Raw genomic sequence first — 61,994 nt, 5'->3', positions numbered from 1 at the left:
GGAAGGAAGGTGGTGGCTGTGTATCGCAAGGGAGGGAGGAAGAGGTGTATTAGTTGTGAAAGCCAAACTGTGGTCACTGTATAGCAACCAGTTGGCTGTGATACTGCACTGGTGGCTCTTGATCCCACCCTTTGGCTACTCTATTTCTGATGCACAAAAAGGTGCACCAGTTGCATCATGCAAGTACAGGAAGCCTTATACTTCTAGGACTTGCTGGAAATGCTCAAAGTAATTGTGTGGTATGTTCATGCAACACTTTGTAGGAGTGGTAGAGCACTCCCTTAGTTTTGTTGGCATTACATTGCCTATGCAATATGGGCCTATGGTGTTTGCTCTGAGGATCTCTGGGATTGCTGGACATGGGACATCCAAGGTGAGACTGCTGCATGTATGCAATAACATGATGAGATTATTAGATACCAAGAGTCCCAGACATACTCAGTTCTCAAAATCTCCCTGGAGAACAATTCTGGTTGGAACAGAGGACAGACAACGAATCTAAGGCAACCTGAATATGGTAGCCATATCTATCCACGTCTATAGGTCTCCCTTCTAATGCAATGCCTTCATGCTTCCCATAGCCAGTTCTTTTTTATCTGCAAATTTTCTTTGTCAAAAGTGTGAGAGGTGTCCTGCTGTATGCTCATGTGGAGAGCAGTTGCTAGTCAGAAATCCTCAGTGCATCACCATGCTCAGCTTTACAGTCAGCAGCTCTGAACCCAGCACATGTTATGCGGCTGTTGAAAGAGGGCATTGCCTCTGGTCACGATCTGCTGCGTGCTCAACAACGTGCTGAGCGCAGGCCAAGGGGAGAGCAGCGAGGCAGGTCAAACTTGTTTCTTTCACCCACGCAGCACACCGGGCCAAAGCAATTGTTTGGTAGGCTGTGTGCTACACAGGCCTGATACAGGGTTTGGGGGGAGTCTGGTTTTGTCTTGTCCTAGATGCTTCCTAACCTCTAAGTGCATAATGGTGATGGGTTGTTTTGAGGCTTAGAGCTCTGATAAGTGGTCTTTGGCAGAGTTACCCGCTCAGTTTAAGACATTACCATGCTCAAGTGTCTGTTTTACTCTGCTGTTAGGTATTACCACACTCTTATGGTGGAGACTCCAGGTCACAGGCTGCCATGTTAAAAAAATACCCACTTTCATTGTTGTACTCTCCTAGAATGATCACCCCAACCGCAGGAAGTTGAGAGAAATCACATCTTAAAACACAGCAAGTAAATGTGCCAGAGCTTGTTGTTCAGAGCCTTTGGCCTTTGCTTCTTAGCCATGAGTGGAAAGAGTCCTTGCTAGTGCCTGCATGCCTGAGGACAAGCATTCTTGCCTTTGCTGCCCCTGCAGGTCCTCTGTCACTCCAGAAGTCCAGTGCTTGTCCATATGGAGTAATGGTGTCACAGCTGTTACAACTTAGAAGAGCAAGGAGTATGTGTAAAGAAGCTTCAAAGTCACTGATATTGTATTAAGCAAAATTGAGGGCTGTTCTTTGGAAAGTAAATTAATGAAGAAAAAATTCTCATGGAATTTTTATGGTTTCTGTCATCTTGAAAGTGGTTACCATGGACTTCTTAGGATTTAGTGGCTGTTCTGATTCATTAAAAATTGCAGATGTAGTAGAAAATAGGTTGAAATATTCATTTATATCAGGAATAAAATGATATGACATCAGACTAAAATACGAGGTTTTAATCTTAATTTCACTAAGAGATTGTGTTGAAATGGTATTGCTGTCTTTATTTGTCCATCTGTTTTTGAAATGGAAGGAGATTGGAAGACGAAATGGGATCCCTTTCAGTTGTCTGAGGAAGTCTTGTGAAATTTTGTTAACAAAAATCAATGGAAAATGTAGTCAATCATAAGACACAAGTCCACATGAAATCAAACTTCAATACTTCCGATGTTTACACAAAAACCTTGTAGCTGGTTCATGTCCAGCAATTGATTAAGCCAAGCTGGCTGGAAACAGTTAGAGATGCTGGTGGTATGCCCTGCCCACCTCCCACAGGTTCCCACTTCTGCAGCAGGAGTGGCTCAATGCCTCCTTAATCAGCACCTGGGTTTCTGCGTTCTGCAGACTCAGGCTTAAGCCAGAGCATTCCTGCTGTGGGAGATGTCTCGCAAGAGAGATCAATGTACCTAGTGGGGTAGATGACTCGTCAGCTGCACCTTAATCTATAGGGTGACATATATATTAATACCTTCATCATTATTTTGTTAGAGGAGAATTTTTAATATATTGATCTGAAAGATCAGAAATCATTAATGGAAATGTAAGGTTGAGGGGGTTTAGGATGTGGATGACAGCAGAAGGATGCCAAGAGGAACAGTCATGACCATTAAATTTTCTAGTTGGTGAAAGACTATGGCTGTCTATCATATTTTGTCAGTGTAATTTTGCTTCTGTTTTTCAACACAGCAGCTCAAAAATGTAAAATAAAAAAATAATTTGTTATAAATCACTGCATTGAATTTAGAAAAGAGCAAGTATTGGCAGTACTCTGTGCTATACAGTGCTCCCAAGGAGTGCATAAATGCATTCCTAAGGCACGAACGGTCACATCAGCATTTTTCCCGTGACACATTTCGGACAACCGGGCTGTGTATATGAAAGACACACTGACTAAAATGTTGTTGGAAGGTGAGGTGCTATGCCTGACTGGCCATTTTCCTGCCCCAACACGAACACCGTGTACAGTCAGCAGCGCTCAGGGCCCCGTGAGCCCATGGTGGCAGCTCGCAGGGGCGGCGGTGGCAGCCGGGGTGGCCGGCGGGGCTCGCTGCCCGCGCGGGCGGTCCCGGCCGTGCGCTGTCACCGCGGCTGAGTCCAGGTCGCGCTGAGGAGCTGCGGAATGCTCCCGGGCGATTTCCGTGGGCTAGCGAGCCCCGCTCTGCGCGGCCCTTGGCGGGGGCGGCTGCGGAGAGGGGGCGGCGGCCGCCAGCACGGGGCGGGCGGACGGGAGGGAGGGTCCGGGGAAGCCGCGTCCCCTCGGAGGCGGTGAGCAGAGCCCGGCGGCAGGTGGCGGCGGCGGCTCGGCCCCTTTAAGGCTACGGCTGCCGTAACCCGATCCCCGCCGGAGCATCCTGCGCCCGGGAAGGGCTGTCCCGACACCGCGGGGAAGGCATGGAGGAGGCGGCGCCGCAGCCCCCGTAGCCCCGCTCCCAGGTGCGGCGGGTGGGGAATGAGGGCGGTGGGGCGCTGAGAGGCCGGGGCTGGCGGGGCGGGGGCGGCGCGGCCGCTTTCCCCCGCCCCGCGGGGCTGCGCGGAGCGGCCCCTTCCCTCCCTCGGCGCGGGGCCGTCCCCGGGGACCGAGGGCCGCAAGCCGCAGCCGGCGGCGCGGGGCGCGCTGACAGCGCAGGGCTGCGCGGGGCCGCCTCCTCCCGCCGCCGCGGCAGCGCCTGCCCGCGGCCGGAGCGAGCGCGGTGGGTGCGCGTTTCTGCCCGCTGCCTCCGCGCTCCTCCGCGTTTCTGCCCGCTGCCTCCGCGCTCCTCCGCGCTCCTGCCCCCTGCCTCCGCGCTCCTGCCCGCTCCTGCCCGCCCGCCCGGCGGCCGCTCGGGGCCGGTGCAAACGGCGGGCGCCGCGGGTGACCAGGACGGCGAGGTAATGCCCGGCTCGGGGGCAGCGCCCCTCGGGGTCAGCCTGGGGGCCCTCCGCGCCCACCAAGTCTTGCGGGTTCCCTCTCGGGCGCTTTGCGTCTCCAGACTGCTTGCGGGATTTGACGAAATTCGGTAAATGGTATCAGCGGACACCTCACGCTGGCTACCCTGTCTTTATAAAAAGCGTACCTTATCTGCTGGTTTCTTTGGTGTTCTAAGAGCAGAAAGCTGAGTGGAGTTTAGGGTGTGAATAGCCTTAAATAGAAAAGGGAATGGCTTAAGTGTGAGTAGCTTGAATTTTGTTGTGGTTCTCCTTAACGCTGCTTACTGAGGTAAGTAAGATATCAATAATAGGAACTACCATTCAGAACCAAGTGCACAGCAAAGCTCCAGCACTGCAGATGTTTTATTACTGGGCTTATTATAAAATGTGCAAACAGTCAGTAGTCCAATGTTGCTCTCTGCGCATAGGTGTGACAAGTTTTACAGCTATTGGATTTGGCTTTCAGTTTTAAGCGGATCAGGAGAGCACAGTACTTCATGCAATGTCCTGGTATCACTAGCAGCTTTACTGTGTAATCTTGTTTGGAAATTGATCCAACTCATCTTGAAATCCAGTCTCGAGTGAAGTAAGGGCTGTGGGCCTTAAACCTTCCACTGCACCTTCTTACCATGTCTTGTGGCTATACTGCTACATTTCTTATTTTTGTGATGTGAAAAATTGATGTGGAAACAGTAAGATGAGGAGAACATAAATGCTAAATGCTTTTGATGGTACAACATCTGATAACTCTTCTGCTCCTTTATACTCTTTTATTAAGTGCCAACTTGTTTCTATCGGAAGTTCATAGTGTTTTCATATTGGGATGAATGGATGTTGCATCTTAATATCGTTGAGTTTTTTCTTCTAAATTTCAAGTAGAAACAGAATTGCAGGAAAACCACTGCATATTTGTTAATAGCAAAGGAAAACCAACATATTTTTAGCTCTTGCAGAGTATGATGAAAAAACCTTTGTTATTAACCTTTCCAGAGTTACTGGGTCAGTAGTTTGAAATCACACTAGGCATGCAAGCAATACCTTGCTGAAAAACGCTAGTTTCAAATATTTGGTAATATTTGTTTACCTAAAGACTACATTGAAAAGCTGCAAGAGTGAAGTTCTGATCATATGTAGTTACTGTCTAACTGAATGGTTAAGACAGTAATTTTGAGTAAGCAAGGCAAATACTAATGGTGAAGAACCAACCTGTGTATAGTACTGTTTGTCCTGAATTACAAAGTAGTTACACTAAACCTCCTCCCCACCCAGCCTCCCATTAACTCAAACCCCGTATCAGCTGACAGAACAGTAATCAATGACTATGCAGTTTGGGTGATAAAGTGTCTGCTCATGCATAATCCACGAAGTTCTGTATCTTGATCAGACTTTGCTGTACAGCTACAAGAAGTTACTTGGAAAAAAACCCACAGTGTATTTGAAGCTGCCTGGCTTACTGACTTTGGCCTCTGTCAAAGAAATTTGTAATCAGAAGCTTATTGTGCTTGTTTTAAGTCAACAAGCACAATGCAACAAACTGTTTAGGTTCAGCAACATACATAATTTTTCTTGTAAATGGAAAGAATATCTGGTAAACAACAGTTAATTTTCATGTTAAACAGGATACAGTTGAAAACAACCTAGAGATATGAGAAAATAACCTACAGATACGATAAAATGTTTATAGCTGAACTGTTTTTCCATCACATGTGAAATGCTATATTTACACCTGGTCCTTGAATTGAATTAAAATATGACACTCTTAATTGCTGAAGTAAAACATGAAATTATTCTGCACTTGGTAGTTAATATACTTAAACAGCATCTTGATAAGCACATATGAAATCAGGCTTGCAAACACTTGAGTGTCTGTGAGACCAACCACAGAGGCTTAGTGATTAATTTCTTCTCTGCCTCTCTTCATCTCTAAAACTATCATTGGTTTCTCCATCGTGGACATCATGGTTCTGCATTTGCTGAAAGTCAGATCATATGCTTTCCATGCAAGTACCTTTTTTAAAAATTAGTTCCCTCCACAGGCTCCTTAGGAGAAAGATTAGTCTTCTAATGCATTTCTTTCAAGGGATGGTTGGAAGGTTTGTTTAATTCCGTAATCTGTACTAAAATGAACACCTGTCAAATGCTGAAGCATTACTTATCTAATAAAATCTTCTGGTACTAAGGAAACAAAACAAAACATGGTTTTCTCTTGTCCAAGAGATTATGTCAATGTCTTTGAAACTCAGAGGTATTAGTGCAGTCACTGCAGATGAATAAAATATAACATCATGAGAATTGCTGTATTTTATCAAAAGGGTGAAGTAGGTGTGATTGATGCTCAGTGGTTTTGCCATTTTTCTGAAGAGAATTGTACTTAACCTGGATTTCAGCTTCCTTCATTAATTAAACCAAGTTTTTTTCCTTACATGGTCCAAGAGAAGATTTGGTTGCTACAAATGAGATAACATAATATAACAAAGTTTTGTCCCTGGGGGTAGAATCTGGAATTGGACACTGCGCAGTGCTTCTCAGTGGCTTTAAATTGGTAGATACTAAATTGATTGTTTTATTCTTTAAATGGTAAGCTTTTAGAAAATCTAGCCTAACACCCATTGTCTCTGGTACTTTAAACTATGTGAAAAAGGTATAAAGTTTGGTTTGTATTTTGTATCTTCTTGGTCAGTGGAGGCAAAGGGAGAAATATGTGGAGAATTGAGAATACTGAATATTCAGGATAGTAATTGAGATTGGAGGTGTTGATAGAGTAACATTAAAAAGTATGCAGGGTTTATATGCTGCTGCATTAGAACAGGTCATCAGAAAACAACTGGAATCAATTGTGATACAATGCACTGCAGCGTGTGTACATGAAGATGTTAGTTTGGATTAAAAATGCACTTACAAACTGTATCATCTGGTCACCCCCTTTGATTTGTGTTGCGTAGCTGTCCCAGAGCATGCAAGCTGGATTCCCTTTGGGTTCAACTGGGCAGGAAGATAGGCCCTAGGAGCACATCAAATATGTTCCAAGAGCTGTGGAGTCCCTAGGACAGAATTAAAGCTGGTCTGAAGTAAGCACTTGAAATCCGGATGATAGAGGCAGGTTTCCCTCAGTAAATTCTGCTCTTATTGTCCTGCATTCTGTTTTTATACATGTAGCTCTGTGGGTACTAGTCAGAGGAAGTTTCATTAACTTCAGTTCTGGGGAGAATAAATAGAAAAGAAAGAGGTTGATGGGGAGAATAAATAGAAAAGAAAGAGGTTGTTGGGGAGAAATTTGAGACCATTGAACCTTCTGTTTCTAAATCTTTGAAGATGAAAGTATATTTTTTCTGATACATGTGTTTCAATATACTCACCATTTACACCCCAAAGTGAGAACAGTGTACTTAATTTTTTAAAAAGTTGTTATTTTGTTATTATGGTGGACTTTTTTTTCAGTTTTTTTCTCCTGAAGTTCAAGTTTCTTACCATCTGCAATGCAGATACAGTTGTGAAAATCTAAGGCATGTTCAGTCAATCTGTAATGCATGTGAAATAAAGGTGGACATAAATGTATTATATAATTGGATCACTTTTGTTGACCATTTGGTTTCTGTAGTAACATCAAATTATGCTAGCCTATAAATCTTCATTTTATTTTTAGGTATTTTCTTAAATAAAACTAAAATAAGCGACAGCAGGTTTTTACAGATATTAAAATAATTATTTAAATATTTGAAATGAAGCCATTTGGCTTTTTTCCCCCTTTTCTGTTCAATGTAATATAAATTGACATTTTTTTGAGTTTGTTACTTTTGCCAGTCTTGGAGTATAAACCACTTCACTGTCAAATTGGAGATGTATGTCAGAAGTTTGTGGCTTCTGGGAAAATATCATTCACTGTTGCAAATACTGGTGACTCAGAAGAAATGGCTGAAGCATTTAGAGACTGACACTTATGTTTGGAATTGTTTTGGTATTTAGACCTCATGAAATAGCTGAACTACCAGCAACTGAAAAGCCAATCAGCTGTGATGATAGGAAGCCTTTTGGTGTGTGTGAAATTGTGCGAAGTTTGGAATTTTGTGAAGGAAAAAAGCTCAAATGTGAGAGCCTGCAGACTATGACAAGGACAAGCTCTCGACTGTGAACGCAGTGTGAATTGGGAACTACTGCCTCTGGAAGTGTACAAACAGAGCTGCAGTGAGGATATTGCTTCTCTGAGCTGACCCAAAAACCTCTCTTCTATGCTTAGCAGATTTCATTGTTGCACTTTAAAATTGTGTTGGCAGCAGTCAATCTGGCAATAATGAAACAAGTTTTAACTTTAGAGCTTCTTGGGACAGGAGTGAAGGCTTCAGAGCTGGTGGTTGCGCTGGTCAGTGGTCTCCACTGCCCTTTCTGTGTAGATAAAACATAAGCAATTTTAGGCCACAAAAATGTATAATATGTAAATGTTAAAAACAAAACCAAAACGCAACTTTTATTTTAAATGTTTGGGCCTACTTTATACTGTTAATGCTTAAGTAGAAATATTGAACAGGTAGAAACTTTTAGTGAGTAATATTTCTGTTGACAAGTTTGGTGTCAAAAACACTTTCTGTGTCTGCTTAAAATAGTTAAATGGAGAACAGAGTGAAATTACCTTCTGCTTCTCTTCACAGGCTGAAGAACAATGGCTTACTTCAGCAACCTGACTATTGGCATTGCTGTGGCCAGTTTTATTGTATTTCAGCTCCTGTTCCATGTTTTAAGTTCTTGGGTGTCGACACGAATAACACCTGGTTTTAACAATCTCAGCCAAAAAAGGAAGATCGAATGGAATTCAAGGTAGGATGTTCAAAACAACAGCAGCTACTGCCCTACCTGAAATCATGGACACCTGAACCATCTGTGTGTGTATGTGTAAGACTGAAGAAAGCCCTACTAGTTAAATGTCTGTTAAGATCAGATGGCTGGCTCTAGGCACTGAACAAATTATGCATGTGAAAGGTTGAGGCCCTTTCATGGAAACACAGCATTACAAACACTCGTACATTAAATGCTTTTTTAGACAGTGATGCCCAAGTGAAGGTGAGTAAAAAAAGAAAACAGTGACTGGTGAGAGATAATAAGCTGAAGGGATGCTCTGTGATGCTTCTAGTAAAGAGAAGAGATATAAAATTCCTTTTCAAGCACATATGAAAATCAAAATTATTGCAATTTATTCTAAATCCCAGTGTATCTCTGGTCATGCTTTTGGGAGCAAAACAGTTTGCTCTCTGTTCTCTTGGTGTTACTACACTATAAACTGTTTTATATAAGTTAATGTTTTCCAAGGAATTTAATGAAGCTTTGGTGCAGTATTGAAGAGAGTCAGGTACATGTGTGTGGTGTTGGGGAACGAGACTGCAAGAGGAGGAGGAGGGGGAAGCTATAGCAGACACAGGGTGCACATACAGGAAGGAGTTGTGGAAACTCAGTCCAAAAACATTCCTCACTCCCTTTGTGTTTCTGCACTTCCATCAGTGGGATGGATCTACCTGCATTACACTTGTCTCCTCAGATACAGGACTTTTAGAAACTTGTTTGACCCAGTGAATCTTTTAAGCTGTAAAGGAAGCATAAGATAGTAATTGAAAATGGGATGATCAATGAGGTTTTATTTCCAACATACTACTCTGAAAGGGTCTATATAGTACACAAGGTTCTCCAGTTGGAATTAATTGGTACAGTATGACTTTGTGTAGCCTATTACAGCCTTAAAATATTTTTTCAGATGTTCCCCTAATTTAAAGCTATTCCTCCTCAGTGCTGTTTAGTATCTGGTGGATACATTTAAAGTCGTTTCCATTGTTCTAGGCAGCATTAACAACTCAAATAGCCTTGCCCTTCCATTTGGCAAATGTCCACTTGCAGTGTTCTTAAAGGCACCATTTTGATTTCAGTTCCATCTCTGAATAATTACCTATCTGCCAGAACAACTGCGTAGGATGCCAGTTCACAGCATCACTGCAGCTTAGGTTTATCTCTCTGTTACAATTAACAATAGAGGCAGACAGGGAAAGTAAACTAAACTGTTTCCATTTGAAGCTGAACTGTTGAATGTAAGCCACATCAAATGGCCCTTGAATTGCATAATAGGCTTTATGAGAACTTACCCATGCCTGGTAGCGCTATGCTGGTGTAGTGCTTTGCATAATAACGTGAATTGTTTTACACATCACAAGTGTGCTGGAAATAAGCTGCTCCATAATCTCTGGGCTACTTTCTAGTAAGGTGTTTAACTGCTCAACTTGATACAGTACCCCAGACTATGTCCTTTTTTACCTCTTTGCACATTTTTTTTCCTTGGGGTTAATAGCAGGATGTGGATGTTAGCACACAGATGGGTCGTGAGCCCAGGCTTCATCCAGTTCTGGAGTTAGAAGGCATGAAACACAAAGCATGGTTCATCAACATCTTGTGGATGTTATAACTGAGGAGGGCATGAAGGGAAAGAAAGGCTAGCTGTGCTTGTGTTACTTCAGCTCTGCTAACCAAACACAGTGCTCTGTCACACTGCCCTGTCACTCCAGTATTTCACCAAAATGAAGAGATACCTCAAGGAATATCTTGCAAGTTCAGAGAATGCAGACGAGTATGTATTTATTCTGCAGACCTCTGCAGGTGGAGACAGTACTATGTCCCAGTAAAATCCTTTGGTTTAATTTAAATTATTTAAAAGTAGATGGTTGCTATTTTGTCCTATATTGAACTGGTGCAGGGAGTGCACACACAAATGATTCTGTTGGCAGTGCTAAGGAAACTGGCACAGAGGATGGTTATGCATTTTTATCAGCTCAGCTGGGTCTGGAAGAGGGCATCTGCCTGAAATGAGCTGTAGCATTGAAAATATATTGTTACAGTTTGGAGGGCTTTGTAATCAAGCATTTGAGCTGCAGCTCTTGACTGTATTTTCCATGCTGTCAGTTTGTTCATTCTGACCTTCCAAGAATTATGAACCAATAAAGTAATTGCTTCTGGCATCTAAAGTATGCAGACACTCAAAGTGAGTTAAAAGCTATATTTTGTCCCAACTCTTCAAGTTGTTGTGCATATATTCCTGTCATCTCTCCTATAATACATGCTTGTGCTGCTATTAAGTAGTTCTAAAAAAATATGTATACTCAATAATAAAGGAGCAAGCCTGCAGCTTAGCAGTGCAACTTTTTTTGTTTGCAGCTTACTGAGGGGTTAAAGGATGTAAACTTTGACAAAAATTTCAAGGAAATGTACAGAGCTTGATAGCTTGACCTAGATTCCATATTAAAATGGACTGTTGTACTATTTCCTTTCTGCCTTGTCTTCTACAGAGAAGCTTCAAAGTCCAGAGTTAAGGAGGAAATCTGTTGCTTTTTCTTTTTTTTTTTTTTTTTTAATTTTTATTTCACTCCCTTCACGTGCTCTACTTGTGTATAGCTTGTATTCTAAACACTAAGGTTCAGATAAACAGCTTCTTCAGAGACAAATTGCAACTGTAAACTAATGAGCTATATTTTAGGACAAATTTTCCTTGCAGCATTATCTTCTCCTCAAGTTCAAAAATTCCAGGTATTTCTCAGACACTAGTATTGCATGCTGTACTTTGTTTTCAAGAAGAAAGAAAAGTTCCTATCCTTTTAAATCCTGTGTTGCGAGAGTAGACCTTTTAATTAAACTATTAATTATCATTAAAATTCTGATAATTAAATTTTCTTTCTTTGTTAAAAGAAGAGAGAGCAGGAGGGCAGCCTGTGCTATAATGGTTATTAATTGTTCTCATCCAGCTTTTGACTACTCATATTATACTAATCATTCATTTTCTAGAACACTGTTGAAAATGCTGCTGAAAATAGCACAGGGACACTCTTGAAAAAAATTGTAAATACAGTCTCTTTTATGAAAAGTTACAGAATCTTCCATATTGCCAATAGATAATAATATAATATAAATGGAGTAGGGATTATAACTTTCTCTTTCTTTGCAAAGTCTTCTGTAGGAAGTAAGATGTTTTCTTCAGATCTTGCATGGTAGAGCTTAGACTCCTGACAGTGTCTTAAGGACATTTAAATTATTAATGACTTCCAAATACACGTATTCAATATGTACAAAGACAAGAATAATAACTAACAGCGTCTGTACATTTGTGTGCATATTGTTGGTGCTGTGAATATGGTGTGAAGTGTTTCCAATCACACAGCATTGAACTTAGTTCTCATCTTTCAAACAGTATCCGTGATTCAGTATGGATATTTTTTCACATCATTTTTTTTTCTTTCTAGTTACACTTGGAAAGTGGGAAAGCAGACAGTAGTTACACAGTATTAGATGCAGCTTATAGCAGTGTTAAACCCATGCTAGAGGAGGAAGGTTACACATTTTGGGCCCATGCCCATTGCATTGTTCTACCTTCCAAGAATACATGTGGACTCAATAGGGCAGGAGTGGCCCTGGCCTGTGTGCTGGCAGAAACCCTGCTGGGGCTTCTGTAAATAGATGTTTCTCTATAAGTAAGTGCTTGTTAACATGCAGAGTCTATCTACACTGTGCATGCAGCCTGTACACTGGAGACTGTTGTCTTCAGGGGAAAAAAGTGTCCAATACCCAGGTAGGGACAAGGCAACTTTGATTACTGTGAGTTTGATTTTATACTTCTCTTGTCCAATACAAAGCTGTGAGCTGCTAATTGATAGAAATCTGTAGCTCTTATACCTCAGGTACTCAGCTACAACCTTTTGTTATACAAGTTTTCTCTTTGAAAACCAGAATCTACTTCAAATGCACTAGAAATTCTATCTGAAATTTAGGGTTTTTCATTTAGTGCCACTTTCCAAACCCAAACTAGATTTATTATGGGTCTTTTAATTTAGTGCCTGAAAGGAGAAAACTGCTGTTGCAGGACTCCTGGGCTAATCTGAGTATGAAAAGCATACAAATTTTCCAGCAAATAGGACAATGCAGAAAACATTTGTTAGAGAACTAGATGTCATACTGTATTTAAGGATTCATTAATATATGGAATAATTAGAGGAAAATTTGGATCTCAGTTTATTATATCTTAATATTTTATATTAAGATATAATAGACTCTATTTTGTATCTAATATCACGAGTCCCACCCCAATTTAATAGAGTCCTTCTTTTTGACTGTTTTTCCTCACCTGTCATTGTGTAAGTGATCAGATGTAGCATAGAGAACAGATGATTGTCTTCCACAGAAGTATCTGGGTGCAGTTGAGAATGCCTTTGGAAACATCCTGCCTTAAGCAGGGGGAGCTGTGAATGGCAGTACCTCCTTGTGACTGTGATCTCTTTTTCAGGACAGTGTCCACATTCCATGCCCTGGTGGTTGGAGGGTTTTGCCTATATATTTTATTGTACGATGATGCTGTTAATGCTGACCATATCTGGTAAGGCATGTTACATATATGTTGTGTTTACACAATAAAAATAACATAATTGAGAAGAAAAAAAAAATCCTGCAGTGTATTAAGTACTGAATGATTGTTCCATTTTCCATTAAAATATGCAGTCGTGATGTGTTCATTTTTTATGTCTGTACTATGTGAAAATTTGATAATTATTTTGTGAGTATTAATGTCTTCGTTCAGTGTGTCTCTGTGAAGTGGAATAGATAAAATACAAGCAATTGATTTGAAATAGCATATTAAATTGCTAAAGAGTAAACTGTAACTAAGTCAGTATGACTGAGACTACTATTTACAGTAATCATTTAAAAGTGAAATTGAAAAGCTGTAGCAGATCTGGATAGTGTCTATCTGTGAGAAAGTTCTCCATTGAACCCTGCAAAGGGTTTGGGCTCAGTGCAGAGAAAATGTGGTATTACTGTCAGGTAATGCCTGAAAATAGATACAGTAGATCATAACAAAGACTGGAGCATTGGTAAGCTCCAGAGAAGCATCAGTGTTGTGTATGTATACATTTTTTGATGGTCTAGGACTTCTCATAAAACTTCCTTTTTTTCTGTATGTACTAGAGACTAGCTAACATAGACAATGTAGAAATTGTTTTTGTGGTGGTGAGGATCACACGGTAGAAAACGTGGAGGTGGTAGAGATCAGATAAGGAGAGGGAGAAGATGTAAATAAGGGATTAAGTTGTAGCTTCATAAGAGAACAGGCTCTTTCCTATTACTGTTCACTTCACAGTCACTACAGTTTTTCAAGTTTGGTGTTTGATTAGCATTTTATATGACTCTATATCTGCAAAGAAGTTGGAAAAAAGTCAGTCATGTGGGCTTTCATTTGTTCTATCTGCTCGTGCATGTTTGCCACACATACCTCCTTAGCAATCACCAGAGAGCTCTTCCCATTTGCTTATTCAAGTCACTCCCTGTTTGTCATTCCACGCTCTTGCTTGCATCAAAACTGGCCTGCAAACATCAGGGCCCATTAATTCCATTGCACCTTCTATTCAAGGAGATAGATCAAGAAATCTGGAATATTTTAGACTAAATTCTGAGTTTTTAATTTATTGAGATTAATTTGGGATTCTAACATGGACTCCTCTTGAAGGGGTGTGACAGATGGACAGTGCAGCCATATATGCTGTTGAAGTGTTGGTTTAGAAAGCCCACAGAAGGTTTGTTGCAAAGTGACCATTCTCTGGGGGGAAAAAAAGAAGGAAAGTGAACCATTCCCTGTCCCATCCAGTTAAGTCATGTCTACCATTATCAAGGAACCAATTTCATATACTCAGTCCTTTGCATGTTCTCTGGAGAATATGAAGGCTCTTGAGTGCAGGCTCAGGTGGTGATGTGCTGAAGTGTGTTGGGACCACTTAGAAGTTTAGTTAGCTGCAGCTGGGAGCTCTAACGTGAGGGCTCTATGTAAAGAGTTTCTGCTAATGTTATGAGAACACATCTGTTTATGCTCTATGTCTAAACCTAAAGAAGCACTCAGCCCACAACCTCTGTAGCTCATGAAATCAGGTTTTGAAGCCATGGAAAAATGTTCCTATTTCAACCAGTAGTTAAAAGAGCCTCTGTGGCCAGTCTTAAGAGATGGAGTGAGCTCCAAACTCTCCTGGTAATGATTTTTCTTCACCTAGCAGCAGAATTCTGGTTTTGTGAGTCCTATTTTCCTGTAAACTGTCCTCTCACTGAGGGAAACAGTTAGTTTTAGACACTAAGCAAGCCTTAAAATTTAGTGATCAGATTGTAATAATACAGGAAATCTCTTCCACTGCTCCATTCCAATAGGATTAAGAAAAAATAGTTAGATAATAGCATTTTACTGTGTTCTGGCTGAGGCAGATTTTGTATTGGAGTTGGTTGTAAGCACAGTTAGGTTCCTTTTTTCTGGAAAGGTTTACAGCAGGGCTTACTTTCACAGCTTGTCTTGAGCAGTCCACATTTTATGAATCTGTTGACCTGTCACTTGAAGCTCAAGTCATATTTACACAAAACATACCTAGATTAGTTGCACAACTTAATTAAAAAATTAAGTTACAATCCTTATGCCAAGGAAAAAAGACTTGTTTCCCAAACTCCTCAAAGTAGGAATGCACAGAGGACAGTGGAGGGAAGAACAAACATTGCTTGCTGTAATGTGGATGCTTCCCTTTCTTGAGCTGTATTCACAAGTTTGGGTTTGTTGAACGTTCTGTAGAAACTGAAGTTGTGTGTGTGCTACCAAGAGCTTTGCCTGCTGAATGTTTGGCACCAAAAGGGAAGGGATAGAAGGTGTGGAAACTACTCTGAAAAGCATTTCTGCTCAAAGGTTCTTTGGCTCCAAAGAACTGGCAAGTAATTCCTTTCCTGTGTCCTGCTACTCTGTTTATCCCTATAAACATCCATCTGATTATGAATATGAAAAGCACCAGCTGAGAAAGATATTTTTATCACCATTACCAAAGTTTTAGCACTGGCAAAAAACAAAAATGGAGACACAGAGTGTCAGTTAAAGGGCTAAGAGGCACTGACTGCACTGTTCTCTTTTATCCTGTTTCCTGAGAAGCCAGCTCAGAGTGCTTGCTGGGTTTCAGTTCAAGTCTCTAGCAAGGCTCTTGGGGCAGTCTCTATGCCAAGGCAGGGGTTGATCATGATTAGGGTGGTTAGTAGATATCTTTTATCTGGGTGGGGAAGGAACCCACTTTTATGATTAGAACCCTTCTTAACTAGATTGCATAATATCTTACTAATGAGCCAAGGATAATGTGTTCTGATGGGCATTGTGTTTGAGATGTGTATGTCTTTTGTAAATTAGGCTGTAACTATGTATTTTTGGTATCTTTACAGGGGTGACCCTTCAATTGTGAAGCTGAATATTGCTATTACCACAGGCTACCTCATTTCTGGTAATTATGCAACATGTATATAACATGCACAACCTGTCTATTTCTATCGAGTCACTATACCTGTATGTTTATACTGAGCCACTATGGTGAAGATGTGATATGTGCATGCAATACAACTTCTACTGGGGCTTTTCAAATCACTAATGGATTTGTGGGTTGTGGGGAAATCACAGGATCTTGCTAGTGGATATGAAAGATGGACTATCTCCTCAAGCACTGAGGAAATGCCACTGTGTGGCTTTGTGATGGTTTGATGTGCAACCACCAGCTCCAGCTCAGTTTTGTCCCTTGGCCAATTGAGAAGGTGTTAGAGCAGTGCCCTTCACTCTCCTCACAGTGCCTACAACTCCTAGCTCTTCTATCATGAGTTTCTTCCTGTGACCTCAGAATGCTGGCAGAAGAATTTTAGTAACCCTCAATACAAGCTGAGGCAAATGATACCATAGGATCCTGCCTGCCCATCTCTTAGTCTCATTCAAGTCAAAATTTAGTCATGTATAAAACATGGTAATTTAAAAATATTTACTTGGTATGTTATTTATTCCTCCATATGTTTTATGTTCTTAATTTTGCTGTCAACTAACACTGGCATGGGAATATTTGCTACAAAAAATGCTTTGGAGCTTTCTTTTTTGTTGTGTGGGGATAATACTGGCTTATCAAAGCAAAAACTTGTGACCTGGACTATTTTCAGTGAAAACTTCTCAGGATGACGTCTCTGGTTAGAGACCAGAGACTTGGTTAGGCCATGGACTTGGTTATCTCACACTAGATTTCTCAACCCAGTGGAAGTGATAATCTGGTGATCAGCATACTCAGTTAAACTGTGCAGTAGTTTGTGTCTGGTTTTTTTCATAGCTTCATCTGCCATGTTTAAATCAATCAGTATCTATTTTTGAATAATTATACATTAAAGTTTCATTATGAATTAATGAATGCCTTTGAACAGGCATCTCAACCTGGCCACTCATTCTCTCTCACTTCCCTATATAGTTGATGTTTAATTATTAATAGGAAGTGAAGCAGCTATGTCAGATGATGTAGAGCCCTGCCTGAGGATAGCGAATATAAAAGAGATCAAGGCACAGGAGTAAAGTCTTTGATTTGGAACCTTGGTCAATAATATTCCAGTCCAAAGTACTCATTTGCAGGAAGTAGGGACAGAAATTGCTTGTTCCAGTACAGAAAAGAAAATCTTCTGAATTTTCAGACCATCATGGGGGAAGAAAGTTGTTTTGTTGTTGTTGTTTGTTTTGCTTTATGTTAAAGCTTTCTTTATAACACTAACTTGGGTCTGCTATGTCATTTTTGAAGTAACTGGAAAATTTGGATTAAATAAAACCAATATGCTTCTTACTCCAAATGCCTCTTGCAAAATATCTTTGGTAAATGGTTCCCTACTTACTGGTATAATTACTTTTTGATTCAGAGGTTCTCTATAGTAGCATTTGTTGCATGTATTTGTATGTTTACTATGCCCCCTGGAGACCCTCCTGCCTTTTTTTTTTGGTCATTTGTTCCAGATTTTTGGGGTCATAAGTGTGAAGTCACTATAAGATTCAGGATCCACCTTTTCCTTCCAAAATACTTTGGCTAAAGTTATTGCATCTGTAGTTCCATTGATGTGGAAAGTAACCATTTGTGGAAATTGTTGGGAGAATACTGCTGCTTAATGGTTTGACTGAAGTAAAGTCTTTAGGATAAAAATGTTCTCTTCAGAGATCATTAATTCAGAGGGTTTCTACTGATGCCATATCTTGGTATATCTCTAAAACTTAGAAAAACTCTTCTGAGGTCAATGGTTGTATAATAAATTGTTCTTTATAGTTATTTCTGCTCTCTTGTAGATCTGTTGCTTATTATTTACTACTGGAAAGCAATTGGTGACAAATTTTTTGTAATACATCACTTGGCAGCTCTGTATGCTTACTATTTTGTACTGGTAAGTGCTGTATTTTCTTGTAACATAAGCAGATGAGATTAAAGACATGGCTTAAATAGACCTCATTTGGTTAATTTGAAAAAAAAATTAATGAAAGGCATATTTATACTTTGAATCATTGTTTTAAAATGTTTTTATCATGTGGTAAGGGCATGCCTTTTCACTGTTACACTCCAACAAAAATGTGTAACTTCATTGAACTTAAAAACTTTTCTTAGTTTTTGCTGTAAAGAGACTTTGATGGAAGAGCTTTTCATATGGTTATAGAAAAGGGTTTTAAATAACACCACAGGCTTGAATATTTAGTTGGAAAGTTAGAAGGAAATGGTTTCAAGTGCTTATGTTCTGCTTCTGTCTCCCAGGTAACAAGTGAGAGGATGAGGGGAAATGGCCCCAGTTGTGCCAGGGAGGTTTAGTTTGGATAGTAGGAGAATTTCTACACTGAAAGGGTGGTCAGGCAAGTGTCCAGGGAAGTGGTGGAATCACCATCCTGGAAGTTTGAAAGGGGTGTGGATGTGGCACTTGGGGATATGCTTTAGTGGTGAGCACACAGTGCACAGTTAATTATTGGACTCAATCTTGAAGGTGTTTTCCAACCTTAATGATGTTTTCCCTGCCTACTGTGTGAATCCCAGGCTTATAATATTAAAAGTGTTGAGATGCCAGATTACTGTCAGATTTCCCATGTAATAGTTTAAAGGGGCTGAATTACACTGACAAGTAAATACTCTGTTTCTGGTTGAAGATAATTACATCTATTAATATTATAATGGATGAAAGTGAATTAGAGCTGAATATTAGATAAATGAAAATACCACTACCAAGGCTAATCCCCGTTACAGAAAATTCATTAGTTGTTTCTGGAGGAAACAGAAAGCATAGTGTTAGTGAGAACTTCTTTTAAAGCATTTTTTACTATGTGGATATAGCTCTGCCCATGGATGTCAGTGTGTTGCTCTCAGTCTGTTGTCTTCAGAGAAAGTTACTCCTAAGTATGTTATTTCCAAATTGACTTTTGAGGATAGGAAAGAATTTGGTTAAACACACAGATTTTCTGTTTGGTGTAGTGCAAACTGACATGAGAAGCTTGAAGTTGCGGGTATTTGCTTGCTTGATGGGGGAAGGAGGAATCATGACACACACTGCACAGGTTGATCAGGAAACCTATGGAAATTAAAACCCCCAACCTTTTTATCTCTACATCTGCAAACTGCTGTTTACCCAGCCATTGTGTAAGTGGATACTGTTTCCAGCACAACCAATTGATAAGGCAGATCAAAGGCTGTGCTGTGTCACTTGGAGGAAAGGGCTCAGCTGGGGGGGTGCTGTGTGAATGTGGCACAGGGAGGAGCTGTGCCCGGCTTCCTTCCCACGGGCACGGCAGGGACCTGGCAGCTGCTGGAAAGGGCCGCCCCTGCCCTCTGCAGGAGGGAAGAAAGGGCTTCACGTGCCCTTCCTGCTGTCACATAAGAGCTGAGAATTCATCTTTGCTTTTGTGAAATATGTTCCTAAAACAATGCAGGGAGATATTTCTTCAGGATACAGTGTTTCTCTTTGGGCTTGTTTAAACATCGCAAAGTCAAAAATACTTATGATTATTTTAGACAGTAGTACTATCATGATAATTAATAATCTATGACTACTTGTGCAGGTCTTCTCTAGTTAGCTTTCCATGGCCGTTTAACTGTAGGTCTTATAAAGATTTATTTGAAGTAAGAAGCTACTGATTGGAAATACCTGAAGGACAATTGCAGCTCTTGTGATAAACCTTCTTTTGAAAGTGCAAGAAAGGTGGGCACAGCTGGCAAACTCAGTTTGATTGAAGAAGTTGAGATAATGTATCATTCTGTGTACACTTACAGACTCAATGACAATTTCACATCTACATTGTTGATTCTTGTATGTCTGTTTTGTTTTGTTAACCAGAGCAAAGGTCTCCTGGCTTATTTTGGAAACTTCCGTCTGCTTGCAGAGTTCTCCACTCCTTTTGTCAATCAGCGGTAAGTGGTCAGGGAGTTTTTCCATAGTTCTTTTAAAATTTAATCTGCATTATTATTTCTGTCACTTAGGAAGTCTTTTTATAGTTGTTGGATGTCTGCTGAGAGGGAATTTATATATATTGAACTAAGGATTACTATATGAAAGTCTTTTTTGCTATGAAAACATTTTGCTGCTATAGCTGCAACAGTGTAACTAATGTATTCATCCCTGACTTCCTTTTTAGGTTAGACCAGGTTTTGTATGAAATGCCAGATTTTTATAAAAATACCAAACAAAAAAGTTCACAAATAAAATATTGTTTGCTAACTTTTGTATATTAATATAATTTTTATAATAAAGCCATCTTCAGTATGGATGTTTTTTCTTGGTATCATGGACCAGGAAAAGAAGCAAGATAATATTGTCATCAGGATCCTAGAATGGAATTGCATTGCCCTGTATAACTTGGAAGTCTATTTTCCAATATCCCACACATGTGGATCAATATTAATATATGCATATGAATGTCTAGAATAATATGAATGTATATTCTTTATTAGCTTTCAAAAATACTTCTGTATTTTGAGCACTAAAATATATCTGAAATAGTAGATTTTCACACCTGTGATTAGAAAACAAAGGGGCAGAAGCTTTTCCTGCAGAGTCAGAGCCTGCCCTGGCTGCTGGTTCAAGTGTTTCTACCTGATCTGCTGCTGTATCAGACAAGGAGGATGATAATGCCACATATTGCAGCAAGGGGAAAGCTGTCATTGGAGTTTCTTGGTGGTGTGGGGAAGGTGGCCTCTCTCTTTACTCTCTAGCCACCAGGACGCAGCTGGGGATAGGGATTTGCCCAGAAAGACCTCACCTCAGGTGAGGGGCTTTGGTACAGAGCAGTGCTGCAGTCTTCTCCTCTTCCTCCAATTTTTTGCAATGTAGGCTGAGAACTTTCAGTGTATCAGGTGCCTTTTTCTTACCCATGCTTTTTGGAGTGCATTTCTGCTTTACTGCTTCTGCATGTGTGGCATCTGTTTTCTTTTCTAGATATCTGTTAGAGAAAGGATAAGGCAAATAGAAACTGTATTCCTCCTGCAGACAGGCTGTTGCCCATTACTGCATTGTGACTGTAACCTCTGAAGTGTTTTATGACACTGTAGCATTCCTCAGAGCTCTTACGAATAAAAAAGATTGTGCTGAGATCCCTCTTGAACATTAGTTTGGTAAACTCAAACATACAGGAGGAGAGGGTGAGATAATGGAGCTCTCCAAAGGCTGCTCTCCTCTGCCCCAGTGCAGCTGAGGAGTAGATTACAGTGTTGTAGCCTGTGCTCTGTGTGCAGAGAAACTAAAAACTAAATAAACACTTCTTCAGAATTAATGAAGAAAAAAGGTTTTACATTGATACTCATGCCCTAGTGACTGGCTGTTGTCCCAGCTCCTACCAAAATAGGATGTCATCCTGGGTTCCTGTGGGTTCCTACACTGACACTTACCTTTTGGACTGTGGTGTTAGGAGGTATCGTGGTACATCTGGCTCTTAAAAGTAATTTATGTTATACTTCCAAAATGCCTATGGTGAGATTATGGGTCTTTGAATACTGACATTTAACACCCTCTCAGAAAAGCAGAAATTGCTGCAGGAGATAATAAAGTCCCTTGCACTAAGGGATGTCATCTCATTAGTGCATGATTTTTTTTTCCATTAAATTTGAAGTGAATCAGACCCTTAAGACAGTAAGTAGTGGATAATGATAACGACTTACGTTATGTTTCTTGTTTGCATTCTTAGTACTACCAAAAGAGCTCTTATTAAAATATAAAAAGATATTCTAATCTCAGAACTGTCTGTTTATTTCCTGTCTGTGTTGTTAGGGATCTCTAATTGGAGGCTGTCTCCATGCCAAGCTTTTACATCTTTTAATGTTAGTATCAGCATTTATATAATTAATTCTGAACTGTGTGAGTAAAACTGTAGTGGTAACTGTTATTTAGAGACTTCTTTTTTTTTTAAATTTGCTGGGAGAAGGAAGTTGCTAAACAGATGTCCAATTACCTATACTGGCATGTTGCAGTATGTTTGAAAACCATTTTTTACATTACTTTTTTTTCTGTATTGTATATATCATTGAAAGTAAAGGCTTTGATTGCAAAAGTCTGACCAAACATATCAGGTTTTTCTCTTCATCATGCCAGTAAATGTGTTTCTGTGGTGAGGCATCCTGCTTCTGAGCTGGACTGCCACCTCAAATGCCTGTATTTTAGTTGTCCTAATTGCATGCTTAATGAATTTCTGGAATATTTCTGTTAGAACTGGATGTCTGGCAAATCTTTTTAGTGTATTTATAGTTACCTGGGTTGTAATCGGTAGGTAATTAAATTAAACATTACTTTTAAAACCAGTTTTAGAACTGTTTTTTGTTAAATAATTTTAGCCTTGTATCTTATTGGAAAAAAAACAGATTATTTCATTCTTTTCCCCATCCCTCATTATGAATACAGTGATTTGTTTTGCTCTTGTTCTGCCTGCCATTGCTGCACAAATTTTACTTGTGTTTATTCTGGTTTAAGTGTGAATAACAAAGGATTAGAGGAGTCTGTTGTTCCTTTTTCAACCCTTGGGTTCTGTCTGCTAGGCAATAGATAAATTATGCCTGGCTACTGAGGAATAAATTTGCAAGAATTCTTTTTTAAAAACCATTTATGACCCAGTAGTAGATGGAGAGGGAGATTTATCTTTTTAATTGCATAATATTCCAAGATGTGATATGATCAAGAGCTTACAATGTCTGGTTCTGAAAATGTTCTGGTTTTGGGCTGAACAGAAGCAGTCAGAAAATCCCAATTACGAGAAATTAGAGCTCCACCTGGATTACCAAATCCAAATGCAATTTTAGAATTGCTTTCAGTGAGACAAAGAGAATTTTAGCTGCTGTTGGTATGAACTATAATAGCAAGTAATAAATATGTCTTTATGATTTTAAAAGTTAATTTTATAATTGTCTATTACACAATAGTCACTGAAATGCACATTGGTTGTCAACTGGTTTACAATTCATATCAGGATATTCTGTGTGTTATTCTGCAATATACTAGATGTCATACATGGCTGAAGTGGTGGGTAAAAAGTGCAGCTAAGCAGAAGAATTTTTAACTAAGCCAAGACACAGTGCAATAATTTAGAAATAATAAAGGTAGAAGGAATTAATAAATGATGAATTAAAAAAAAAAAACATGATGTAGAATTAGTTTTAATGAGATGGCTTCAAGTCTGCCTGGTATTTGTGAACACTTCTTTTGCAGGTGGTTTTTTGAAGTACTGGGATATCCCAAATCTTCAAAGGCCAACATCATCAATGGTGTGCTGATGACAGTTGTGTTCTTCGTGGTGAGGATTGCCGTCATGCCTGTATATTACAGCCATGTAATTTCTTCATTTGGAACAGAAGGTTTCCAGAGATTAGGATTTGCAGCCCAGAGCGCCTGGATTATCTCAAGTGTTGTCTTGGATATTATGAATGTGATGTGGATGGTCAAAATTGCAAAAGGATGCTACAAGGTCATTTGTCTTATTGGACAGGAGGAAGCAAAAAGTCATAGAAATGGAAAATCTGCCTAGAAATCATACATAAAATGAAATTTCTGCTATGAAAATATTTTGGGTTCACTGAAACAGTGCACATTTCTGCCATGGAATGCTCCTATTATGGAAACAAGGTATTACCTCTGTACTGACCTTACTCTTTCCCTAGCCACACTGCCTGCACACCCAGGGCCACGCTTTGCGGATCCTGTCCAGGGAGGAATAAAAGCAAAAGCTCACACAGATGAGTTCCACAGGCCTGTTCTAAGCAGTTGCAAGCATCAGAAATTAGAAAGGAGCAGACTGGTTACTCGTTTATTGTCCACCAGTGTGTTCAAAGTGTTTCTCTCAGGTTTCTCTGATTAAAATGTTTTATAAATCCAGTGAATACTGGCATATCTGTTTTTTTAGAAAATGAAAAATTCCCCAAACTCCTGATTATGGTGCAATTTTCCAGGCACGTTTCTATGGTTTCTTCTAGGAATAACAATCAAGATTTCATTCTTGACAACTTTTTAATTTTTGCAAGAAAAGCTAAAAAATTTGGCTTTGATTCTGTGAAGTCTTTTACTGCTTTTTTTTCTGCCTTATATGAATGCAAACCATTTTGGGAAATTTATGAAATAATTTTATCTAAAATGCTGTATTATAAGACCACATGATATCTTAAAAGTTGTTAAAATTCTCATTTTGATGGGAAGGATTCCCATTTGCTGTGCTAGGTTACATGCAATAGTACATCTAAATTCCCCATGGAACTTTTTTTTGTAAGTTAATATGGTAGATGATGCATGGAAATGGCATAATTCTTACTGAAGCGCTTTTTCCTTTGCTGCTACTACCTTTGAGAAGGGCTGCAATTCTTCTCAGAGTATTTTTAACCATTGGCTATTTGGATTCAAAGTTTAATAGCAAAGAAATAAAAATCTTCTGTATGTGTGATGTGTAACTTTCAGTAATACTTTTTTCTTTTATCACAGAAATGACCTATTTGATATAAAGTGTTCAGAATTTTGGTCACATTTTCCTTGTTAATCAAGTCAGAAATCTGAGGTGTTGACTAAAAACACTCTTGTATCAACTGTGCCAAACTCCTCTAAAGCTGTATGGTGATTCTGCAGAAGGAACAGTTGACCTGTGTAGACACATTTTTGTTTTTTTAATACCACACATTTGTCAATAGGTACTCAGTTCCTCCTTCTGTGAACTTGAAGGCTTGGAGGTCATCAGAGAGGAATCTTGCCATCTAGGAATAGTCTTAAATCTCAGTTGTAATACAATTTGAGGAAATTCTGAGTTCTGTTTTATTTAAAATAATTTTGAGAGCTATATTTATGTGTGAATTTGTTTTGTTTCACTCCTTTTAACTGGAATTGGGACTGATTAACTTCTGTTTTTTTTTACCTTGGTGTAGGTTTGCTAAAAGTGTCCATTTTCACTGAGACTTTAGCGCACATCCCAATTATTGTAGCAATCTGTTAAAGCAATTTCTTTTCAAACAGAAAGATAGCATATTTGCCCTGTGTTGGGTGACCAGTCCTGTTCCAGCTGACACAGCTGGGTGATGTGAGCTCTCCCCTCCCTAGTCAGAGGTGTGAGTCCCTGGTGAGGGACTCAGCGTTCCCCTCTTACAGAAACTGGATGTAAGACCCAAGAGGAATGCAGAGGCTGAAATGCCTTTTAACCAAGGCAGCTGCAATGAGTTTAGTTTCCCAGTTAAAATGCTGTCAGGGAGTATTGTTTGGACTTGTGTAAAATGCACTTTTAACAGCCTAGTTCCATTGCTCAGCTGGGCAGGCTTTTTTCTAAAACAGTTTCCCAATCCTGCCTTTTTAAGGGAGATAGCAAGGATTGTTAGTACTTGTGTTTTTTGGCTCCTGTGATTATTAATACTTCACAGGCCTACAGACAAAAAATCTATTTATGCCTTGGGAGAGTTAGCAATTAATCTGTTGAGCTGTATGATCTGAGTGAGCGCAGTGCCTCGTTTGGGTACCACTAAATCCACAGTCTGTGAGAGTTGATCCTGTGACTTGCTTTACTCCAAGAAATAGACTCTCTTTTATGCTAATTTGCAGAACCTGGTATCTTTTAAAATGTGATTTCAGTATACCTAATGCAAAATTGTAAAAAGGCTGTGTTTTTATCATCTTTATGATTTAAAGATGGGTATGAAATACTCTTTTCTTTGCTTTTTAAATCACTAGATCCCTGTGATTTAATCATTTTGTAATAGCTCGTTCTTTTCTAAAATAAATTGAGTAAATTCAAGCATTTTGGAGAATTATGCTTGAAAGTAGAAGTCTGCTTTTCTTTTTAGGGAAGTAGGATGACAAAATTGAGAAGATGATTTGGAGCAACTCTTGGGGTGATAACTCATGAAAATTATCTGAAATTTATCATTTCTAGCATTGATTTTAATATTCCAGTATTTTAAATATTTTGGTCTCAGTAGAGGCCATTCATTTAAATGGTCTACTTCTTCCACTTCTAGATAGACTTGTGTTTGATAGGAAAAAAAAAAGTACGTCAAGCTACAATAAAATGTTAAATTAATGTTAAAACTAGATTTAGAAACAAAAAAACAATCCAAAACTCTGCATACTACGCTTTGGCTAACAGTCCAGAATTGAAGGGCAGTAGGATAAATTCTTTCAGAACAGCTAGTATTTTGGATTGCTGCACAAAATTAGTGTAATTAAAATTTTATTTTGCAATGCATTAGCTTCAAATTTTATGATTTTTAAAAAAAGTTATTACACTTATGTCCTGATGCATCAGAAGAGAATTTTCTTATGAAAAAACTATTAACAGTTGTGGTTTCAGCAAGGACTTTAGTAAACAGCAGCAAAGTTGAATACAGTAGTATATAGGGCACTTTTTACCTGCCATTAAAAGCTTATAATACAGCAAATTAGATAGCTGTGGCACCCATTTTTAATTGCACTTTATTAATTTAAAAAATGTGGTGAAATAATGAAATTTAATGTTGTAAGCTTGTGTCTTTGCTTTTTTATGCAAAAAAGTAAATGCATGATAATTAGCATTGTAACAAATGCTTTTGAATGTAATATCTTATTAGTGGCTTAAAACTTCTATTTTTAACAGATGCATTGTAAAAGCAGACTCTTGGCATGTCACCAGGTGTCTTTTCTGTGGGCATATCAAACGGAAGGAGTGACTCTTGTAAAAAATGCTGTTTATCTTTTCTATTCTTCAATACCAGGTGACATAAAATTAGCTCGCTGATCACAGGAGAGACTATTTGTACCGGTTAGGCTGTCTGTAGAAATGCAAGTTAACCCTTTTTTATGGCTTTAATTTTTCATCAAAAGATGAGTAAATACCACATTCAGAACTCTACAGGGGAAGGGTAGGTCAGGCATTCTGTAACTGATTTGTGGAATCAGTACTTGCAGAGAGGAATTCTACTTCAAATACTCATTTTCTCAGTGAGTGTTTCAGTGGATTTCAGTGGAAAGTCTCACAAAACGAGATGCTGTATGGGTTATTTGTGTGAATTCTTCAGTGGTAAGAATTACATCTCTGAAGCCTACTCTACCTCTGTAAGTACTTGCTATCTTGACTGAGCCCAGTAATTTAATAACTTAATTGCGTAAAAAATAATCAATTTAATAATGAAATATATGCACAGGAAAATGAGGGGAGCTGACTTAATATATAAATTCTTAACAATTCCAAATTTTGTACTAAAGTTTATTAAAAGGTAAATTAGTTACAGTGTTTGGAAGAGAATTACTTCCATCTTTACTTCAAATATTGTGGGAGAAGATTACTCATATTGCAGAATTAATGTTACCCTAAGGATAAAAGCTTACACGAGTGAGCAAATGCATTCAGGCAGGTTTAAAGAGGACAGGAGGAGGAGATTTTGAGTACACACATAGAGATCCAGATGTCTTCCTACTGCTGTAGCTGGGACAACAGCAGACTGATACGTAGCAGAAAGGTTTAGGTGTTTGTGTCTGTTGGCAATGGAAAATGAAACTTTATTCTTTAAAATTTTCAAGCTGTATAAAATGGAATACCAGTTGTTGATTACTGTATGAAGAGGACTTTTTCTCATGGCCTTGTGTGTGTTTAAGCATATGTATGTACAAGCTTTCTGTAAAAGACCATTTAATAGAGAAGTTTGAAAATTTTTGTGATGCTTCTGCTGAGCCATTCAGAGGAAAATAAAGGGCTGCTTGACAATTACTCCAGTTTAGGGTCTGGTGTGGTGTTGGCTGCTGCTGGAAACCATCAGTAAAGCAAACAGAAAGGGACTAGAATTTTCAGATGAAAAAGTGCAAGTGTAGAACACTTTAAAAAGTATCACAAGCCCCTTTGATATTTTTAATAGCCTACTGTACAACAGCATTATCTGGCTACAAGGAACTTCACGAGGGGAAATTTGTTCCTGGTCGAATTTCTCTGTCTATGGAATACAGCCAGAAAAAGAACAGTACTATCAGCAATCGTTGCTGATATTCTGATTGAAAGCAGTCAAATGGAAATAGTGATAATATTTATGAACTTTTAACATTAATCCAAACCTGCATAAAATCTCTGTTAGACAGGTGAAGGTCTTAGGATTTTCTGAAAGCAACTTGAAAGTGGTTTTTATGGCAGAGAAGATGAAATATGTGCTGCCTGGGTTGTTTAGGGAGCTGGGATTAAGCATCAAGTCATAATTTTAGATGGTAACACTTGGTAAGGTTTCTTATCCATTAAAAATTTCTACTAGCTACCTCCTTTGACATTCTTGTTCTATTTATAATAACCAAGCACTTTATAGCTCAGTGAAGAATGGAAGGTAGCTATGGAGAATAAATTGTATTGTTTGGTATAAGAAATATTTTGGCAAAATTTCTTCTGAGAACAGTTTCATTGTGTGATGTCCTGCACTGAGAGGGCATCTGTTTATTATGAAGTATATACATTTTTAACCTAGTTGTAAGTAAAAGAAGTGTCTTTAAGAGAGTAAAGTATGAAGAGTTCAGCATGGCTTGGTATCAACCCTATAATGATTCAGTGTGCTATTTATAACTTCCTACTTACTGAAATTGAAAATGTAAGAGCAAATAAAATATTCTGTATTGTATCTTTATTTTTAATCTATGTGTGGGATGTCAAACATTTTACTTGTCTTGTGGACAGGACATGCTTTTATGAGCCTATAAGTATTTAAGTGTATGAGAATCTGCACCCAAATGGAACACGTTGCATGTAAATTGTCTTCTAAGTTTTAAAATTTTGGTATTTTTAAAAATTTGCTAAGTTTGAAAGCAATATTTAAATATTTATACTAAGCTGTAATACAGAACACAAAATTTTAAATGCAATGTGGTTTTGTTTATAGTAATCCTATTCCAGTTTCACAAGAAAAATCCATCAAATCATAGGGGGAAGGGAGGAAAAGGGCTAATCATGAGCTCAGCTATATAATTTGCACACTTAATATGCACACATCCAAATATCCTGGATTTGCTTCTAGCATGCATTTACCAGTGTTTTCTTCAATATTGGCAGACACCTATGTATGTAGAATAAGCACAGCTAACCTGTTATAAAATCAAATTACAAAACCTGTTTGGAACAAATGAGTTACAAGTTAGGCATAAGTAATGGAGCCTGTAATTCAAAAACATTTATATAATCTTCTGTCTAAGAAGAAGCTTGATGAGTTTATCTAACTGATGTGCAGAGCAAGGATGGAAACTGTAGATTCTGCTAGACTGATTTCTGGTAAATCTTGACAATCTGGTTTGCAGTAAATTCTAATACTGTCACAAAATGTCAGGATCACATTATTAAATTCAACTAGTAACGTGACCTGATTGTAGTAGCAATCCTTATCATGGCACAAGAACTTAAAAATCCAATATAACGATTCTGAAGATTGGTGATAAAAGTAATTCGTCATAGTAAGGTGAATGATTAAGTATTATAGGTTTAAATTTACTTTTTATTATAAGAAAAAATCTGAATTATTTGTTGGCATTTCAGTGATATTGTAAAGCATTTCTGTATTTTGTTTGAACAGTTTAGGAGCTTGCATAAAATGATACTGGCTGATTATTTTCCCCTTTGATATATGCAATAATGTCAATAAGCAATAAATTGCATGTTGTATGCAAGGTATTGGTACTTCATAATAAAGAAAAGGAACACAGTTTCTTATTTTGTGAATTTTTCTTTCGTAATATGATAAGAGCTTATGTACCTATAATGAGTGCATCATGAAAGAACAATTTTTGCGGGGTTCAATTCTGAAACAACTGGCTTTCATGCTATCTTGAGATTCCATGCTTTATCTTATTTATTTTAAAGAAGGTGAAGATAAGTGTATGAGGTCTGAGCCACACTGTTGCTCAGGTGGGTGGACTTTTCAATGCTGAAATTCTGTGTAGGACATCACTGGGGCCAGGAATGTAACTTAAACTGTAAGTTTTTGTTGTGTATTGGGGAAGAACTTTTGGATTGGATAGTATCATTATATTTTATATATTTTTATATATATATATATATAATATGTATTCCTGTCTTTATTACTGTAATACCACATGTGTCAGGGCATAGGCTGGACAGCTGTCTGAAGGCTCTAAGGATAAAGAGCTGCTATTGTCAGTGCAGTATAAATGTGATGCACTACACAGTCCCTTACTGAACACTAAGATGAGCAATTCAGTTCCTCAGTATGGCAGTTCCTAGGTTCTATATGTGCAGTCAACATATGCATGGAAGCATGAATTGTGTGGTAAAGTCCAGAGGTTTCTTCGAGCATCCTTAGAGATTGGTGCTGTTTATATCTTAAACACTGGCTTCCAAGCACAGGAATTACTCATGTTTCTTTGTGTTTTCTTTTGTGTTATGCAATGGTTAAGTTACTAGAAGAAAACATAAAGCAGTCCAGTGTTTTTACTTTTTTTCCTCTCATCTTTTGAAGGGTATTTGGTTGCATTTGTAAATTATATACTTAGGGTACTAATTTTACACTGCTAGTGTAGTAAACTACTCATTAATTAGTTGGTCTGTTAGAAAGTGAGTGGGAATTTCTGGAAACAGACATTCTTTGGGGTCAGATGCTATATAGGTCAGATTTCCAACTGCTTGAGGAAGGACAATGGGGCTTGGTACAAGGCTTTTGTACTGGCACTAGGCAGCTTTTAACACTGAATGGTGGACAGGAAGGACTGAGCATGGCTTGGGAGCAAGGGATGCCTTTCAGTGAGCCATTCTTAAACTGATGCATTCAACAAGTCTTGCTTAAAGCATGAAAAACATTATCTCTCCCTAAGATGTAGGATATAGGAAGTATTTTGTATATCTACTTCTTTGTCATACTCAGGTGCGAAGTTGCTTTTCATTTTCTCCCCTTTTTTTTATTACTCTTCGTGTTCTTGCTGAAAACTTTTGTTTCACTCCTTGTGTGGAGTAATTTTGCACTAAGATTTAAAGAAAAAAATTATTTAATCTTCGCAATGGATATCTGTAATTTTTTAGATGGTGGGCTACTGTGGTATCTTCTTTTGCTCCGCTTTTCTGGAGTTCACAGGGCAATATACCTAAGGTTAGACCGTGTGCTTCATTGAGATTGGGACCTTGGTCTTCTTTGTAAAGAGTGCTTTATATTGCATAAAAAATATTTGCTATTTGGCTTATCTAACAGAGGGTGAAAACCATTATCTATACAATGTCTCACAGTGCAGTTGTTGCTTCTGGTGGAGCGTGATGGCGGAAAGCAGGGAGATGGCACAGTGACATCTTCAGTATTATGTACTTTGAGAGGAAGGAGGAGAACCAATTTTCCATTTGAGAACATCAGAGAGAGAAAATCTATTTTACCGTAGAGTCCTTCTGCCACTGACTTGAAATACTTAGAAGCAGAGATTTCAGTTGCTCTGTGGGAGGATCTTATTAAACAGTATTGTTAAGTGAAGACAGGATGGGTGACGTGGTTGTTCAGCCTGGAGAAGAGAAGGCTCTGGGGACACCTTAGAGCCCCTTCCAGTATGTAAAGGGGCTACAAGAGAGCTGGAGAAGGACTTTTTACAGAGGCAAGTAGTGATAGGATAAGGGGGAGTGGCTTTAATCTGAAAGAGGACAGGTTTAGATTGGATGTTAGGAAGAAATTTTTCCCTGTGATACCTGTGGTACAGGTTGCCCAGAGGAGCTGTGGATGCCCCTGTTCAAGGCCAGCTTGGATGAGGCTTTGAGCTACCTGGTGTCGGGGAAGGTGTCCCTGCCTATGGCAGAGGGGTTGGCAGAAGAGGATCTTTAAGGTCTCCTCTAACCCAAACTGTTCTGTGGTTCTGTATGTGTAGCAAGTGAAGACTTAAAATGATTGTTTAGTGCTGCTTACACAGGAGTTACTGTGAGTGTAGTCTTAGATACTGCAAAAAGACCAAATATGCCTAAATTGGGAAATGATGGAGGCAATCAGAATGTTTTCTAGGGCATATAGTAGAGATTCAGTTACTGACATGATGCTACATTTCTGTCTTAAGGTTCTCAATATGGTTATAATTTCTGCATGCAGAAAGGGTAGAAAACAATTTCCTCTTAAGTAATCAGGACTATAAAAGGGCAAAAATGAAAGGATGAATATTTGATATTGCTTTATACTTGTATTTCTATTTCATGTTCACACTGAATGGCAACGTCCTTGCTAATAAGAAAGACCCTACTTTGAAAGATGGGATGTGAAAATTATCTTAAAAGCACTCTTGAGAGGAATACATAAAAGTTTTTTTAAATTCAGGTAGTTATATATTTTGAAATACTGCTGCTTAGAACTATTTCAGTGTGGTTTAGAATTTGTCTTTTTAAATCTTTGTGATCTTTTTTTGAAAGAAATGGGAGAGAATCACTCATTTCTGTATTTACATGCACCCTTCTTTCAGATTTGAATTTTGTTTTTCTTCATCCTAAGCTACTGTAGTAACTGTGTCACTTGAAGACTAAATTCCTGTCTAGTTTTATTCTTAATTGTTGCAATGAAATAGAATATTTGGGGAAAAAGCTATGCTTATTTTTTTATCAATTCTAATTGTTATACATTTATAATGAATGTTCCTCGTCTCCCGACCTGCTTTTTATATTCGACAGCCCCTTGAGAGTCCATGTGGTGGGATGACCATTGAAATAGTCCGGTGGGGTTTGTACCTACTGTTACAGTAGTTACTACGTAGCCAGGTCTTATCACTTGTTGGTCAAAAAGGGATGGGATGAAGGTAGTATTCCCTGCTCTGATGGACAGTGAGCTCCATCTTCTGTGTGTCATGCACGGTATTTCACACATATAGTTAAACTGCATCTTCTGGCTTGGAAATAAGGCAATATTCTTAGGAAGTCTTAAAAGAGAAGTGATACTTTTCTTGGTTAGTTGATGTTCAAAAATAATCTTAAAGAACCTTACTATCTCTGTAAGTTTAATACTAAAAAGGATACACCTTTACGGTAACGATGCGTGCTGCTAGTACGTTGTGAGTTCCTTCTATACTTAAACAATTATTTGTAAGGGGTAACGATTTCGCAAACAAGCCCACAGCACGAGGTACAAGCACACGTAGCTCTCGCTAGCGCAGCTGCCCGGGCTTACCGCGAGCCTCGGTTCGCACAGTTCGCTGTCGCTGGCAAGCGCAGACCCAGCTCCGGCCCGCTGCGCTGCTCCCCGCCGGCTCCCCCGGCGCCTCCCCCGCGCCGCGAGGCCTCGGTATCTGCGCACCGGGCGGGGCCCGGCCCCGTGCCCGCCCCGTGCCCGCCCCTCGCCGGCGGGCGCAGGCGTGCAGCGGAGCCGCGCTCTCGCGAGGAGCGTGGGGCCGCCGCGGAGCCGCGGGCCGGGCCGGGCCGGGCGAGGTGAGGAGGAGGAGGAGGAGGAGGATGCGGAGTGCGGTGGGGCAGCGGCAGCTCCGGGGGCCGCGGCGCTGGAGGCGGGCGCTGAGGCGGGGGCGCCGCCGGGCCGCGCAGAGGGGCGGGCCTGCCCTGACCTTGCGGGTCGGTCGCGGCGGGGGCCGGGGCGCTCCGGCGGGAGCCGCTGCCCTTCGCGGGGTGTGCGGGCGCAGCCCCCGCCAGTGACCGTGAGGAGCGGCTGGGGAGGAGCTCGGGGCAGCCCTGGTAGGCGCTTGGGTTTCTGTTTGGGCTAGAAGCTTGTTACTTAAATCGATTTTTCAGTTAATTTTTTAATTGTGGTGCAGCACTGTATCTGCACTTGCCGTTCACCTTAATAAATAACCAGTGTAGATTTGTGCTACGAATGTTTGCTTTCTTTTTCTTCAGAAATTTGATCTAAAAAGGCGCGGTGTGCAGAGGCCATGGGTTTGTCCGCATCCTCCCCGGCTGCTGCAGAGCAGTCACCGAATGCATCCAGGCAATATCACACGGCGTCTCCACCGTCAGAATGTCCCATGCATCAGGAAAAAATGAGCGGTAAAATTCTTGAAACCTAAATGTATTAAACTCTACATGGAAACCAGACTGAAAAATTTTGGGGGTAGGGGAGAAATTCTTCAAATAAACTTCAGTTTTTCGTTCTCGAGTAAATTTTCCTTAGGAGGAGTCACTTGTTCACCAGAATGTTGTGTAAGCTGCTTTGTTTGGCGAGACAGGAGGTGCTTGCTGTAGAACCTGTGGGTTACCCCCAATTGCTCCATTTCACAGGGGCCATATAAATCTGTTCTGTGGTGCGGTACACCACAGAGGGTCAGGGAGCCCCTACAGAGATGGTGACTGCTTGACTGGTTGTCACTAAAACCCGTGCGCCTGGAAAAGGGCTGCAGAAGGGTGGAGCGAGATGAATGCCTAGAGAAGGACATCAGCTCTTCTGTTGACTCAGTCAACGCACTGGGTTAGCTTCCCTGAGGAAATCTTAAGTACAAACAATTCGGTATTGGGGCCAGCATGGGGTAGGAAATGAATATTCAAAGACTACACAGGAAACTCAGATCTTATAATGACTTTGGGTCCTGAGATGCAGGAAAGAGAGCAGTTAAAACTGTTGAAAAGCTCAGAAGAAAGCGTGAAATAGCCATTTGCATTTACATGAGCCTTCAGTGAACTTTTCCATTTCATGTCTTAGAGTTTTCATCTTGTAGCAGAATGTATACTACTCTTGTGTTTAAGGTTGTCCAATGCACATGAAGACTGCTGATCACAGAACTGAGAATACAGATGATGTTCCTGCACATCAAGAAAGAGCTTATGAGTTTGTAGCATGTCCTGTGAAGTCTGGTGCATCTCAAGTGAAAGATGACATAGATCCCAGCAATATGGTAACTTTTCCTTATTTCACATGTTTTCTTTAGTCTTGTTTCTTCTGAAGTATTATACCTGGAAATGTAAATAGTGTTACAATGTAAGCTAGAAACTCTGGGAAATAACTTTTTTTTTTAATGCTGCTTTTTCTCCTTTTGTGTGAAAATTTTTATTTCAAAACAAATTACATCTTATTTAACATTGTATTAAAATTTACATCTCTGGTGGTTTTCCAGTTTTTAAATATCTCTTGCTCTCTACTTACTAGTTCCATATATGTTTTTTGTGATACATTAGTGGATTTTAGGTTCTGTGTAATAGCAGTATGGTTGAGTTCTGATTAGTGTCTCCAGGATTTCCTCTGATTTACAAAATGCATTGCTCTTTTGAAAGTTGAAGTTGAGGCAGAAAGCATTCCTTTAGTCTTCTGATGACAAACTTGGGCAGAGACTTCTGCTGCAAAAAAAGATAATTTCGGTGGATTTAAATAAAGGCTGAACTTCTTGATCTTTGTAGGAGCTGACTGATGATGCTTTGATTTTTCTTGAACACTGTAACTTAAAAAAATGTTAATACTCTAATTTGTTGTTGATTCTCCTTGTTCTCTAGATGCCTCCTCCCAATCAGCAGCCATCCCCAGGTCAGCCATTTCCACTGTCAACTGTTAGAGAAGAATCTTCTATTCCTAGAGCACATTCTGACAAGAAATGGGTCTACCCTTCGGAGCAAATGTTCTGGAATGCTATGCTAAGAAAAGGGTAAATACACTGAATTATCAGATGGTTTCTATGAGCCTGGAATTCATAAACTAGTATCATTAGTTATTGTTCATTATTTTTTGAGAGTTTGTGGATTTTAGCCAGTAAATAATAAAGTAGCTCTTTTAAAAAATACTATTTTTATAAACCTCTTTTATAGGGTGAGTTGGTCTCAAAGGCCACGTGTCTTCTAGTGATCAGGAAGATAGTAAGGAATGTCAAGCAACTGCTACTGGCTCAGAAAATTATCTTTAAAGTCCATGCACAGTCATAGATAAAGTTTCCATGATCGCCAGCTTTCAAACTCAGTTGGTTTCACGCTAATCGTATAAAATGACAGCAGAAGTTCTATGTGAGAGCATCTAACTTTGCAGAATTGCTGAAAATGGGGAAATTTGCAAGTAGATATTTTTGGTATTTACAGAAATTTAGCATAGACAAGACTTAACTGAATGATTAATGTCTCCTGTGGTCTAAAAATCCTCCTGTGCTGATGTTTCCTCATTCTTTTGTAATGATTTGTTTGTCATTCTCGAACAGGTGAACTTTACAGGTGGTTTACTTTAGGAACAAGTTAATTCTTTGTTCTATGTGTTGATATGGTTCATAACACAGTATGACATGAGCAGCCTGTATGGAACATACAGGTTTTGGTCCTGTAAACATTGAAGTGTGTTAAATGTTATGCCAGTTGTAAAGGAAGCACACATACAGTCACAGTGCAGTGTCAAGAGAGATGAAAAGTGTTTCTAAGTGTTTGCAAAATGTATTGAATACAGGACTTCCGTGCATTAGGAATACAAGTGGGATTTTTCCTAAGTATTTTTATGAATACTGTGTATGTGGTGATGTTTGCACACTGATAACTTTCTGATCCAGTTAAGCTGTTAATTTAGCTATGTAGAATTTGTGGATCTCTCTGATGATAAGTTGGATAACTACGCTTCTGCACAGAAAATGAAGTGATTCTCAAGATGCTTAAGCAGATGAGCCAGAAGTTTGCATACTTGTCTTGTGTCTGGCATACAACCTTAAATCTCAATTCAAAAGTTTGTCAGATAAACTGAGGAAGGTGGAGTACTTATGTTGTAATGTTTATAAACTGTTTTCAACTTCTTATTTTTTAGGTGGAGGTGGAAAGACGATGACATAACAAGTGAAGACATGACCAACATTATTAAGATTCATAACCAAAATAATGAGCAAGCTTGGAAGGAGATTTTGAAGTGGGAAGCTCTACATGCTATGTACGTACATATGAAATGTTGCATATGGAATATTTGTCATTATGTTATGACAAAGATATGAGTTGTAAACTTAGATTAGCATGACTGGTGTAAAGCAAACTGTCAGTTTTTGTTTAGGTCAGCATAGTCCCTGTTCCTACAAGAGACAGACTAGTTAAGCATTCGGTATTACATACTTTTCTCTGAAATTCCATGATCATTGTTACACAGTAGTTTGGATTATGATTTTCTGTTCTTTAATCTATTAAATCTGTGGATTAGGTTTGCAGAGAACTGCTTTGTTGACAAATTAGAACAATGGTGTGGAGCATATCAGAGATACTTTATCGTACCAGCAGTAAGTGCTGGCAGAAACTGGGCAGCTTTTCAAACCTTTAAAGAAATAAACCAACTTTTTTTCTATCATGTGTAATTAATATTTTACTGTTGCTCTTTCTTCTGCTCAGTTTCTATGTTACTAAAACAAATTACCATAGTGGTTTAATCACTGAAAATAAGACTCTTTTAAAAGGTAAAAACTATTTTCCTTTTTAATTGTGTGCACAGGGAATGTCCATGTGGGCCGTCACTGATGCGGTTTGGAGGCAAAGCAAAAGAGTACTCACCAAGAGCCAGAATACGTTCATGGATGGGGTACGTGGGCAGGAAAGGTCTTCCAGTGAGGTGGGAGGTTAGAGACGTGTCTGAAACCATGGTGTAGAATTAATTTAAAGATGTTTCAGAACTAGTATTGCAAGTTAGAATTGCCAGAAAATAGCAGTACTAATGGGATCTTACGAACAAATGAACTTTGAATTGGGCTTCACTCCCTCTCCCAGGTTCATAATATCCATTAAAATATCTCCATGGCTTGTTACGTGTCCTTTCCAGGTACGAGCTGCCCTTTGATCGGCATGACTGGATAGTGGACCGCTGTGGGAAGGAAGTGCGGTACGTTATCGATTACTATGATGGCGGAGCAGTGGACAAGAACTACCAGTTCACCATCCTGGATGTGCGCCCTGCGCTGGACTCGCTCTCGGCTGTCTGGGACAGAGTGAAGGTGGCCTGGTGGCGCTGGACTTCCTAACTGCTCCTGTGGTGTGTACTCAAACAGTAACCACTTTCCTCCTAGACAAAGGACATGTGAATATCAGGACTTGAGGGAGAAGTTCACTGCAGCTGTCATTGCTTTCATCATCACCACTGTTCTTTGGGGGTGGGAGAATCTCTTGTTAAGTACACCAATGTGATGTGGTGTTTCAAATGGAATAATAAAGTTACAGTGGCAAAAACATGTATCTTAATTTTCTTAAAAACTGGGAAGCCTTTCTTACTTTGTCTCAGATTCTGCACAAGCTCGCCTTCTTTTATTTAATGACTTGAGTGCTGCTCCAAATACATTACTATTCTGATTCTGACTGGAGTTCTGAGTATTACTTAGTGAAAACTGGAAATTTCATAAATTATTTCACATAATTAAAGTATTTGGATACCTCCATGATGAATAAAGGGTAAAAGATCTGGACTCTTTCAAATTACATGTTTTATTTACACTGTAGACCCATGTATTTGTTTTCACATGGACATTTTACCTATTCAAATACATACTTCCTCAGAAAACTTCAGTTAATCAGTTAAAGGAGGTGTAGTGTAGTATGAGTATTTTAAAGGTATGTTATGTAGAAAAGGAGAATATACTCCTGCCTTAATCTCCTAACTTAATCCAAGTTTATCTTGGAGCAGAAGAACACCAGTTAGAAGCAGGCAATGAATGTCACTTTTAAAACAGCATTTTTAAAAGGACAAAAATTGATATTTAATGGCTATTTATTTGAATATTTAATACTGAATTTGAAGGTGGTTTTCTGATGTAAGAAAATGCATTATTTTAGTATTTTTATGTCCTTAATGTGTGTCATGTAATTAATTCAGGACAGAGCTAAGCCTTATTTAAAGAACCTCCTGCAGTGCATCTGTATTCAGCATCCTGGCTGTGTTAATGATATTACAGCTTGGGTTTTTATATCATGAGGAATTGCACAAGGGGGAGTGACTACACAGTCACACATGTGAGTATAGTGAGGTATATTCCAGGTGTGTATATAACTGGGCTAAAAGGGTATCAAAAGTGCCAGGGTTGATTGCAGTGTTTTCTAGGAGCGATGCATGGTGTAAAGATTTGATTATTGTTTGTGCTTAGTAAGGGAAACTAACTTTTTTCTTTTAAGTCTTCCACTGTAACAGCTTTAAGTTTGCACAACTCATTAAGTTTCGGGTGCTGTGCAAAACACTTGGGAATGAAAGGAGTAAGAAAATACCACATTGTAGCTTCTCAGATAGGGGAAGCTGCCTTCTTGAAACTAACTCCCCAGCCTTAATGGGGAACTAGCTGTGCATTTCATTTTCTGAAAGTGGCCTATATTTAACTGACGTTGGAAGCTTTTTTCCTTTTTTTTTTTTTTTTTTTTTTTTTTTTTTTTTGATGGGAAGCTCCTCTCATTTCCCATTTAGGGAAAAACTAGTCAGGGAAGCTTTCCTACTTCAGAATTCTAATGGTCACAAATAGTTCCTACTTCAGAGGCAACTATTGTGCAAGGTAGGAATAAATATTATGCAGAATCCTAAGAGGAAAACCATGCTCTTGCCCATATGCACTTTGCTTATTCCTTTTTCACCTTCAGTGATTCAGATATACATATAGATATATATATATACATGATAAACACAAGAAAAAAATTCCATCTGAGTAGGCAGTGTATGGGTAGTATAAATGAAAAGTGAGTTTGTATGAAGCATATCTGACAATGAAGGAACTGCTCTGTTCTAACAGTAACGATTGAGGAGCACTCTTTTTGGGGTGGTGGGTTGTTTTTGGAATTTTTTTTTTGTAGCTGTTGGTTTATGCATTTGGTAGCTTGATACACTGAGGATTCTGTATTTCTCATAACTAAATACAGAAAGGCTACACCACTGTAGGGAGTACTTCAGAAGCTTCAAAAGAATGAGTTTGCTTTGTTGATTTCAGCAGTATGATGTGGAGAGCATTATGGAAATTGGAATTGCTGACAAATCTGGGGAAACTGTCACAAGCCACTTCATGTGTTTACTATCTCCTGTTACGTTCCATCTTCCACAGATTCAAAATTGTTCTTTTCTGTGCTACTGTTAATGAAACGTACTACTTTGTCATCAAATTAAAAGGAGAATCAAATAAATATACTTTTCTTAACTTTGGTATTTGGTGATCATACTTTTAGCTGTAAGAATTAAGATGAACTTTTGCATGTGTCATATGAGATTATAGTCTGTTGCAACTATAATCTTGCTATGGAGGATATATTTGGTATCGTTACTAGGTATTATTGTATATTACTACAACTTAAGTATTGTCATATCTTTGAATATATACTTACTCATTTTTCAGGTGAATATAGAACCAAAACCCAAGGAACTAAATTCAGGTGTTTGCTAACTTGAAAGAACAGTTCTGAGAATAAGAGCATATTACGTATTATTACATATTATGACAAAAAATATATTCATCCTGAGTCTGGCTAACTTGAGAGGAATGCAAGGAAATTAAAAAAAGAGAGTAAATGAAAATAACTAATTTCTACAAGCAGTAAGACTTAAGGAAGTGAATGGAGTTTTCTTCTTTAGGCTTGGGTTTCTTGATGCATGATGTATGGATGTCAGAATTATTATAATTCCAATGTAAATTTGAAAAACAGTGATTTTAATTGATTTTATTTTTTAATCCTTAGGAAGGATGTTTTAACTGAAAAGCTATTGTTCAGGCTATATTAACAGAAATCTGTGTATATGCATAAATAAATACATTTATATCCTTTCTTTTTAAGTATAGGAAGGTATGGAGAGTTCATGGAGCCCAAGAAAGTGAAGAAGTACCCTGATCCAGCCCTTTCAGGGAATTCTGCAGTGACATCAGGTTCCCAGTCCCAGTCAGGCTGAAACAGAATTTTGGAACCCAACATCTCAAACCAAGGTTAACCTTGTGCACATTCCAAAGGGAAAATGCAGACACTCGCTAAAAAAAGGCTGCTTCTAAAATTAGTTCTGTATTTAGATATCTAAAGTTCACCCATGTTCTGATTTACTCTATCAAAGCCCTGCTTGACCTATGGTGTTTGACTCTCACAGCCAAAACAAGTTAGGGGTGCCCTCCTGGCCTGCCCTGAAGACGTGTTCTGAAGGGTGTTGCAGTGCCCAGAAACTGCACTCTCTGGGACTGGTGGAAAAGGACTCCAGCATAACACTTCCAACTGTAATTAGGCCTTGGGTCATGCACATGCTGTCACGAGTGGTACCAAGCTTTATTTCCTGGAGCAGGAAGCCATTCTGCGTTCAGGTATGGGTCTTGTCTACTTGCTGTTGGCGTTGCTTCAGGCTGCAGTGGCTCCCCTGTGCTGGGGTGCCTGGCACTGCTGCACTACACAGGCACCAGACTGGGTGCTCTGCCTCCAACACCCTCCCTGCTCAGTCACGATGGACCAGTGCTCTGCTCTTCTGCAGTTTGTCCTGTTAGGATCTGGCCAACACGAGTGCTCTGTAATTGGGGAGTAATTTAGAGGCTTAACTTTCTGGGATGCCTGGAGTTCCTGACATCTCTTGAGCCTGCAACATTTTGCCTTTCCAGGCAGTTTGGAAGGGGGAGCTGTAGCTTTCCTGTTCATTTATTTTTTTTTTCCCCTGTGCCCTAGAAACACCTTTGCTCCTTCTTTTCATACTATGCTGATGGTCCTAGCTTCAATCCCTCTAAGAATTTTAAACTAAGCCTTAAAATTTTCTACCCTGCTTTGCTGTAAAAGAAGGAGACTCTCTTGCAGTAAGAAGATAGTTGTGTCCCTTCTTGATTATTGCTACTTTCTACTCCCAAAGCAAAATGTTCTGAATTACCACTTTTGAATTATGAGGTGAAAGAGGCATGCTAGTTTAGTGTGAAATGCTGTCTAGTGTTTACATAATGTATTCACCATCAGGACTTTAATGTGCTTTGTAAATTTGAAGTCTCAAATGCGCTGATGAATACTGTTCTACTTTCAAAAGGTGTGAGAGTGGCAAAGGACCTCTCAGTGCTCTGAAAGTAGTCATAAATCGTCTGTCATCCTATGCACATCCATTGTGTTTGTTCCACTCTGTATCAAAGTGTGGGGGAAGAGTAGTTAATGTGCCTACTCGCAAAAGATGGAGGCACAGGTACATTGCTGTAGCTCAGCAGCTAAAAATGAACTGGTAGACTAAGAAGCACTGCCTAATATTTGGACTCCTACTGAAGTTTGGTTTTTATAGAGGGTAGAAATGCCTGTTTCAGAATCATCACATTTCAAAGACATCTGTTCCCAACACTTACTAAATTAAATGGCATGCTAATTCTCTGTCTCCCTTTGCTTACACCTGGAGGAGGATCCATGTAGTAAGGTTCCACAAGTCAGTGTACTCGATGTGGAAGCTGAACATTTTGAGGATAGACTATAGTACTTGATGCTAGATGTGCTTATGTCCTCAGTATCATACTCTTCCCTACCCACAAGTATTTTTACATATGTTCTTTTTAAAAATGCACAGGGTTGCTAGCTTTTTACAAAGTTTTAGTGGGCAACTTCATGCATTTTTATTCTCACTGAAAGAAAATATGTTCTCTTTATTAGTCTATGTTTGTACAAGGTAAATTGCATGCAAAGATCTTTATGCAGTGAATCAAGTAAGTATTGATTCTCTCACCAATGTTAGTATTAGGAATCTGTGGTCATACTAGACATGTCATAAAAAGCATTAGATTTTTGCATTAGATGGCTAATCACTTTTAGGTGCTTTTCCTTCAAGAAAAAATGGCTTGTCAACCTCCTAGAAGAAAAATCTTATATTCTTTTATGAATGTGACAGTTACAGCTATCTGGTCTTAATACTTGCACATCACATTGCATAGAAACTTCTGGGCAGAGTACTTGGCTTCAAACCTAATTGTGGAGCCTTGAGCATGTGTGAAATGACACATTGTTTACCAGGGAGCCACAGATTCTGATGGCAGCTCCTCATAATACGTGTCTGCATATTTGTGGCGTGGGTACATATTTTTGACTGGAGTCTGAATGAATCCAATTTTCAAAGGATTATGTAAATTTATTGGAAATATTGGGATAGTTATTAGGCTTCATTAAGAAAATTTAAAAGATTAGATAATTTCTTTTGCTGATGTTCAGTTTGAACCATTGTGCCTTTCATAATATAGAAACCATTACATTTGTTTTCTACATAATATGGCAAAAAAAATCAACCTGTCATTTTTTTTTCCCAATGTTTTGCCAATTTTGTGGTGACTACAGAAAGTTTTAGCTATTTTGCTAACATGCTGCTGTTCTTGCCTCCAGCTTCTGAAGACTATGACCCCATAAACCTCCTGTCTGCAGAGATAGCTAATGCTTTAATTGATCATTAGTACACTTTCAAAATGAGTTTCCATCTACCAAAAGATTAAGTGTCTCAGGGAATTGACTTAGAGCAGTTTGATGCATGGAGGATAAATGCAAGTGCCTTTAAAAAGCACAGCTAGATCACAAATCCATGAAAAAACTGGCTTCTAAAATACTTACAAAGAAAAGTAATGGAAAAGTAGTAGAAAAGGTTTTTCCTCCACTTTGTTTTTTCCTCAAATTAGGGTTTTTTTTTAATATATCAGTGAGAATTTGTTATCTCATTTTTAAGAGTTGAAAAGAAAAATCTCATGAAAATTTAACTTTACAGCAAACAATGCAACTTTTGGCAGCTTTAATTCGCAATGTAAACTTTTTGTTAAATGAGTTTATTTCAACTGTAAAAAAAGACAGAGAAAAATGAAAAAGAAAATAAGAAAAGAAAAAAGAAAACTTTTCCACTAACTGTACTTGAGAATACTGGGGGAAAAATAATTCCATGTTTTATCATGTATTTACACAATTACTGGGATTGTTTAGCCTTCTGTTTTCTTCAAGCTTTTGCCTCTTAGTTTATTTGGAGAGATTTTTACAGGTTTCCTGTTGGTTTCTCTCTGCCATTTTTGTACAAGCCACTTTGGGTAAGACTTCTACCACTGCAATAACACTTACAGTTGTTATTAGAGAAATGGTAGCTTCTTTCTCAGGCCTCTGAAAAAGCAGTGCTATTTAACTCAGGTAAGAACAGTTCTGACTGGTAAGAATGCCATTCTGGCTGCATTAGAGCTGGCAACACTGTGGTACCAGAAGATATGGGAATTGCAGCTGTCCTGCAGCAGTGCCAAAAGGCGGAGGTGGTTTGTGTTGCACTGGTCAGCCGTCACCTTTGCTGTGGTTATGGGTTCCTCATTAGTGTCTGTCTCGTGAGCACAAAATGGGCAGCTGCAGTGACATCTAGACTTCCTAGTGGTCCTTTCATGCCTTCTGGAATGTGTGTTTTTAGGACCACCTGCAGCTGCGATCAATGAGATGGCAAAGGGGCTGGCATGGAAATGATGGTAAAAGGAATAAGATGGATGTTCCAAATTAACTCTTTTCCAAATGTCTGTCTACTCCTCTGATTTGCTTGTTAGGTTAGGGAAAAACCGGTCTAAATGCACCATTTTATATGTATTCACTGGTGGTTGTTGAAACAACAGTTCCTCATTAAGGCCGTAATTATAGTAAGTGGAAGGCAAAGGATACTGCTTTTGCAAATAACGCTGGGAAGACTAATCTTCCCTATGTATGAAAGGTTGCATTCTGTTTGCCTTGTCAGGCAAAGTGGAGGATTGTGGTGGCACAATCGTTTTGTGACAGGATGTTGGAGCTGGTTTAATATAGGCTTACTCTAAAAAGCGAGACTTTTTAAACTTTATTTGCCACATGTTGATGGGGAACTATCCATTTAGAGAATATGGCTAACATTCTATCAAACACTGCAATGCTTGAAGAAATAAAAAAAAGGAAGAGGGGAAATAAGATCTTGACTTTCAATTTCATAATAATAGACTATGAAGGCCAGATTGTAACTGTAGAAGTTAGTTTCAAATTTAAATATTTAGCATTTTCAGTTGTCTGTGAATACAAGAAAAATTATTACATTAAGATGGAATTTAGATCTTTGACATGAAGCTGATCTTTTCATGGAGTGAAAAATATCAAGCTGACATTATACTGTCTCATTTGATGACTTCCAAATGTCAGAGTGCAGTAACTTATTCATAGGGACCTCCATGTCTAGTGATAGTGTCAATTCAAGACATTTACATCGACTTTTTTATTTAAACATGTAAAATGGAATATGCAAAGTAGCAGAGGAGAAGGGGGAAAGACCGGGGCAAGGAAGTTCTTAATAATAGAATGGAGACACTTCTAAGGCCAATTTCCACCACAGCCTTCTCTGACAGCTGCCAAGTGTAGTGCTGCTCTCTCCCAGCATCTCCCTCCTCCCCTGCTCAGCCCCCTCACAGTTCTTGTTATTTCAACACAAGTTAGGGGCTTAAAAGTAGCAGGATATACTCTCCTGAAAAGTAACCCCCCCAGCCCTTGCTTTTAAAAGTGATTTTTGTAATAACGGAAGATACGGAATGATTTTGCCTGGGAGTTAATTGTACTGTTGGCAGTGCACAAGCTCGGTATGAGCGCTGGTAACAGGATTGCGAAGTCACAGTAGTTGATTATAAGAAACATAATTTTATATTCTAGTAACTCTTTGTGCAGGGGTGTGTGCGAATGCAACTCCGTGGGTCGCGTGCAGCCCGGCTCTTCCTCACTATGGGTCCGATCGTCGCACAACGCTCCGCACCCCGGGGCAGGGACGGAGGGACAGGGCGCGGGCTCCTCGGGACAGGGGCGGAGGGAGGGAGGGACAAAGGGACAGGGCGCGGGCTCCTCGGGACAGGGCCGGACGGATGGAGGGAGGGACAGGGCGCGGGCTCCTGGGGACAGGGACGGACAGAGGGACATAGCGCGAGCCCCGGCCGCCGCCGAGCAGCCATTTTGTTCTCCTCCCTGTGGCGCGGGCCGGCGCGGCGGCGCCCCCTGGCGGCCATGGTGCAGGCTCGCGGCCGGCAGGGGGCGCGGCGGCGCGCTGGCGGCCATGTCGGAGCTGGCGCGGGAGGAGCTGTCGGCGCTCGCCGCCATCTACTGCGAGCCGGGCGCCTGCGAGGTGCTGGCGGCCTCAGGTGACGCGGCCGCGCTCTCTGCCCCCAGCCCGGGCTCTCCCGCTGCCCCGCGCCGCGGCTCGGCCCGGCAGAGCCTCGGGAGGAAGCGCTCCGTGGCCTCTCACGGCGGGGCTCAGCCCCCGGGGCAGCACGGGCTCAGTCCCTCGCTGCTGTCGCTTGTCGCGTGTCCCTGCCCCGCCGGGTGTCTGTGCCGCCGGCCTCGCTTGGGACACGGAGCCCAGCGGGCCCTGCTCGGTTATAGTTAGGGATCTTCTCAGTGCCCTGCAGGCCCTGGGGGCAAGCGAGGGGCAGCCTGAGAACGGGTGGCTGCCCTCTAGGTAAACAAGCAGGCGAACCTTGTACGCGTTAAGAAGACCAGGTATTTATCCGGTAAGACTGACTAAGAGTACAGCTGTTGCAGTGAGAAGCGTTGGGTCATCTCTCTATTTTTCTGGGGTAAGGTGACCACCTGGGCACTGTGACGTGCCAGATGTTCTCCTGCTTCAGCAAGATGTGTACGGCTGTAGGTTTTACAGGGTACCGAGGCTGATGTGTCTGCTGTGGGTGGAATGATCAGGTTGGTAGTACTTGCCCCCATCATCTGCTGGATGATGTAGGCAAGGAATGCAGGAAGCCTGGACTCCTCCATGGTTTTTGCACCAGTCTTGGTGGGCACTGATCAGAACGTAGTATTAAGAGATGGATTTTATCAGTCTGCACTGTACACTGCTGTGAAGATGCCCCTTCAGCAAGGAAGAATGAATCTTAATAGTTCCAGTGTATAATAGCAGCTACTGTCAGGCTGAATATGCAAGTGTTGGTGTCTGTTCAGATGCAGACAATTAGTAAATTTTGCTTAGTGCCTACCACAGATGTGACAACTCTTATGTATTTGTTGGGGAGAGATACACATACACATATGCACACAGAATATGCCTATATTCTGTATCACAGGTCCCCAGTGTCCTGGGAGCTGTTGCAGAGGGCTGCTCCCCACCAGAGTGATGGACAGGGAGAGCTTCCTGCAGGTTGGACTGCAGTGAAGTCCTGGGGAATGCTGCTAAAGATGGATGTAGTGGTCTGGTGTCAGATTTTGTCTGCACGTGTATGTATTGAGCCCTAAAGAACTGGGATTGATAAGGAAACACGTTTTTACTGTGCGGGTAACTGAGTGCTGGAGGTTGCCAAGAGAGCCTGTGCAGTCTCCCTCACTGGAGATATTCGGAATATCTGGTTATTGTCCTGGGCAGTTGTTCCTGTTGTAGGTGACTGTGCTTGAGGGGAGAGGTTGGATGAAGACATTAGTGTCTGCAGGGAGCACAATTAATCACAGTAATCTAAAACCAGAATTTTGTATCTCAATATGCATGATGCACCGCCTGTTCCAGTGCAGGCATGTTAGAAATAAGCTTGACACATTGGCACGTTTTAACATGGAATAACATGGAATAACATGGAATAGCATGTTATAACATGGAATAACAAGGCATGTTATTCTGCCTTTTTTTTCTTAAAAATTGGTATTTAGGGTTGTATCTTTAAAATATGATTGATGAAATGTTTCAACTGAGCTTTATTTTTGAGTGAAAAAGTTCAAGAATGTTAATTTTGGGCATAGTTTAAAAAAACAGTATCCAGGCTTATCAGATGTTAATTTTAAAAAATGTGAGCGTATCTGAACATTGCATATACACGTCTGTTCCTCCAAATCTGTTGAGAAATATAGGCACATTCTTCTCTGTGCTTCATATATGGAAAAATGATTTTGTGTTTATAAGTTGCCAGAATGTAAGACGTTTAGAAACTTTCCTGTACATAAAATGAGGTGTCACAAGTACACAATAGGAACAGGCTATTTTATTTATATTAATGTTATGTGACCTTGGAAGGCCCTTAACCAGGCTGTGTTCATGATACGTTAGGATCAGGTATATTTGATGGATTTACATAATTTTCTGCTGGAATTGAAAAGATTATTTACAACAATGATTACTGGTATTTTTCTTCCTCTTGGAATTTACTTGTTGGAATTGCAGAATCCTCTAGTATACAATTAACTTTTGCTTTAGTCATTAGCTTACATTTCCTTATCTCTTCAAACCATGTAAATTGTCATTGACAAACGGTGCACAGACATAACTTCCAGGAAGACTGTTATGTTATACAATCTCTAAGACATTAAGAGTAATTTGTGTGTAGATCCATGGGATCAAAAAGCAGGCCATTGGGGATTCATGGTGTTGAGGAATGTAAGAGAATGCTTTTACAGGTCTCTTGGTATGGTAAAAACTTTGGCTTTTTGGAATTCAACAGTGAAGTATTCAGAATGCAAAATGTGTTTTTATCAAAACCAATGTGTGGATGAATTTAAATAAACTAATTATAGCATATCTTTTTTACCTTACATATCTATTTGCAAAGATTAGTGTTACAGATAGAAATCCGTAATTTAGTTGTTAATCTGTTCTCTTTTGGTCTGTTCACCAAGCTTGCTATAAAAGTATATTTAGATATTCTAAGCTTGTACGTTAGTAGGTGCCATTTTCTGAATTTAAAAATAGACTGCATGTGTTGCATAAAATGCCTTTGGGCAGGAGAGGAGGGGGATATCTGTCTGGTTGACATGGAACATAAGAAAAAATCTGAAGTATGCTAGAGCTAAATATACTGATAAGCATGCAGCTATGGGGGAAAATGAGTTAAAATGTATTGAGTTTAGTCTGATTAGCACATTAAATGCGAGCAGAACAGTCATACCCAACCTTTTATTTCAGAAATAATTGCTGTGTTGCTGTGAAGACAACTCGGCCCTTGTAGCATGTGCAAACAAAGGAAATATTTCTTTGGAGCCAGGTTGCGCAGGGTGCCGGTGGTTTGCTCTTTGTTCTGCCAGTGTCTGCAGCACGGGTGCAGAAAAGGGATGCTGCAAGGTTTAAATAAACTTTAGATGCTGTAGCCCTGCAAAGGTTTTGAACTGATTGTTCTTTTTAAAAGTAAGTCTGAAGCAGATGTAAATGAGCACGGCTGGGCTTTACCCGATGGCTCAGGGTGATACACCTTGGGATGCGAGGCTGTTCTGCTTCCTTCAGATTAGTTCATCACAAGGAAAGGTGTGAGATTTTTGCAGGCTTAAGTATAAGATCACTGCAGCAGGAGGCTCCTGTCAAAGGGGCAGGGTTGGCCTCTATCCCTCTGTTACTTCTGAGCTGTGGTGAGATCTGTTGTGACAAGCTAGTGGAAAAATCTTAGGAGGCTTATCGGAAAGGTAACATGTTTTTCTGTCACTGTAATTAAGCTGGCAATAGAGTAGTATTTTTCAATTTATATAGCCTGTGCATTTTCAAATCTCTTGATGACATAGTTTAAAATAAAGTGATTCACAGGGAGAAGTACAATAATGCTCGTCCCGTTCAGCCAGATGCCAGCTGGCTCTGTACCTGGTGGGGCTGCCCTGAGAGGGGGCAGCTGAAGGGCATGGGGTAGCAGCACTTTGTCTGGTGCAGTGCTTGTGTGTGCAGACACCTCTGTGGTGGCCAGAAGGGTGCCCGGGGCTCCAGGATGCACAGGGCAGGCTTTTCTGCCTGTGTCTGTGGTTATGTGTGCTGAGCCCGGCGTAATGGCAGAGGAGCTACCACTGCTGGGGCCCAGGAGGAGACATTTGTCAGGACAGCAGAAGACAGAGATTGAAATGGGAAGGTTTGAGGTCCTCCTCTGTAGCTGCTGACCACTTGCAAGGGTCTCTTCCAAGGCTGGTGTTTTTCTGAGGAATACATTTGCCCTAAAAGTAGTCTGGAACCTTTGATAGGGTCTTGGAGGCTTGAAGACAAACTCCTGTTGACAGGAAGCGACTCTTTTAACATATGGTGCCCATAAGGACAGTCATGGTTGGGTGTGACTTCATTGGATTCAATGGATCTGCATCTACTGCTTTCACCACTGGATTTGACTCTTAGGTAGTGATGTAGATGTTTGAAGGCTTCTTCATGGTACTGATAGAATTTGATTATTGGGCTTGGAGGGTTTTCTGATTTTACTTTGTGGCTTCTCTGACCTTGAGAGTTCTTTGTATGACCCAGGAAGGAGGTTTGGAAACAAGCCCTTGGATAGCTCTCTAAAGTGCTTCTGTCTGTCCAAGTCACTTTTAGGTTCTTTCACTTTTTTAGTAGATTTGAAATATAAAATCACAGAGGGCACTGTGAGAAGTTGGTTAGTGGCATCAGCAATACTAATCAAACATTATTCAACTGACTGCCGTGTAAAGGAAGGTAAAGGTAAGGTAGGGGGGGAAGAGCACAAGTCACTTCAAAAGACCTGCTCTGAAACTCAGCTCTTCTCTAATCTGCCTTTCAAATCTGGCTTCTCCTGCCCTCGTAGACTGAATCAACCTGACATTTTAGCAATTTTTGAAAGAAAAGGGGTGAAGTGTTTAGAATGCATCAAAGGGGTGAAGCAGAGAACATCTGAAGAAGATCATCTTTTATCTGATTGATATGCTCTTACTTCATGGCAGAGGAGCAAAAGTAGGTTAGGTCTTTGTCCCCGCTTTTCACTTTGTCAAGTTTTGTATTGTTTTTGTGTGAAACTTTTAGTTTAGAAGGTTTTATTTCATGAATTACTGTACATAACTTTCATATTAAGCACCTTTGATTATATGATTTATCAGGATGATGTTGTTTTTAGCTTTCCCTGCTGCATACTGTGTGTATCCTTTTCACTCTGAAAATAATTCTATTCTTAAGTAGACCTGCAACATATTTTGAGCAGATATGAAGATATATGAACATATATTAATATGAGTACATGCATATTTATATATGTGGTATCTAGGGTCAGGTGTCCAACAGAGATATTTTCCTTATGTCAGTGCAACTGTTGTAGAGGAGTTGGCAGAAAAGATTTAACCATATTTTCTCTGCAAGTTGTAGGGGACAAAGAATCTGACTTCTTTCTTTCCAAGTCTCTCCTTAGTGTGGAACTGCTTTTGAATGATTGTCTTAAAAAATACCCCGTGCAAGTCTGTTTGCCTTGCATTAGTATTGATGTTAGAAGTCTTACAGATTTCTTTAGGAGCTTTAGGTGCTTTAGGTGCTGAGTCCATCCAGCAGAATCTCTATTTTCAGTTGTCCTTGCTTTTGCTGTTGAGTTGTAGAAGCTGAGTTATGTGTTTGAGAGAGACAATTCTGTATTACTGGCTTGTCTAGACTTTGAAAGAACCAAAAGGTGTGAATGCTTTTTAGAATGTGTTAATAACTTTCTTTCTACTATGCTACAGAAGTGTTTCATTTCAGGATTCCCTGCAGGTATAGCTTGAGCCATTGGTTGCAAGCCCCCACCCTGCAAAAAAAATCACCTCCTTTTATTTTAGAGGAAATGGCAGTTATTTGTGTTGAATTGTTAAAGAAAATAACATGATTTAATGATATATATATATTTCAACTTCAAGCAAACTATTAATGTTTATTTTTTTTTTTATGTTTTCCAGAAACACATGGAATCTCATTTAGAATTCAAATCAGTGTGAAAGAACTGCTGGATACAGATGTACTTTTAAATCTGTTATTTCATTTACCAGTCAATTACCCATCAACTCTACCGGATATTTCTGTTAACTCAGACCAGCTTACAAGGGCCCAATGCATGGATGTGAAAGATAAATTACTTGAACAAGCAAAGAAGCATCTTTCTGAACCCATGGTGCACGATCTGATTCTTTGGGTACAGCAGCATCTTAAAGATGTCATTAAGCAATCAGCAACAGTTTGCAATGAAAAAACTGCTTTGTCAAAAGGAACAGAAGATGGTATCTGGATGCTCCTTTTGCATTTAGATCACATGAGAGCAAAGGCAAAATATGTGAAAACTGTGGAAAAATGGGCTTCAAATCTAAGGCTGACTGGAAGACTGATGTTCATGGGCAAGATAATATTGATTCTTCTTCAGGGTGACAGGAGCAGCATTAAGGTGCAGGAGCAATGAATGTTGACTAGTTCTATTGATTTACCACTGAAACCTCCGTGTCTGAATATTTTGTGTGTGTTTTTCTAAGATTAACAATTTTGGAAACAAATTGATCATTATCAGAGTAGGAAGGCCCAGCAACTTTATTCTGTATTTAAAAAAAAGAAGGTATTCTGTTCTGTCTACAGTGGTGCCTGTACACCTGTGGCCTGTATTGCATTGCTTCCCACTGTAATTATACCCTGTATCCCTTTGTTTCCTGACCTTAATATGCCTAGATTCAATTTCCTGTATTTCCCAAATGCCCCAGAAAGTTGAAAAATTTTTGGTGAGAAATTAATAACAGACATACTTCTAACTCATTGCTAACTGTCTCTTTCCTTGTCTTAAACCACATGGTGCTGCTACTGCATGCCTGGGCTTTGAAATTTTTGCCTGTATATTTGACCTCCCACTGCATTAGGTCGGTTTTGGTGGTGATGTTGGAGGAGAATGTTTTGGCTTTTCTAATCATGTTCTCTAAATCAGTTTGGCATGCACTTAACTTAAAACTGATGAATAGAGGCAGTCATGCACTTTTTGGGATGGGCACCTTCAAAGTTTGATTGCTATGTTCTGAAAAAAAAGTCTATGTTTTCAATGGGCTTTTTCATTTTACTAAACTTCGAAAATACTAGGTGGCATATAATATTTTGGGATTTTTTTTGTCTTTTAGGAGTATTTGATTCTTCAGAAAACTTCTAAGGTAGATGTGGACTCAGGTGGAAAGAAATGCAAAGAGAAAATGATGAGTGTACTGTGTGAGACAGAAATACAGTCAGAGCATAAAAGGTATAATTTAGTACTGTTGTGTATAGAAAAGTAACAGAATTGATAATTACATTCTGACAAATCTAGGTATATTCATGACTTTCTCTTTCACAATGTAGGTTTCAGACATTCGAAATCAAAGAATATTCAGCACTGGAGGAGCTACAAAAGGAATTTGAAGCTGCAGGACTTAAAACTCTTTTCTCTGAGTTTGTCCCTCCTCTCTTTAAATAAAATTAAAAGAAAACACTGGACCTTTGACCAAAGCAGTAGTTGACTGCAGATGCTGATGGAAGATGAAAGGACTTGTGGCAAACAATGTTGAAGCGTTTCTGCAAAAAATACCAGTAGTAGTCATCCTTTTGCAAGAAGAAGGCACATTAAGAACTGATAATTTTTTTGGCATTTATGTATTAATAGCTTTTTCCAACCATTGTGATATTGATTGTGATAATTGCATGGCAAGCATGAGAGATTGGGAAGAAATAATGTTAAAAACATAGTCTTCTAGTCAGACTCTGTTTTGCAGTCCCTGTTTTTCAATGTTTTGTTCCTTCTCTCTCCTGGTAGAGTTTATTGATAATGGCCTGCTGGAAAGCATGATTAATTTTGCTTTGGAAGATTATATGAAGATATTTCTATAAAGAAACATAGCAAACACAGATTTGAATACGTGAGGACAGCGTACACTTAATATCCCTTAAGAGTTCATCTGCTAATTTTTCATTCTCCATTTAATTGACTGTAAATGCTAGATGGTTGATTTGAAGAAAAAGCTCATGTCACTTGGGGCCTGAAAAAACTTAGAAGTATCTTTTTGAATATTAGTTTTTATTTTAAAATGCATAAAAACACCCACATGGAGGATTTAAATTGATTAAAAGCTGAGTTAAAGCCAGTTGTAATATTTCTTTGATAGTTTACAGATGTCTTTTTACACTTTATCTGGTTTTACTGTCTGTGCAGCTTTAGATATCTTGATTCAATTAAACTGTTGGAGCAGTTTATATACAGACTTCAGTCTTCTGTTTTTCAAGAATTCTGTCAAGGTTGGTTTGTTTGGGTTTTTTGAATTGGTCACTGGCCTTGACCAACTTACATATTCTTTTTTTATCAGTAGTCTGTGTTTTACATCTGTATAGTGTTACAAATTATACGCATAATTTTATAAATTGTGCAAGTTGTGCAAGTTCTGTTTACCTAGGGAGAATTGGATACTTATTTCTGAGGATTATTAATGTGTATCCCTTGGTTTTTATTTTACCTGAAGCCATTCTGTAGCAAGACTAGATAAATTATATCAGTAATAAAAATCTTGCAGTCATGAGTTTCTTAGTAACTTAGCCCTGCCATTTGCTACTTCAGTTGGTTTTAGCATGTAGCTAAACATGTGCTTTACTGCTCTCTAAAATTCAATCCCAGAAGCCAAATGTCTCATGTATTCTGTGTTAATTAAAGATTTGATCAATTCAGTATAAACTAATTTATTTCCATTCTGCTGGGGGAAGACCAGTGCAATTTGTTTAGTTCCGAAAGTGCGGTTTGGCTAATCATTATGTAAGATCTGATTTCCTGTTTCATACTCAGACCATGAGATCATACCTCTTTCTTTATATATTCTAGAAAAGCAACTAAAGCAGACTAGGAAGATTTTATGTTTCACTGTTTGAGATAACAGATGCATAAAGGGTTGTAGATTGTTTGAAAGTTTCTGAAGTTTTTCAGGAGTTTGGTAATTTTCCTAATAAAGAGTGTCTAAAATATGTATGCTGCATGCTATTTTAGGGACTGATGCTAATTTAATGAGATAGTAGCAAAGTTCTTCTTAATGAGTCTTTCATGTTTATCACATACAGTACTTCAGGCACAGTAGAAAACAGACTGGGTTGAACAGGTTTTACAAATCTGTTATATATTATTTTGAAATGGCTTCCTGAGAGACAGGAAATCTAATTTTCTGTCATTTTAAGTGTATGTGAAGATGAATTCTTGCTTTTATAAGGAAGAACAAAATGCAAGTATCTTTAAAATATTAAAATAACATGTATTTTAAATTACAGTTTCCAGAATCAAACTGTTCTCAGGTAAAATATCTGTTGAAAAATTGTGTGTCAGTGCAGTATAAAGTTTTGAAAAGCTTCAGAGGCTCTCTCCTCATACTGTGTGACAGATCTGACAAGTATCAAACTCAAGAAAAGGCCTATGCATGTACAGCATAAGAAAACATAATCAGTATCTCTCTGCAAAACTAAATGTTGTCAGATTTTGCCAGATGCATTGTAAGTCCGTTGATTTTAGGAATCAGGTTGAATGGCATACCTACTCATGTGATCTCAAATTGCATGGGACTTCAAAAATAATTGAGAAGTTGTTGTAATCATCTTTCTTGCAAGATTAGATGCAGGCTTACTAAAGTTTTCCTGCCTACTAGAAAAGCCATTTGTGGCCATCAGTGATTGCCAGTTGCACTTGAATATAAACCCATGTATTTTTTTGAGTTTTATTGCCTGATGCCTTTTAGTCAACTGTTTGGTCAGAGCTGGCATTCTGCAACAGCCAGCTGAAAAGAAAAAGTGCCAATTGGGTAAGTTGCAGCTCTCTCCTGATCATTTACTCATCCTCCTGCCAAATGAAGTTGTTGTAAGAAGCTAGATGATTTCTGTGTTTCAGGAGTTGGAAAATGCATTTTATACAATGGATTTTTACCATAGTTGAATTTGTTATTCACTAGCTTACACTGGACAAATCCACAAGTTCAGTGTGGGAAAGGAGTACAGTTTTTTAGCTTGGTTTGATGTGCTTCAGGAGAATTACAAATCTGATCAGCTTGGTACTGTTCAGACAGCAGAGTACATGAAAACTGATGTCAGTCTGATTCTGTTAAAGCAAGTGCTTTTCCTACCTATCAATCAGTCACTTACTTTGAAGGGTAGGAGGATATCTTCTGTTCAGACAAGTAAACAATATTTTTAAAGGCTGTTCTTTTGGAAGGATGTTGCAGCTGTCTCTTAACTGATGGTTTGTTTGCATTCATTGTAAAAAGAGATGAGCTAGCCTACAAGCCTCTGGGGCACAAAAGTCATCAAAATGGGTCCTGTGGTGCATGTTCTGCCTTCCAAGGGAATTGAAGCACACGCAGGAACAAAATGCACAGATACAGAAGAATAAGACGCAGGGAGAAAAATGCATATCAGTGTCTAAAATGTTAGTGAAGTGTATGTAACTATCAGAATCTGACAATTCAGTTGAAAGGAAGAAGAAATCCACAAATTAAAGATGATTTAACAAATTAGAAGCTAGCTTTCTTGTGGATATTGTGTTATAAATAGTTCTTCAAACAGCATGGTCAGTAAAGCCTTGTTTCCTGTGGCCTTGCTATTTCTAAGCTATAGCACACATGAAGCCTTCCCTGCCAGAGATACATTCCTGATGGTGTTCTCCCACGTGGCTTTCCCAGTGCCTGGTATTAATTGTGCATAAATTGATTATTGCTTGCATAAATCTTTAAAATATGAATAGCATTTTCCCACCTGTTAACTTCTTCATCAAAGTTGTAGGTACTTGGTTTCTTTCAGCTTGTTAACCTCTCACTTTAATTGAAGTGACTTAAATTCAAAAGTTCTAGGAAAACTTTGTAGTGTAAATATGCTTACTTCTGTATGGACAGCAAAGATGTATAACCCTAGTTTCCTTTAAAAATCAGGCTAAAAGGAAAGATGTTGCCATAGGACTGACAACTTGAAGAATCAAGTTTTTTAGGACAAAACTGAGGTTTGATTGGTCTTTTTGAATACCTTGGCTTATTAAGTGTGAACAAAATAAAAAATGGGTTAAGGAAACAAGAAAGATCCAGAGAAGGGAAAAAATGGGGGACATCAATATTGGGGATTTACCTGTTTTTCATACTTATTCAGTCTCATTAATTCCTCCCCCCTCTACTCCCGAATTTGTTATTTGGTGTTGGAGGACAAGACACTGTAGGAAGTCATATATGAAAATCCTTGACATAATCAATTAAAAATAACTGAAAGTAGATTTGGTTGTTTTGTGAATAAGGCTGATTTTTGTGGTTTTGTAGTTACATCTCATTTTCCTATAATAAGATTATTTGTCTCTTACTTCTGATGTGAATGACCCACCAAACCCACGGAGATTAGTATGAATTATATGCAGAAGTACTGTAATGAACCTTAAGAAACGTCATAGTGGAAAAAATACTTTGTTTATGTTGTTTCTTTTAAAAATAGTTTAATAAACCCTGCATATGGATGATTTAAAGCCCAGTGTCCCTTGAGTTTTTCAGCTGTATCTGTGAAAATATGAACCTAATCATGCTATAGTATATTTGAAATAAGATAATGAAATGTTGCACTCACTGTGTTTCTGCCAGAGTTTGAGACTGAAATTGCTTATATTATGAAATAGTGCAATTGCTGGAATCAACTTTAATATATCTTACAGTAGTACTAAGCATTATCATCCTGTCTTTTTGTGTGTAACACATGCAGCACTCTGTTATGGTTTTGTATTTTGTATGTATACTTAATTTTTTGTTATCTTATGCAAGAGTTATGATTGCTTATATTCTTAATTATAGACATAAATGGAACTTGGAATATAAATATGCTGATAGCATTTTGCAGCTGTTGTTCTGTGCTATGTTCATGTATTGGCTTTTATATTAGTGTTGTCTAACTTCAAAGTATTAACCTTCAGTGAAGAGAACTCTTCAGGGTGACAGAAAAATTTGCCTAAAAGACATTAATTTAAGGAATTCTTTGGACTCTAAAGATGAATCCCTTAATGTTTTGAGTTAATTATGTACTCAGATGCTTTAATTTTATGCTAATAAGGTAGCAACTGCCGCACTTTAAAATTTTCTTTGTGTTTCGTAATGTGATACCAGTAATCTGTTTGTATCCTATTTTAGAACATAGCTGATTGTGGAATTTGAGTCAACATTTTATTAGTATTTCCCATTGTAAATATCTATGATTCTTTGTATGTATACATTGTTATCTATTACACCTTGAATGCAAAGCGTTATTTTAGGATGAAAGGTCTCTGCATGAGAACAATAACTGTACTTTTCTGCTGCTTTTCCTATTGTCACCTTTTACATTCCTGCAGCTATGGGAAGCTGTCAAATGATCAGAGTTTTCTGGAGCTGAACTTGATAAGCCAAGCCAGTGTGTTATATCAGATCTTGATGCCAGCTGGGTGGAGGCAGGGTGCTCTCCAGGCCTTTATGGGACCACTTTTGACAACATCTAACTGCTCCACTGAAGGGATTAGCTGGATATTTCTTGAGCTTTGTGTAGAGAATCGAGGGAGTGAATTCCACCAATGCAGAAGGTGAATGGTTGGTTGTTGCTTTATCCAACCTTTACATCAGGAAAGATCTCTGGTACTCCTTTTATGTTAATGCCATGGAGGGTAACATGCTGAAGTTTACACTTTTGATAGTCACAGGGAACACTGCACAGCAAAGTCAGTGCCACAATTTTAAGACTGAAGGTGGTAAATTCTGTTTTTCAGTTGTACTTAGGAAAAAGACCAACAGAAAATGATTTTGCTGGTCTCTGGTCAGTCACCCATCTGTAGTGGTATACAGAGGCAGGGTAAATTTTTATAAGAGATGGTGCTATGACTACCTTTCAGTCAAGATATGATAAAATGCACTTTTTTTTGAAGTAAAATCTGACTTACTTGTGAGAACACTGTCCACGTGAGATGCTGAACAGAAGCTGAGCTGTGTGGATTGAGCTGTGCCAGAGGCTGGTTTTTATTTGGTGGAAGTGGAGGTGTTAGAAAGGGACAGACAGCAATAAAAACACTGGTGATGTGGCTCTCAGAGAAGCCAAAAGGAGGGGGTGTTTGCATTGATTTCTCTCTGGAAAGAAATTCGGGAGTATGAGCTACTAAAGAAGTTGCTACTGTATCCAAGCTTCAAGTAGAAATGTCTGAAATAAATATGCAGCTTCATTGTCATTTCTCTTTTTAGCTGAAGCGGCATGTAGAACTGAGAACAAGTAGTGGAAGTTTTCATGAGTATAGGAATGACAAGCCTCACTCAAGAGCTGTAGGCTGTCCATGAAGGAATTAACGCAATTCTTAGAAAGTGTCCTCAGATGACCCAGGAATGACAGAGACTTTGGTGAGGCAACAAACTCCAAAAGTCTCATCATTTGGAAACCAGGCTGTCATGGCTCTGAGTGGTTGGGAACATTGATGGAAGAGGTGACTAGCAGCTCCCAGGACCAGATTTTCTACAAAATTTGGGCATTCTGGAAAGAAAGGGGTAAGGGGGTTGACAAATCGCTTTTGGGGAAAAAAAATTCTGCTTATTTGTGGAATCGGAGAATACAGGTAAGTGTTTAATTTTTACAAGACTTTTTCTGCATTGATACTATAGACACCTGGTATGGAGATGTTAGATGGTCCTTGCTCAAATAGTGTCTAGTGTCTTGGCAAGTTGATCTATTTCAGTTCCACATCAATTTCAAAGATCATTTTGGGTGATAATGGTGGTCAGTGGCATGAAAAGATTGAAGTACTGCAAACCTATTCTGGATCAAGGATTTGCAATGCAATTAAGAAACAGCTTTTAAGTATGAATTAGACAAGGCATATCTAATAAGAACAAAAACAGGAGGGAAAGAAAATATTCCACTGGAATAGCTACAAGAAATCCAGAAAATCATGTTTCTGAGGTACTTGTGTAGCAAAGGAGAACTTCAGGGTTACCTTTGCATTGACAAGGAGCCAAATGGTGTAAACTCAGCTGGATGTGAGGGTGTCAGTCACAGTTTCTGAGCTGTACAGTGCTTGGCACAGTATGTGTATCTTCTGTTTCAGCATTGCACCAGATTTCTTTATTTTTCCTCCCCTTTTATTTTTTAATTTTTATTTTGAAAGCAGCTGCAGGAAAGGAGGTAGTTGCTTGCTATGAATTCTGTTCTTTACTTCTTACAATACTAATTACTAAAAGATGCTACAGGTTTCCTTCAGACTAATTGTGAAGAAGCAGGGGAATACCTTTTAAAACAAATAAAGGAACAGAGATAAAATCTCAGGAGAAGCTGTTAATTTACATATTGGAGCTGTGAAAAAAAAAGATCTGTCAGAAGAAGAAGAGTCATAAAGCAGCGTGGGAATAAAGACATGTCCCCTCACTGGTCCAGAGTTACCATCTGTCTGAGCCCTGGCAGAAGATGATGTTAATGCTCAGCAGAGGAGAACAGGTATTTCCACACAGTAGTACCTGATGCTGGCACTAAAGAGCTTTTTGTGCTGGAAGACTGGGGACAGCTAAAGGCAAAGCTTGGAAGCACAGGCAGCATGCTAACAATTTTTAGGGTCTCAGCTTTTGAACAGCCAGGAAAGCTGGGCTACTCACTGTATAACACTGTTAATAATAGCCACAGGAGCTCTGGTACTGGCTCTTATTTAACTGATCAAATCTATTGGAAAAGATAACAAAACAGAAGTTGTGTAATCAGTCCCAAAGGGAGGTGGTGACTGTAGAGGGTGAAGCTGTTCAGTACTGGAGAACACTGGTTTTTGAAAGCTGGATAGTTTTTGGCAGCTGGGACAATGAAAAGCTAATCCTTGGAATGAAAAAAGGGGAAAAAATTGATTCTTGCTCATCTAATTATGGATTTTTTTCTAGAAATTAATTGCTAAGTTGAAACAAATGAGCTGTGGATAATTGTTTATCAGCAAAATTTTTCCTGCTTTAGGTAGAATGTGAGAGAGTTCTAAGAGAAGTTTTAACTGTTAGGTTTCTTATGGATCTGAAGTAGGAATGGGTTACAGCTCCCTAAAAATTTCTTATTAACAGCAAATCATTAAAGCAATGCAACAAGTGTTAGAAAATTCCAACTGCTGTGGAATAAACTACAGCAGAAAATTGTGAACATAACTTCTGTTATTCAGTATTTTGTGGGACCCTTGGGGTTAGCAGCAAGGGGGGGTCAGAATTTTCTAAATAGCAATAAGGATTTAATTTTTTATTCTTAGCCAGCAGCAAGAGTTTCTATTTATGCCAACTTTCTGACAGCAGAAAGAAAAGGGATATACTTCTGGAATACCATGAAGGGGTAGCAGAACTCTTAACAAATGTGTAGGCCTCATTTGTAAGTTTCAAAACCAAACACAAGCAAACCCCAGAACAGAAAGATTACTTTCATGGTAAAATACAGCTTGTGGCAACCTGAAGTGATAGCTCTTAGGTTGTGCACATGTATTTGAGAGATTGTTGTCTGCACAGGTGAGGGATGGTTTTTGGTTTGGTTTTGTTTTGTCCTTTTTTTTTTTCCTGTTAAAGCCAGAGGGGGTGCTGGAATGTGCTGAAACATTTGAGCAAGAAGGAGTATGTGAACAAATAATCTGCAGTAAACCTCAGGTTGCCCCTCAAGGTCAAACATGATGAGAGTTGTTCCAAAGGTATGCAGAGGAATACATTCAGTGCAGGGAGCTCTGAGAGCAGCTGCAGGGTGAGCTCTGGGTGAGCCCAAGCCCCAGGAAAAGGGCCTGAACTGGTGACACTTGGCAGCACAAAGGGCCCTTGACCTGTGGCACAGCTGGGGACCCGGCACTCGGGGATACGGTGGGAACCCAGACTTTCCCGCCCTTGGGCTGTGAGGGGATAAAAGCCTCGTTGCTCCTTCGTTCGGGGCCCTTCCTCAGAGGCACCAGCTCCAGCTGTTACTTTGTTATTTAGTTATTGCATGATGATTGAATTATTTTCAGGAACAGGACGTCTGAGGCTCTGCCATGAGACACCTGGGCTCGAGCCGGTAAGGGAGCATGGTGTGACTGAGTATGGGATGTGCAGCTGGGAAGGGGCCTCAGGCCCAGCTCCGGTGGTGCGAGAGGGACTGCAGGAATGGCTCCTGGATGGCCAGACAGGGAAGCTTCCTTAACGGGTACTCATTATGGTTGGAGCCAAAGTAAGAAAGTGGATGTTCCACTGATAAAATGAAGACTGAAGTTCTTCAGAGAATAGGAAACTTTGGCAATTCTGGAAGATCATTACACAATATGGTAAAAATCAGGAATGTGCAATGGGTTAATGTTGCCCTTTGGTCCATTTTGTTTCACAACCCCTTCTGTAGAGAATGCAGACAGGAGGGTAATTAAAGGGCAAGTGATTATTAAGCATAATTTAATTATTAATTATAATTAAAGGTGTAGTGATTAGTTTATGATGTTTTCAATGATGAAGGGTCATTGCCCTGGAAAACTGTATCTGGCATGGTAAAGCCACTGCTTTCCACGGAGGGTGCTTGTGCTCAGGACAGGCCTGGTGTTACTTCAGTGTCTCCATTTGCCAATACTGACCTAGAGAAGAGAGTAAAGGTTTGTTTGTTCCAGGAGCAGGCATGTGCTGAGAGCAGCATTCTCCC

General features: G+C 39.3%; 3 protein-coding genes and 1 long non-coding RNA gene across 5 annotated transcripts; 3 read left to right on the top strand and 1 right to left on the bottom strand.

The window, feature by feature from the left end:
* The first annotated feature begins 3,000 nt into the window (after window positions 1–3,000).
* TLCD4 (TLC domain containing 4) lies at window positions 3,001–29,620 on the top strand. Of its 2 annotated transcripts, none has more exons than XM_069022688.1 (7): window positions 3,001–3,165; window positions 8,283–8,448; window positions 12,938–13,027; window positions 15,877–15,935; window positions 17,783–17,877; window positions 19,804–19,877; window positions 23,158–29,620. In XM_069022688.1, exons 2-7 carry the CDS (start codon window positions 8,294–8,296, stop codon window positions 23,471–23,473), a joined length of 789 nt encoding a protein of 262 aa, XP_068878789.1. In that variant the 5' UTR covers window positions 3,001–3,165; window positions 8,283–8,293; the 3' UTR covers window positions 23,474–29,620. The 2 variants fall into 2 exon arrangements, with proteins under 2 accessions (XP_068878789.1, XP_068878790.1); XM_069022689.1 differs by lacking the exon at window positions 3,001–3,165 and adding an exon at window positions 3,313–3,600.
* Window positions 29,621–33,192: 3,572 nt separating this feature from the next.
* Window positions 33,193–39,909, top strand: HCCS (holocytochrome c synthase). The gene is made up of 7 exons (XM_069022686.1): window positions 33,193–33,298; window positions 33,719–33,868; window positions 34,562–34,710; window positions 35,303–35,451; window positions 36,579–36,698; window positions 37,245–37,331; window positions 37,569–39,909. Exons 2-7 carry the CDS (start codon window positions 33,754–33,756, stop codon window positions 37,765–37,767), a joined length of 819 nt encoding a protein of 272 aa, XP_068878787.1. The 5' UTR covers window positions 33,193–33,298; window positions 33,719–33,753; the 3' UTR covers window positions 37,768–39,909.
* On the bottom strand, window positions 34,797–37,562 carry LOC138113855 (uncharacterized). The gene is made up of 3 exons (XR_011152361.1): window positions 37,476–37,562; window positions 37,304–37,381; window positions 34,797–35,149 (listed from the first exon to the last, which is right to left on the bottom strand). It is a non-coding gene; the product is annotated as an uncharacterized lncRNA (long non-coding RNA).
* Window positions 39,910–45,745: 5,836 nt separating the features above from the next.
* On the top strand, window positions 45,746–56,862 carry RWDD3 (RWD domain containing 3). The gene is made up of 4 exons (XM_069022687.1): window positions 45,746–45,837; window positions 51,299–51,777; window positions 52,490–52,605; window positions 52,704–56,862. The coding sequence occupies exons 1-4, from the start codon at window positions 45,753–45,755 to the stop codon at window positions 52,816–52,818; spliced, it is 795 nt and encodes a 264-aa protein (XP_068878788.1). The 5' UTR covers window positions 45,746–45,752; the 3' UTR covers window positions 52,819–56,862.
* The last annotated feature ends 5,132 nt before the right edge of the window (window positions 56,863–61,994 follow it).

The sequence above is a fragment of the Aphelocoma coerulescens genome, chromosome 8, assembly GCF_041296385.1.
Source record: "Aphelocoma coerulescens isolate FSJ_1873_10779 chromosome 8, UR_Acoe_1.0, whole genome shotgun sequence".
Lineage (NCBI taxonomy): Eukaryota > Metazoa > Chordata > Aves > Passeriformes > Corvidae > Aphelocoma > Aphelocoma coerulescens.
The sequence above is the reverse complement of the archived record's forward strand: the minus strand, read 5'-3'. Positions and strand labels throughout refer to the sequence as shown.

Coding starts and splice junctions, on each gene's coding strand:
- TLCD4 (XM_069022688.1), top strand. CDS start 8,294: ATGGCTTACTTCAGCAACCTGACTATTGGCATTGCTGTGGCCAGTTTT. Junction 13,028..15,876: donor GTTAATGCTGACCATATCTG/GTAAGGCATGTT, acceptor GTATCTTTACAG/GGGTGACCCTTCAATTGTGA. Junction 19,878..23,157: donor ACTCCTTTTGTCAATCAGCG/GTAAGTGGTCAG, acceptor CTTCTTTTGCAG/GTGGTTTTTTGAAGTACTGG.
- HCCS (XM_069022686.1), top strand. CDS start 33,754: ATGGGTTTGTCCGCATCCTCCCCGGCTGCTGCAGAGCAGTCACCGAAT. Junction 34,711..35,302: donor ACATAGATCCCAGCAATATG/GTAACTTTTCCT, acceptor CTTGTTCTCTAG/ATGCCTCCTCCCAATCAGCA. Junction 36,699..37,244: donor TGGGAAGCTCTACATGCTAT/GTACGTACATAT, acceptor TTGTGTGCACAG/GGAATGTCCATGTGGGCCGT.
- RWDD3 (XM_069022687.1), top strand. CDS start 45,753: ATGTCGGAGCTGGCGCGGGAGGAGCTGTCGGCGCTCGCCGCCATCTAC. Junction 51,778..52,489: donor GTGACAGGAGCAGCATTAAG/GTGCAGGAGCAA, acceptor TTTGTCTTTTAG/GAGTATTTGATTCTTCAGAA. Junction 52,606..52,703: donor ATACAGTCAGAGCATAAAAG/GTATAATTTAGT, acceptor TTCACAATGTAG/GTTTCAGACATTCGAAATCA.